This window comes from Bufo bufo, chromosome 8 (genome assembly GCF_905171765.1).
Source record: "Bufo bufo chromosome 8, aBufBuf1.1, whole genome shotgun sequence".
Lineage (NCBI taxonomy): Eukaryota > Metazoa > Chordata > Amphibia > Anura > Bufonidae > Bufo > Bufo bufo.
Window position 1 is genome coordinate 189,876,272 of NC_053396.1, and position 57,043 is coordinate 189,933,314.

The following is a 57,043-nucleotide window of genomic DNA, read 5'->3' on the forward strand; positions in this document are numbered from 1 at the left end:
TGCGGTCTGCAAATTGCGGATCCGCAAAACACGGAGACCGGCCGGATGACAGAAATGCCTAATCTTGTCCGCGATTGCGTACAAGAATAGGACATGCTCTATCTTTTTTGCGGGGCCACAGAACAGATCTACGGTGTGCTGTCCGCATCTTTTGAATGAATCCGCACCTGTTCCACAAAATTGCAGAACGGACGCAGACCCAAAACTACGGACGTGTGAATGGACTCTAAAGGGAATCTGATAATAATTCAAATAAAAGGGACCACAGTATAACGGTGCCCTATAGCCGAGTGATTTTTCTTTTAGTTTTTTTTTGTCCCTTATCCTAATGTAAGACTAAAGCCTGCCTGTACAGATTCCTGGGAAGAACATTTACCAGTGTGTGGAGTATTACTACACCTGGAAGAAGGTCCTCGGCCTCAAGAGACTCAGCACAGAGCAGAGTTTTGACGGAGAAGAGACTCAAGACAGAAAGGTTAGGGAGGGAGGGAAGAGGTTTGTGCTCCGGGTTTCCAGCAATTGTATGTAATGATCTATAATCTCATCATGGAAATAGGAACCTCACAGCGGGGTTAAGCTAAAAAGCAAGAACCAGAAGAAAGAAACAGAACCCAAGGAGAAGTCTCTAAAGAGCCAGAAGGAAACCAGAGACGGGGAAGAGCCTAAGAAATTTGCATGTCAAGAGTGCGAAAGGTACTTGCAGTGCGACATAAGTAGCGCAGTGTATTTTGCAAGAAATTTGGTGGGTACTATCTCTCCTTGGGGAGAGAGCGCCTTAGTCGGCGTGAGGAGACTTATAGGCCATACACGCTCCTCTGGAATTCTGGGAAGAAAGGGATGCAAATGAGCTCTTAACAAGCTCTGCCTCTGATGCCACCAGATGTAAGGCAGCTATCCTATAGGTCAATGTTCAGCCCTTTAAACAGGCCTTGAGACATGACTCGGATATTAAATAAACCAGAACCTCATCTGCAGACAGCTGTTTCGGGGTAATTGCCCCTCATCAGTGCAGGATTTGGGAGGTACTATCTCTTTTGGGAGAGAGCTGATTAAGTTAAGCCAGTACTCTCTCCTCTGCACTGATGAGGGACAATCACCCCCAAACAGCTGTCTGCAGATGAGGTGCTGGCTTATTTAATATCAGAGTCATGTCTCAAGGCCTGTTTAAAGGGCTGAACATTGACTTATAGGATAGCTGCCTTACATCTGGTGGCATCCGAGGCAGAGCTCGGTAAGAGCTCATTTGCAAGTGATCACATGTTCAAGTCAACTATGTATATATAGCAATGAAAAAACATAATTGGTATTGGCGCATCAAAAAAAAAAATATATATTTTTCACAGTGGAGTGATGGCTATAAAAACGAAACCCCCAAAACAATGGGGGATTTATTTGACAGGACAAAAAATAAGTACTTGAATGATGCTATGAAAATATATAACTTGTCCTGCAAAAACTAGTCCTCATATGACTATGGGAAGGAAATGATTTATGGCTCTGGGGAGAACGACAACTAATTAGTGAACACTCTCTGCGTCAGGAAGAAGTTAAAGGGGTTGTCTGGTTTCCATATTGATGACCGATCTTCAGGATAGGTAGTCAGTAGTTTTCCCAGGGAGCATTGCCCACAAGACTCCCCACACGAGCTGGATCTCCACAGGTTGCGTCCATGAAAACGTCTGATGCGATCACTCATCAATATTGGAAACCAGAAAACCCCCTTTAACCACCTCAGCCCCCAGTGCTTAAACACCCTGAAAGACCAGGCCACTTTTTACACTTCTGACCTACACTACTTTCACCATTTATTGCTCGGTCATGCAACTTACCACCCAAATGAATTTTACCTCCTTTTCTTCTCACTAATAGAGCTTTCATTTGGTGGTATTTCATTGCTGCTGACATTTTTACTTTTTTTGTTATTAATCGAAATTTAACGATTTTTTTGCAAAAAAATGACATTTTTCACTTTCAGTTGTAAAATTTTGCAAAAAAAACGACATCCATATATAAATTTTGCTCTAAATTTATTGTTCTACATGTCTTTGATTAAAAAAAAATGTTTGGGTAAAAAAAAAATGGTTTGGGTAAAAGTTATAGCGTTTACAAACTATGGTACAAAAATGTGAATTTCCGCTTTTTGAAGCAGCTCTGACTTTCTGAGCACCTGTCATGTTTCCTGAGGTTCTACAATGGCCAGACAGTACAAACACCCCACAAATGACCCCATTTCGGAAAATACACACCCTAAGGTATTCGCTGATGGGCATAGTGAGTTCATAGAACTTTTTATTTTTTGTCACAAGTTAGCGGAAAATGATGATTTTTTTCTTTTTTTTTTTTTTTCTTACAAAGTCTCATATTCCACTAACTTGTGACAAAAAATAAAAACTTCCATGAACTCACTATGCCCATCAGCGAATACCCTGGGGTCTCTTCTTTCCAAAATGGGGTCACTTGTGGGGTAGTTATACTGCCCTGGCATTCTAGGGGCCCAAATGTGTGGTAAGGAGTTTGAAATCAAATTCTGTAAAAAATGACGAGTGAAATCCGAAAGGTGCTCTTTGGAATGTGGGCCCCTTTGCCCACCTAGGCTGCAAAAAAGTGTCACACATCTGGTATATCCGTATTCAGTAGAAGTTGGGGAATGTGTTTTGGGGTGTCTTTTTACATATACCCATGCTGGGTGAGATAAATATCTTGGTCAAATGCCAACTTTGTATAAAAAAATGGGAAAAGTTGTCTTTTGCCAAGATATTTCTCTCACCCAGCATGGGTATATGTAAAATGACACCCCAAAACACATTCCCCACCTTCTCCTGAGTACGGAGATACCAGATGTGTGACACTTTTTTGCAGCCTAGGTGGGCAAAGGGGCCCATATTCCAAAGAGCACCTTTCGGATTTCACTCGTCATTTTTTACAGAATTTGATTTCAAACTCCTTACCACACATTTGGGCCCCTAGAATGCCAGGGCAGTATAACTACCCCACAAGTGACCCCATTTTGGAAAGAAGAGACCCCAGGGTATTCGCTGATGGGCATAGTGAGTTCATGGAAGTTTTTATTTTTTGTCACAAGTTAGTGGAATATGAGACTTTGTATGAAAAAAAAAAAAAAAAAAAAAAAAAAAATCATCATTTTCCACTAACTTGTGACAAAAAATAAAAAATTCTAGGAACTCGCCATGCCCCTCACGGAATACCTTGGGGTGTCTTCTTTCCAAAATGGGGTCACTTGTGGGGTAGTTATACTGCCCTGGCATTTTCCAGGGGCCCTAATGTGTGGTAAGTAGGTAAATGACCAGTGAAATCCGAAAGGTGCTCTTTGGAATGTGGGCCCCTTTGCCCACCTAGGCTGCAAAAAAGTGTCACACATCTGGTATCGCCGTATTCAGGAGACGTTGGGGAATGTGTTTTGGGGTGTCTTTTTACATATACCCATGCTGGGTGAGAGAAATATCTTGGCAAAAGACAACTTTTTCCATTTTTTTATACAAAGTTGGCATTTGACCAAGATATTTATCTCACCCAGCATGGGTATATGTAAAATGACACCCCAAAACACATTGCCCAACTTCTCCTGAGTACGGCGATACCAGATGTGTGACACTTTTTTTGCAGCCTAGATGCGCAAAGGGGCCCAAATTCCTTTTAGGAGGGCATTTTTAGACATTTGGATACCAGACTTCTTCTCACGCTTTGGGGCCCCTAGAATGCCAGGGCAGTATAAATACCCCACATGTGACCCCATTTTGGAAAGAAGATACCCCAAGGTATTCAATGAGGGGCATGGCGAGTTCATAGAAATTTTTTTTTTTTGGCACAAGTTAGCGGAAATTGATATTTTTTATTTTTTTCTCACAAAGTCTCCCGTTCCGCTAACTTGGGACAAAAATTTCAATCTTTCATGGACTCAATATGCCCCTCACGGAATACCTGGGGGTGTCTTCTTTCCGAAATGGGGTCACATGTGGGGTATTTATACTGCCCTGGCATTCTAGGGGCCCTAAAGCGTGAGAAGAAGTCTGGAATATAAATGTCTAAAAAATTTTACGCATTTGGATTCCGTGAGGGGTATGGTGAGTTCATGTGAGATTTTATTTTTTGTCACAAGTTAGTGGAATATGTGACTTTGTAAGAAAAAAAAAAAAATTCCGCTAACTTGGGCCAAAAAAAAGACTGAATGCAGCCTTACAGAGGGGGGGGGGATCAATGACAGGGGGGTGATCAATGACAGGGGGGGGGATCAATGACAGGGGGGTGATCAGGGAGTCTATATGGGGTGATCACCCAACTGTCATTGATCACCCCCCTGTAAGGCTGCATTCAGACGTCCGTATGATTTTTACGGATCCGATCAGTCTATCAGTGGATCCGTAAAAATCATGCGGACATCTGAATGGAGCTTTACAGGGGGGTGATCAATGACAGAGGGGTAATCAATGACAGGGGGGTGATCAGGGAGTCTATATGGGGTGATCACCACAGTCATTGATCACTCCCCTGTAAGGCTGCATTCAGACGTCCGTATGATTTTTACGGATCCGATCAGTCTATCAGTGGATCCGTAAAAATCATGCGGACATCTGAATGGAGCTTTACAGGGGGGTGATCAATGACAGGGGGGTAATCAGGGAGTCTATATGGGGTGATCACCACAGTCATTGATCACTCCCCTGTAAGGCTCCATTCAGACGTCCGTATGATTTTTACGGATCCGATCAGTCTATCAGTGGATCCGTAAAAATCATGCGGACATCTGAATGGAGCTTTACAGGGGGTTGATCAATGACAGAGGGGTAATCAATGACAGGGGGGTGATCAGGGAGTCTATATGGGGTGATCACCACAGTCATTGATCACTCCCCTGTAAGGCTGCATTCAGACGTCCGTATGATTTTTACGGATCCGATCAGTCTATCAGTGGATCCGTAAAAATCATGCGGACATCTGAATGGAGCTTTACAGGGGGGTGATCAATGACAGGGGGGTAATCAATGACAGGGGGGTGATCAGGGAGTCTATATGGGGTGATCAGGGGTGATCAAGGGCTAATAAGGGGTTAATAAGTGACGGGGGGGGGGGGGGGGTGTAGTGTAGTGTAGTGTAGTGGTGCTTGGTGCAACATATTACTGAGCTGCCTGTGTCCTCTGGTGGTCGATCCAAACAAAGGGGACCACCAGAGGACCAGGTAGCAGGTATATTAGACGCTGTTATCAAAACAGCGTCTAATATACCTGTTAGGGGTTAAAAAAATCACATCTCCAGCCTGCCAGCGAACGATCGCCGCTGGCAGGCTGGAGATCCACTCGCTTACCTTCCGATCCTGTGAACGCGCGCGCCTGTGTGCGCGCGTTCACAGGAAATCTCGCGTCTCGCGAGAGGACGCACCGGCGCGTCCACCCAGAACAACAGGACCGCCGCAAAGACGCAATCCTGCGTACGGCGGTCCTGAGGAGGTTAAAGGACAAATGCATTCGTTGACTGACTATGTTACTGCTAGGATATGACAGAACTAGATTTCAGGGGCATTAGGGCAAGGCTTGAGTGTAGGGGCATCCATTTCAGGACTGCCCATCTGCTGTTGTGACCGAGATGGCATAGCCCAGCACTTCTGGCGTGTCTGTCTAATCTGGTCTGAATCTATGGGAAGCTATGAAAGTGTCCGGTAAAGGTATGGCAACAAGACATATCAGACGTTTTCATGGATGCAACTTGTGGACAATGCTCCCTGGGAAAAAGGATGCAAACTAGCTCTTCTCCAGAAGGAAGAAAACTGTCTCGCTACTGCCATCTGTAGGTAGACATCGTGTACTAAGTCAATGTCCGAGCCATTATGGAGCCTTGAAACAAACTGGGGACATCAGCCAAACCAGAGACCCCCATCTGTAGGCTGCGCTTTCTGGATGGTTCTTGGAAGGTACTGGTTCTGCTAGTGTAGGGAGTGTGCTGCAAATGTTTACAGCGATTCTGGAGAAGCTGCAGCAGCCAATCCAATTGTGGTGCAGATTTGCATGCAGATACATTCAGCTGCGGTACACAGGTGAGCTCAAACTTACCCTCCCCAAGAATACCGCCCTACCCTGGCTCCCTCGCTTGGTCTCATACCGGTCCCTGTACAACCTAATCTGTGATGACGTCTTGTCCCGTGTGAACGGCAGCAGCGGTCACATGCAAAGAGATATATTATCACCGGAGGCCAGGATGTGGAGACCGTCCTGGAAGCAGCCGGGGGAAGCACATAGGAGGGGAGTTTGCCTTTTCCAAATTGAGCAGTGAGGCCCAGATTTACCATTCCTGTAGATGGTGTAAGCTTAGACCGGCAGCAGATTTATCTCAGGGGCTCAGGCTGGATGATGAATGTGGCGCATGGACAGACACTTTACACTGACTCTATAATAGGCATCCTCAAACTGCGGCCCTCCAGCTGTTGTAAAACTACAACTCCCACAATGCCCTGCTGTAGGTTGATACCTGTAGGCTGTTCGGGCATGCTGGGAGTTGTAGTTTTGCAACAGCTGGAGGGCCGCAGTTTGAGGATGCCTGCTCTATAACAACTATTGGTCGGCTTACCGCGAGACAGAATTCTGGTGCAAAATGTTGTACTTTAGGCCTGCCCCCTTTCTTACAAAGCTAAGCCCCCTCTCCATTTGGAGCAAGTCGGAAACGTGCAAAAACCCTACTTGCACCACTTTTTAGTAAATCTTGGACTGTTTTTCACTGAGGATTTTGATGCAGATCCCTGTCAAATCCTCATGAAAACTTGGTGCAGAAAATATCTTGCAGTCAATAGGGGGATTTCTGCATCAAATCTGTGACGGATTTGTGACATGACATGCAGGACAATTTACAAAGGAAATATTATGCAACATGGACATGAGATTTGGGAAATCTAATTGATTTTAATGCTCCTATGTTACGCTGCCGATTTTCCATACAATAATCCACAGGGATGACATGTGTGCATGTGGTCCAACAGGCAATGTTCCTTGGGAAAAGCCTACAGTAATGAATGATTTGCAGCGTGTACACAACTATCTGCTAACTGACCGTTATTCTTCTCTTAGAGTGTTTGACAAAGTGAAGAGCCGAAATGCACATATGAAGAAACATCGAGTACAGGAGTATAACGCGAGGGACTTCTACTATTAATCAAGAACGCAATCCGTCTTCTGGTGAATTAACACCGTGGTGGAGACCGGCATTTCCTATTTAAAAGGGACATTCCACTTTTAGTTGTATTCACTGGGCGTAGAGAGACGTCAGGTGAACTGAGAATCTGCTCATGGCGTTGTTAGGTCTCAAAGTTCAGTAAAGCACCCAAATACGTTTTCTGCTGGTCAGAGATCTCAGTAATCTGGAATGTCCCTCTGGGTTCCTTGTCGAACAGCACTAAAGAAGTCTGGATTAGTTACTGAGCAGCAGAACAGATTCCATTTTATACACCAAGTTTTGGGTTTAGTTCAAGTTTTATGAATATAAACATTAATTTCTCCTGTTCCAGCAGCATTGTGTCCTGTATAACAAGAATTGGGACACAATTTATGTTAAAAAAAAAAGTGATGAGCTTGAAAGGGTAAGTCTGGGAAAACAGAAAATACATCTTCTGCCTAAAGCTCCACTCCCTAAGCCTCACTAACGCAGCTTCCAAGCAGTGTGGGACACTTACTAAGACTGGCTTTTTTTCTGCCGGTCTTAGGCCCTTTTCACACAAGCGAGTTTTCCACACGGGTGCAATGCATAGCACCTGCACTAAATCCTGACCCATTCATTTCAATGGGTCTGTGTACATGAATGTTTTTTTTTTCACGCATCAGTTCTGCGTTACGTGAAAAACGCAGCATGTTCTATAGTTTATATTTTTCACGCAGCCCTGGCCCCATAAAAGTGAATGGGGCTTCAATGAAAAACGCATCGCATCCGCAAGCAAGTGCGGATGCGATGGCGTTTTTCACTGATGGTTGCAAGGAGATGTTGTTTGGAAACCTTCAGTTTATCACTGAGGAAACCTTCAGTTTATCAAAACGCGTTGCACTCGCGCAGAAAAAACTGAACAACTGACCGCAATCGCAGACAAATCTGACTGAACTTGCTTGCAAAATGGTGGGAGTTTCACTGAACGCACCCTGAATGCATCCGGGGCCAATCCGTCACGCTCGTGTGAAAGGGGCCTTAGTTGACCTCTTGCATTGCCATTAGATTTGTCTAATTTATGATGAGGTGTGCATCTCATTATAGATGAGGCGCATCTGTGGCAGTCCTTGAGCCTGGCATAAAAACTAAGCCAGCCCCTGGCTGGTGTAGTTTTTAGCTAACATTTACGCCTTTTTTTTTTAAAAGGCGTAAATGTCAGTCCTGGCCCCGAAACGCCCCCACCCTCCGTCACGGCTATCTGGTGGCCCTGGCACAGTTGATTAAAAAATGGGACAAATAGCCGCAAGTCCCTTAGAAACGTGCCCCTGTATGTAGTACGTGTTCCTTTGGGTATGGCCAGACTAGGCGGCATGCATGAGGTGGAGATGAATGGGAGCGGAGCAGCAGTAACCTGGCACAACCACTACACGTTGAACTGAGCTACACAGTTCCCAAAACCGCACGGCCATTAACAGCAAACAGCTGCCAATTAGTTTTTAATAATCAAATACCAAATGGTTAAGACTGGCACGGCCATGCAGTTCTTTTCCTCATCGTGGCTGTGTCTTTATCATGTGACAGCAGAACATTATAATGATTTATAATGCTGTGCGTTTCTGCCCGACATTATCTGTAATGATTTGTACTCACATAAAGCCATCAGTATAAGGGCTCTTTCACATGAGCATGTCCCTTGTAGGAATCACGTTCCATGTTAGAGAGGGATCCTGCGTTCTAGACTCATGAAGCGCGTGGCTTTATCATGATTGATAATGCTGTGTGCCTCTGCATGACCTTTCAGTAACGGAGTCATACTGACATAAAACTGTCAGTATGATCCTGTAGAAGTAAGGTCAGGCAGAGGCACACAGCATTAACAATCATGATAAAGCCACGCGCTTCATGAGTCCAGAACGCACAATAAAGGCCTCTTTCACACGAGCGTGACGGATTGGCTTCGGATGCGTTCAGGGAAACTCGCACCATTTTGCAAGCAAGTTCAGTCAGTTTTGTCTGTGTTCAGTTTCTTCCACGCGGGTGCAATGCGTTTTGATGCCTTTCATGCGCGTTATAAAAACTGAAGGTTTATAAACAACATCTCTTAGCAACCATCAGTGAAAAACGCATTTGCTTCCGGATGCGATGCGTTTTTCACTGAAGTCCCATTCACTTCTATGGGGCCAGGGCTGCGTTAAAAACGCTAAATATATAACATGCTGCGTTTTTCGCGCAACGCAGAACTGATGCGTGAAAAAAAAACGCTCATGTACAAAAACCCATTGAAATGAATGGGTCAGGATTCAGTGCGGGTGCTAATGCGTTCACGTCACGCATTGCACCTGCGTGGAAAACTCTCCTGTGAAAGGGGCCTAACTCTCTCATATGGAGCATGATTCCCGCAAGGGACACGCTTGTGTGAATGTGCCCTAAATCATTACAATTGAGGTCTCATTCACATTTCCGTTTCTGTGTTTCATCCGTGAAGATGTCCACATGTCATCCGTATTCCACAGACACTGCTCAACTGAAAGATATAAGGGTTGTTCCGAGATTTTAATACTGATGACCTATCCTCTGGCTAGATCATCAGTATCTGATCGGTGGGGATCCGACACCTGGGACCCCCGCGAATAAGCGGTCTCGCTGCTTTCCCTAGGCCGAGTGACGACGTGTTCACTGGTCACATGACCTAGGAGCAGCTCAGCCCCACTGAAGTGAATGGAGCTGAGCTGCGATACTAAGCATGGCCGCTGTGCTTGGTGAGCTGCGAGAAACAGCTGATTGGCGGGGGTCCCGGGTGTCAGACCCCCAATGATCAGATACTGATGACCTATCCAAAGGCTAGGTCATCAGTATTAAAATCTCCGAAAACCCTTTTAATTTCCAGAGTATCTCCTATCAGTAGTCAGTGAAAAATAGACCAAACACGGACGCAACACAGATGCCATCTGTGTTGTGTCCGTGTTTATTCACAGACCCATAGACTATAATGGCCGTTGTCCACATCATGGACCAAAGTAGCGCACGTCTCTGGTCAGTAACAAAAAATATTGATGTGTGAACAGACGCATTAAAATCCCTGGGTACGTGTGCTGTCCATGGAAGCATACGTCAGTGAAAAACACAAATATGAACGAGGCCTTATTAATCAGAATAATACATGCGGTCTGGTCAAGGGAATTCACGTGAGGAGCCACAGCTTCGGGCTGGAATCACACATGCAGTTTTTGGTGCAGTTTTTTTGTCCCAAGGTCCTGTGTGGATTCAAAATAAATGGGAAATATAAAGGAAGGACGTCTCCTCTTCCTCCTGGATCCACTCCTGGCTTTGGCTCAAAAACTGCATGTCTGTTTTCAGGCTTGAAGTAGCACTTTAGGTAAAGGGCCCCATTGCTGGGCTTAAGGATAAGTGGGCCTTGTTAGTGACTATTACAGTTTGCACAAATAATTGTTCTTTTTAAAATGAAAACTTTATGCCTTGTGATTTTCAGGAGCTCTGCTTGCTCTCGTTCAGTGGGAACCTTCATTGCGTGTGTCCTGAAGGACACACAGGTGTACGGCTTGTTACTGGACACAGCTGGAAAAAGGCCAGGTTTACAATACTCCAGCTACTGCAACGGCCTGAACTCCGGGCTTTCGACTGCATGCGGCACCCGGAGCCTAGACACCAGGCCTAACACTCACCTGAGTGTCCATCACATGACCAAAGACCATACACTAGACGTAAAGAGTTAAAGTTCTTATTGAAAGACAGCAAGCAGAGCTATAGAAGGAGGAGGACAAGGAGTTATATGGGAAGTTCTTTTAAAGGCTATGTACACCTTTGGGGGCATTTTTTATTATTATTGCACTTATTTTGAGCTAAAGATCATTTTTTCAATTGGTCCTTATTAAAAATGTTGAACCCCGTCTCTGTGCAGTCTTTAGCTTTTCTAGTAGCAGGCTCTGAATTTTCACTCTGTTCCGTCATGCAGCTCAGCTGACGGCTCCTAAACACTCATTATAGCTCAATTGGTATCTTACTGTGGCTTACATAAAGGTTTATGACCTTTTAGTAATCTAAGGTTTATTAGGTGACCCGCACTAAGTGAAAGTACAAATTCACACAGCTAGACAAACAGTTAAAGGGGTTGTGTCACTTCAGCAAGTAGCATTTATCATGTAGAGAAAGTTAATACAAGCCACTTACTAATGTATTGTGATTGTCCATATTGCTCCCTTTGCTGGCTGCATTCATTTTTCCATGACATTATACACTGCTCGTTTCCATGGTTACAAACCACCCTACAATCCAGCGGCAGTGGCCGTGCTTACACACTATAGGAAAAAAGCGCCGGCCTCGGCTGGGACCGTGGGAGCGCACATAAGCCAGTGCTTTCTTCTGAAGTGTGCAAGCACAGCCACTACTGCTGGATTGCAGGGTGGTCGTAACTATGGAAACGAGCAGTGTATAATGGGATGGAAAAATGAATCCAGCCAGCAAAGGAGGCAATATGGAGAATCACAATACATTAATAAGTGCCTTGTATTCATCTTCTCTACGTAAGAAATGCTATTTGCTGGATTGACACAACCCCTTTAACTCTGTGTGACAGAACAGCCTAAATATTTTTAATAAAGGCCAATTGAATTTTTTTTTTTTATCCCAAAATGAGTAAAATGCAATCAGAAAAAAATTGGTGTCCATATAGCCTTTAAAACGAAACATGTTTTGGGTTCCTTTCAGTAATCTTCCCAATTATATTATATTTTAAACTTTATATATATTCAGCTTTTGCCTAGAGTTATGTATGACCTGTTCACACGCAGCAGATTTGTGGCAGAGCTTTTTGTCACTGATCATCCATTTCATTCATCTCATGGGACTTGTTTCTACAGCATGTGCAGGGATTTCTTCAAGCATCATTTACACTTCATTCACTTGTGAATCAAAGGCTTCATTAGGAGCCTCCGTCAAAAAAAGCTGGACTTTTTGTTGTTCTGCTCCTACAGCGGAAATAATGCAGGTGTGAACCCACCCTTAGAGGAATATAGAACAGTTGTGGAAGTTGATGTAATAATATCTGCCGCTTGTGTACTTCCCGTAAATCTCCATATGTCTAGAGCAGGCACGCTCAACCTGCGGCTCTCCAGCTGTTGTAAAACTACAACTACCACAATGCCCTGCTGTAGGCTGTTTGGGCATGTTGGAAGTTGTAGTTTTGCAACAGTTGGAGGGCCGCAGGTTGAGCATGCCTGATCTACACAATGACTGAATTAGAGTGACACTATAAAGGAAACCCGTCATGTTCGACCTGTTGTCCCACCTGTAATCAGCATGGTATAGAGCAGGAGGAGCTGAGCAGATTGATATATAGCTTGTGGGGAAAGATTTAACATAACTGATTATTTAAGATCTTACTGACTCTGGGCTTAGGAGTCCAGTAGGCGGTGCCTAGCTATCAGTCTCCGCCCCAATAGCACAAAGCTAGCAGGAATTCAAGCCAAAAAAGAGAAGTCCTACTGAATCCTTTCCCATACATCTATATATCAATCTGCTCAGCTCCTCCTGCTCTATAATATGCTGCCTTAAGACACGAATATATTTGCAGGTTCACTTTAAAAAATAATTGTTCATGTTTCCTGTAAAATATTTTTCTTAATTTAAAAAGGTTATTGATTAGAAACAATAAAACTGGTTACAAGTGTGGAGGTTCTCTTTTATAAGATGTTGAGGCGTTGATATGAAAAGATATAGACTGAATTTAAAGGGAGTCGGTCACCATGGAAATACAGTGCAGTCTGCAGCAGGAGGAGCGGAGCAGTGACATATACACTGCTCAAAAAAATAAAGGGAACACTTAAACAACACAATGTAACTCCAAGTCAATCACACTTCTGTGAAATCAAACTGTCCACTTAGTAAGCAACACTGAGTGACAATCAATTTCACATGCTGTTGTGCAAATGGGATAGGTGGAAATTATAGGCAATTAGTAAGACACCCCCAATAAAGGAGTGGTTCTGCAGGTGGTGACCACAGACCACTTATCAGTTCCTATGCTTCCTGGCTGATGTTTTGGTCACTTTTGAATGCTGGCGGTGCTTTCACTCTAGTGGTAGCATGAGACGGAGTCTACAACCCACACAAGTGGCTCAGGTAGTGCAGCTTATCCAGGATGGCACATCAATGCGAGCTGTGGCAAGAAGGTTTGCTGTGTCTGTCAGCGTAGTGTCCAGAGCATGGAGGCGCTACCAGGAGACAAGCCAGTACATCAGGAGACGTGGAGGAGACCGTAGGAGGGCAACAACCCAGCAGCAGGACCGCTACCTCCGCCTTTGTGCAAGGAGGAGCACTGCCAGAGCCCTGCAAAATGACCTCCAGCAGGCCACAAATGTGCATGTGTCTGCTCAAGCGGTCAGAAACAGACTCCATGAGGGTCATATGAGGGCCCGACGTCCACAGGTGGGGGTTGTGCTTACAGCCCAACACCGTGCAGGACGTTTGGCATTTGCCAGAGAACACCAAGGTTGGCAAATTCGCCACTGGCACCCTGTGCTCTTCACAGATGAAAGCAGGTTCACACTGAGCACATGTGACAGACGTGACAGAGTCTGGAGACGCCGTGGAGAACGTTCTGCTGCCTGCAACATCCTCCAGCATGACCGGTTTGGCATTGGGTCAGTAATGGTGTGGGGTGGCATTTCTTTGGAGGGCCGCACAGCCCTCCATGTGCTTGCCGGAGGTAGCCTGACTGCCATTAGGTACCGAGATGAGATCCTCAGACCACTTGTGAGACCATATGCTGGTGCGGTTGTCCCTGGGTTCCTCCTAATGCAAGACAATGCTAGACCTCATGTGGCTGGAGTGTGTCAGCAGTTCCTGCAAGACGAAGGCATTGATGCTATGGACTGGCCCGCCCGTTCCCCAGACCTGAATCCAATTGAGCACATCTGAGACATCATGTCTCACTCTATCCACCAACGTCACGTTGCACCACAGACTGTCCAGGAGTTGGCAGATGCTTTAGTCCAGGTCTGGGAGGAGATCCCTCAGGAGACCGTCCGCCACCTCATCAGGAGCATGCACAGGCGTTGTAGGGAGGTCATACAGGCACGTGGAGGCCACACACACTACTGAGCCTCATTTTGACTTGTTTTAAGGACGTTAGATCAGCCTGTAGTGTGTTTTTCCACTTTAATTTTGAGTGTGACTCCAAATCCAGACCTCCATGGGTTAAAAAATTTGATTTCCATTTTTTTATTTTTGTGTGATTTTGTTGTCAGCACATTCAACTATGTAAAGAACAAAGTATTTCAGAAGAATATTTAATTAACTCAGACCTAGGATGTGTTATTTTTGTGTTCCCTTTATTTTTTTGAGCAGTGTAGTTTTATGGGAAAAGATTCAGTAGTATTCATTTAAAGGGGTTTTCCCATCTCAGACAATGGGGGAATATCGCTAGGATATGACCCCCATTGTCTGATAGGCGCGGGTCCCACCTCTGGGACTTGGACCTATCTCGTAAACGGAGCCGGCTAAGTGAAGGAGGGCGCACCATGCTTGTGCAGCCACTGCTTCCATTCACATCCATGGGGCTGACGGAAATGGCTATTTTAGGTGGCCCCATAGAAATGAATGGAGGGTGGCCGTGCATGCGAGGTGCACCCTCCACCACTTAGCTTTTATATCCTAGCAATATACCCCCATTGTCTGAGATGGGAATACCCCTTTAAATTCTTGCTCATTCTGGGCTTAGAAGTCAAGGAGGCGGCCCTATCAGTGACCGATAGCCTTTCCTCTATGGCTGTGTATACAGAGATCGCGGACCCATTCATTCCTCAGTGTGTTGTCCCCCCCCCCCCCCCCCTCAAAGACAAGGATAAGACATTTCTACAGGAGTTTAAAAAAAAAAAAAAATGGCTGAATGCACACAGCTGGTATCCGCGATTTGCGGACCGCAAAACACATACGGTCTTGTGCATAAGGCCTCATGAAAGGATTAAAAAAAATAAGTTATAATTGTTGCCCATAACAGCCAAATACAAAACAGAATGAAGCTGTGTTGTGATTGGTTGTTATAGGCAATATCTTTTTTTTTTTTAACGTGAAAAAAAAATTAAAATAAATCATGGCGACAACCAATATGAGCCGCCATCTCTTCACAGGGCTGTTACATATTATTCACTAAATGTCCCCTAAGAAAGCTTAGCGATGGCTCCTGCGCGTGTTTGGCGTTTGTGCATTTTGTTAGTTTTTCCTGTGTAATCCATCAGCATTGCTTAGTCCTCCGCGCTCGCCTCATGATCAGAGGTTTGAGAGGTTTGCATTCCCGTACGTATACTACGTCATTCAGAGTGCCTCCTGCTCCTCTGGGTCTGTGTGTCGGACCGAGGGCTTTCCTAGGAGCTCTGCTTTCAGAACTTGAAGAGAAAACCCGCTTGTTAGGCCCCTGTCACACGAGCGAGTTTCCCGCGCAGGTGCGATGTGCGACGTGAACACACAGCACCCGCACTGAATCCTGACCCATTAATTTCAATGGGTCTGTGTACATGAGCGTTTTTTTAACAGCATGTTCTATAGGCCTCATGCACACGGCTGTGGCCGTATTGCGGCCCGCAAACGGCGGATCGGCAATCCACAGGCGCCGGCCGTGTGCATTCTGCATCACGGATGCGGACCCATTCACTTGAATGGGTCCGCAATTCCGGAGATGCGGAACAGAGTCACGAAACGGAACACCGGAAACTCTACGGGGTGCTTCCGTGGTGTTTCTTTCCGTTGTTCCGCACCGCAAAAAAATACGGTGCGTGCGGTGCGGACTGACCACGGACCCATTCAAGTTGAATGGGTCTGGCCCGCTGCACGGATGTTGCCTGTGCATTGGGGACTGCAATTGTGGTCCCCAATGCACGGAACGGTCACGTGCATGAGGCCATATTCAGTGTTTTTCACGCCGCCCTGGCCCCATAGAAGTGAATGGAGTTGCAGTGAAAAACACATTGCATCCGGATGTAACCTGGACGCAGTCTGGGTGCAATGTTTTTTTTCACGGATGGTTGCTAGGAAGATGATGTTTGTAAATCTTCCATTTTTTTTTCACCCGTGTTAAAAACGGCTTGCACCCGCGCAGAAAAAAAACCTGAATGCAATCACAGACAAAACTGACTGAACTTGCTTGCAAATCGTGCCAGTTTCACTGAACGCCTCCTGAGAATCCGTATCGCTCGTGTGAGCCCCAATGCCCCATTGGGGCTCATTCATACAGCTGTAGTTGTTTTTGCGGTCTTCAAAACGCGGGTCCACCTGCTGCCATTTTTTCCCCTCCTTCAGAAATATCCTATCTTTGTCCGCAAAACAGACAAGAATAGGACGTATTCTATTTTTTTTTTTTTGCAGGGCCGCAGAATCGGCTTACGGCTGTCCGCATCTTTTGAGGTCCCATTGAAGTGAATGGGTCCGCATTTGATCCGCATAAAAAAAAAAAGCTGATTGGATGCAGACCAAAACCACGTTTGTGCGCATGACCCCCTTACTTAGGACTCAGACGAGCGATGGTCACATCCTGGTGCTGTCCTCGTGTAGAACAAAGAGTACACGGGCTGAACACTGACCCCTTTATAGTCAATGGTGATTTTTAGTCACAGACCCTCAGTCTCTGCAGATACAACACAGCACTAATTTTGCCCAATTTTTGCCAATTTAAGCCAAGGGGTCAGCGGTGGGGGGTTGAGGAGACCGCATGTGGAAGCCATATTTCCAGGGTTGTCTTCTTTTTTTTTTTTGTCCAGATGAATGACATACGAGTGGAAAAAAACCTGACAGAATGCAGTTGGAGACTAAACTGCTTCTACACGGATGGAAAATAGTTTTTAGCGGACGGACAAGGTTTACACCGCGCGAGTGAATGAGCCGTCGGAAGGCTGCAGTACGGCTCCCTTGTTTTCTGAGAAACAGATCAAGGCAACGTGGAACATATGGGGTCATTTATAAAACTGGTGTAAAGTAGAACTGGCTCAGTTGCCCATAGCAACCAATCAGATTCCACCTTTCATTTTTGACAGCTCCATTGGAAAATGAAAGCTGGAATCTGATTGGTTTCTATAGGCAACTGAGCCAGTTCTACTTTACACCAGTTTGATAATTGACCCCAAGAATTTTTTGTGAACATTCATTAGAAGATAACTGAAAGATGCGTCTCCGTTTGATGACGTAAGGATCTTCTACCCTCATTCAGCAGGACCTGCGCTGACGTCACCACGTGGTGAGCGCGATTACGTCAAAGGTCCTGAAAGAAGAAGAAGAAAGAAGACGATGCCGGCTGTGCGAACAAGCGGATGAGGTGAGTTAATTTTTTATTTTATTTTTTAACCCCTCAATCGACATTTTAGTCAGAATGCTATTATTGTCCCTTATAACCATGTTATAAGGGAAAATAATAAAATCTACAGAACACCAAACCCAAACCCGAACTTCAGTGAAGTCCGGGTTCGGCGCTGGGTACTACATTCAGTTTTTTATAACGCGCGTGCAAAACGCATTGCGCCCACGCTATAAAAACTTACCAACGCAATCCCAGTCAAAACTGACTGAAATTGCGCGGGTTTCCCGCAATGCACACGTGGCGCATCCATAGCAAATCCGGGACGCCTGTGTTAAAGAGGCCAAAGGGGTTGTGTCCCTTCAGCACATGGCATTTATTATGTAGAGAAAGTTAATGCAAGGCACTTACTAATGTATTGCGATTGTACATTTTGCTTCCTTTGCTGGCTGGATTCATCACATTATACACGCCTTGTTCCAGGGGTTACAACCACCCTGCAACGCAGATAGGAGGAGGCTGGGACGGGAGCTGCTGCGCATGTGTGCCTATGTGAATTTCCACGGTCAGCCACCAGAGAGGTTGGCGTTTTTTCCTATAGTGTGCAAGCACGACCACCGCTGCTGGATTGCAGGGTGGTTGTAACCCCTGGAAACAAGCAGTGTATAATGCATACCTCACAACCATCCCGGATCCGGCAGGACAATCCAGGATTGTAGTGGGTGTCCCGCTTTCTGGCAGCTGTCCCTGCTTCCCCAGGACACACAGACAATTGCCTGTAATGATGAAGCAAGAGCCATCCGTCCGCTCCATCATTCCTGCCCCTGTCTGCGCTCTACACTGCAGGTCTGGGCAGGGGGCGGGGCCAGCTGTGAGTTCCTTGTATCCTGCTGCTGGGGAACAAGGTGAGTATGTGGAGTTTATTATTTTTAGTTTTTTTTTTTACTGCCTGTGAAGGGGGCACTTTACTGGGCATATTACTGTCAGGGGGCACAACTTGGGTATATTACTGTGAGGGGGGGCACATATCTGGCCATAACTACTGTGGTGGCATAAAGGGGGAATAATTACTATGTCGGGGCATTTAGTGGACTGTGTGGGTTTAGGTGCTTAGTTATGTTTTGGGCAGAGATAGAGGCGTTGCCTAGTGCAGAAAAAAAATTGCCGCAGCGCGCCGCACATGGTTTCCATCTTCCTTCTTTTCAAAAGTTGAGAGGTATGATAATGTGATGGAAAAAACAAATGAAGGCAATATGGAGAACCACAATACATTAGTAAGCGCCTCGTATTAACTTTCTCTACATGATAAATGCCACTTGCTGCAGCGAGACCGCTCCTTTAATACTATACTCCTCTTAGGAATGTGACCATACTCTGCAGTAGCAAAATTATTTTATTACAAAACACCATGTAAATCATGTACAATATTTAAACGCATACATTATTAGGTGGGGGGGTGCAGTTAATATTTTAAAAATTTTGCAAAAAAGTCAAAATATTGAAAAGTGCATGTGAAGGAACTGTACAGATATCTACAGAATTACTAACAAGGGTTCATAACATAAGCTGTGCACATGAAGTAGAGGTGTCAAGGGAGGGTGACTAAAACTGGTGCAAACGAAAAGTGGAGCAGTTGCCGATAGCACCAGACTACACCTATAAATGGGGGCTGGAATCTGATCAGCAGCGACGGGAAACTGCTCCACTTCTCTTTGGTACCAGGTTTGACAGACCTCCACGTATAGAGGACATGAAAGTAGAGCAGGTGAAGTGGTGTCCAGTACTAGATGGACGTTAGGATTGTGAAGGGTTATGTACAAGAAGAAGGCCGAAGGGTTCTTTAAACCCATATAGTCCACTTTTCAGACAAAGACAAGAAAAGGAGCAGATAACCCTCAGACATTTGGTTTCATGCTCCATTCTACCAAGTCCTTATTCTGGTGTAAGAAAAGGATCTGGTCCATATACTTGGCTTCCAGAGCAGCGCGGCGCTTCTCCAGTGGGTCAAATACTGTGCTAAAAGCATGGTCCGGCTTCACAGCAGTGGCCGGTATAACAAGATATTGCCGGGCTAATCGAGCCAGTGTCGGGAAGCGGTGGTGTTTACTGTTCCACCACGCTAGAGGGTCCGTGGTACGTTTGCAGACAGGTTCCACTATGTAGTTCTCCAACTGCTGGTGAGCATCAGGCATATTCTCCGTTGGATCTCTTCCAAGTAGAAGATCATAGACTTTTTCAGACCCAACAATGGGCCCTTTGTCCTTCTGAACAGGCAATGGAAGGGTCTCCATACCACTTTCAATGGCACAGCTGCTTGGTATCCAGGAGCGGTGAGGGGCGCATGGCTCGCACATCTGTGAGAGCATGTTTCTCACTACGGTGTGCAGCTCTCCTCTAGCCCATGGTTTAAGGAACCTCAACTCTTTGAAGCGAGGGTCCAAAAAGGAGGCAACTGCAGAAGGGTTGGTTATTAGTTTCCCTTCATCCATCATATCCCAGTGTCGACAGATCTCGGAGCGTATTTCACAGGCGACAGCTTTAATAACACTGCTGCCACCCTCGGATGTTTGCCCGATGGTGGTAAAAATACCATGAACACAGGGCATCAAGCATGAAATGGAAGCATTCTGTTCTTCCTGCAAGAAGGCCGCTGCAATCCATATAGTCTTCAACATGGGCACCAAGTCTTGCAGCAACTTCCAGTGCTGCCCCGACAAGTTCTTTGCCCCCCGTTCCTCCAAAACTGAAAGGATTGCCCACTTAAGGTCTAACAAACTCTGACACATCTCTAAAGTGCTAATCCAGTACCTCTCTGTGTCCATGACCAGCCTGGGCTTGTTCATAGCTTCCAGCTTGGCATTGAGGTAACAACTGGCCTTGAAGTCCTCTTGGAAGTAGCTCACCAACCCTCTGGCTGCACCTAACACTTCCTTCACTTCCTGGACCTCCAGCCCCGCTTGCACACAAAGCTGTAGCACGTGGGAAGTGCAGCAGAGACTGGCCCACCCGTAAGTATCTTTTAAAGATTGGGCATGAGCGGTCAACGACACTGATCGATCGTATACAACACATAACACGAGGTTACTAGATAATCCAAACTCTGTCAGGACCAAATACAATCGTTCCGTCAAGTTGTCATCAGTCTTGGTTGGGAGAACGTGTTGTGTTTCCAGCAAGTACCTACATAACCTCCACTCACTGTCAATGACATTTGCGGTAATGCTGAGGCAGGACTTCTTGGAATGGTCATCCCAGCTTTCAATGGAGAGGACCACGGAGAGGGCAGACTGGAGACAACACTTGACTTGCTGTTTCACGATGGTGTATTTGTGCCACAACATATCCGCAAGTTGTGTTGAGCTTGGAGGGTCGACATTTGGTTCCAAGTAGCCAAGGAGGAGACCAAAGCCCTTATCTTCCACTACCGAAAGAGGATGAAGGTCCCGGTAGATCATCTCCAATATCAGGTCAGCGATTACCTGCGGCTGTGACTCCGAGACCGACGGGCAGAAGCCATTAATGGGCACTGCTTGTCGCAACCTCTTAGCCGCCCCTTCTTGTTCATGGTAATCAAGCTCGGGTTGTTCCTTAGTTTGAGGAATGCCAATGCTACGGAGGCTGTGCCTCTTCACGAGGTGCTCCCGCATGGCTGCGGTGCTGTTTTGGGAAGACAGCTGCTTCCTGCAGACCTTACATTCCACGCAGGTATCTCCAAGCTTTGTGTAGTAGTTCCACAGCTTGGGCTTGCAGTGGTCCGTGGACAAACTGGATGAGGTCATCTCAAGACTAGAAACCTTTTCCCTCTTTCTTCTTATTGTGGTGCCCAAACTGGATGCCATCTTATAGGTGCAATTTAAAATGGATATATTTTTCTGGGGAAACAAGTGAGAAAGGCGTCATACTGTGAAACATCTTTCTGGTTCTAATGAATGGAAATTTCAAGCTAGCGCCAAAATTTGAATGGTTGCTATGGAGATAAAAACAAAAAACCCTCACTAGTTTTGAGTATTACCCCGTCTCATGATCTTCACTGCCGAGACTGCACCGCCAAATTCTCAGCCTGATGTTACCTACATAATTATGCACATATTGCAAGTTTTTTTTCCATTATACAAACGTATCCCCTATCCATGGGGTAGGTAGTGATGGCTAACCTCCGGCACTCCAGCTGTGGTGAAACTACAACTCCCAGCATGCTCCATTCATTTCTATGGCGTTCTGAGAACAGCCAAGGAAATGTACATCTTGGGATTTGTAGTTTTACCACAGCTGGAGTGCCGGAGGTTAGCCATCAAAGGGGTAGGGGATAAGTATCAGGTCCGACCACTGGAGACCCCAACGATAATAAGAACAGGGGTCTTATGTCCTCGTATGAATGGGGCGGCATGCACAGTATGTCCGCTGCTGCTCCATTCACTCTCTTTGGGACTTCTGGTGATGTAGTCGCCTATTTCTGGCAGTCCGACAGACTGCACTTGACCTGCTGCTCCATTTATATGGGGTGGACACAGAGCCCCTATTCTTGTGATCCTACGGATACCTTTGTATTATAGGAAAACCCCTTTAAACACTATGGCTTAAAGGGATTATTCCATGACTAATGTAAAAAAATGAAAAATCAGACATCATATAGTACAGGGCAGTCTCTTTCTAACAAAGCTAGAACCAGCCCTGTACCTCACATGGATCCAGAGATCTGCCCATTCATTGCTCTGCTAGATTTATATCAAGCTGACAGCTCAAGGGGGCGTGTCTTTTCTGCTGCAGCTCAGGGGGCGTGTCCATGCTATCCCTATCACAGCTCAGGGGGCAGTCGATAGGTGAAACTGAGCATGTGCGGCATTCTCAGTGAACAGGACAAAGAAGAAAAAAAACAGCAGGTGGCGCTATACAGATACATTTTATTAAATAGCTCAGTGGCTATGCTAAATTTTTAAATACATGCAGATCCAGGTGCTGGTCTCAAAACTGTAGAATATTTTTTGTGTGACAAACCCCTTTAATCTCACTCACTGTTTTATATCTGTGCCCATGGTGAAACCCCCTTATTCATCTGGATGTCCCTCATCCCTGTGCAGTAATGTGGATGACCTGTATATTGAGAATGATGAGAGTATTCTTTAAAGCTGTATTTAAATGAATGGCAGTTAATATGGTACATTTTTATCAAGGGGCTTTCTGGCCACAGACATTTAAAAGGGGTTTTCCAGGATTTGGTCCCATTTTAAGTAAGTCCCTGGAGTGTGGTAACTAATGAAGGACTCAAACGTACCTTCTCCGCCCAGCTCCTGCTCTTTTCTGTGATCTTCTGGCCGGGGTACAGACAGGGTATGCGTGCCGCTGTAGCGGTGAAACGTCTTTAATCGCCAGGTCTCTGTTAGGTCACGTCATGACTGAGGGGTCAGGTCATTGGCTGCGGTAGTGCACCGGTCCGTACCCAACCCAGAAGATCATGGGGATGGAACCAGAGTGGCAGGGAGCAGGCAATGATGATTCCTTCATTAGGTACCACACGCTAGGGGGCTTACTTAAAGGGGGTCTTCTGAGATTTTTTTTATGTATCTGATCGCTGGGAGTCCGACACCTGTTTGAGAAGGCCCCGGGGCTCACAGCGGCACTGCAGCTTACCGCACCTAGGCGAGTGACATCACCTTCATCGGTCACGTGGCCTAGGCGCAACTCAGTGAATGGGGCTGATCTGCAATACAATGGGCGGTGCTGTGCTTGGCGAGCTGAGAGAAGGTTGCGGCGCTACTGCAGGCACTGGTGCCTTCTCAAACAGCTGATCAGCGGGGGTCCCGGGTGTCAGACCCCCACCAATCAGATACTGATGATCTATCCAGAAGATAGGACATCAGTTAAAAAAAAAAAAATCTCCCTAAGGCCTCTTTCACACTTGCGTTGTTGGGATCCGGCATGCACTTCCGGATCCGGCAGGCACCTCCGGCAACGGAAAAACGCAAGTGTACTGAAAGCATTTGAAGACGGAACCGTCTTCCAAATGCTTTCAGTGTTACTATGGCACCCAGGACGCTATTAAAGTCCTGGTTGCCATAGTAGTAGTGGGGAGCGGTATACTTACAGTCCGTGCGGCTCCCGGGGCGCTCCAGAATGACGTCAGAGCGCCCCATGCGCATGGATGACGTGATCACATGGATCACGTGATCCATGCGCTTGGGGCGCCCTGACGTCACTCTGGAGCGCCCGGGGAGCCGCACGGACGGTAAGTACACTGCTCCCCCGCTCCCCACTACACTTACCATGGCTGTCAGGACTTTAGCGTCCCGGCAGCCATGGTAACCACTCAGAAAAAGCTAAATGTCGGCTCCGGCAATGCGCCGAAACGACGTTTAGCTTAAGGCCGGATCCGGATCAATGCCTTCCAATGGGCATTAATTCCGGATCCGGCCTTGCGGCAAGTGTTCCGGATTTTTGGCCGGAGCAAAAAGCGCAGCATGCTGCGGTATTTTCTCCGGCCAACAAACGTTCCGTACCGGAACTGAAGACATCCTGATGCATCCTGAACGGATTACTCTCCATTCAGAATGCATTAGGATAATCCTGATCAGGATTCTTCCGGCATAGAGCCCCGACGACGGAACTCTATGCCGGAAGAAAAGAACGCAAGTGTGAAAGAGCCCTTAGGCATATCCATACAAATTCCATTAAAGGGTTTGATCCATCTGGGACATTGATGGCATATCCACTGAATGGCGCCCCCCGAAGTGAAGAAGAGCACACCAGCGGTCACGTTTCCATTGACCGATATGGGACTTCCATAAAAAAAAGCAGAGCCAGCACTTCTGGAACTCCCATAGCGGTGAATGGAGGGCGCTGGGCATGTGCGGCTGCTGCTGTTCACTTGGAGGTCCTGTTCTGGAGATTGGAGCGGATCCCACACGTGGGACCTGCACCTATCTGACATGGATAGCCTATCCTAGTGATATGCCAGCAAGGTCATAGACAGGAACACCCCTTTAACGTGTGAGAGTTGGGGTCCCACAAGGAAAGGAATCGGGAGCACTGGAACGACACAAGTTCTTACAACTGTTTCTTTAAAGGGGTTCTTCAAGGAATTAAGAAAATGAAAATACTTAAAGGGGTTATCCAATTTCACAAACATCCCCCCCCCCCCCCCCCCCCATGTGCCAGGCCCCTCACAGGTAATGTACTTACCCTGCTCCGCTCCTGGTGGAGTTCATGAGGAGACATGAAGTACAGAGAAGAGGCGTGGGTGTATATAAGGCCTCATGCACGCGACCGTTGTTCGGGTCCGCATCCGAGCCGAAGTTTTTGCGGCTCGGGTGCGGACCCATTCACTTCAATGGGGCCACAAAAGATGCGGACAGTACTCCGTGTGCTGTCCGCATCCGTTGCTCCGTAGCCCCGCAAAAAAGCCTGTCCTATTCGCGTCTGTTTTGCGGACAAGAATAGGCATTTCTACAATGGGCCGCCCGTTCCGTACCGCAAATTGCGGAAGGCACATGGGCGGCTTCCGTTTTTTGCAGATCCGCGGACCACAACAAAAAACAAAACGGAATGGTCGTGTGCATTAAGGCCTAATGAGCAGCAGCTTTTGTATGCAGTCTCCATTACCACAGTCTGTCCTCTTTGTACTTCATGTCTCCTCATGAACTCCATTCCTACAGAGATTCAGCTGAAGATCATATTAAACTGTATTCAGGATGATAATCCCTGACAAGCAGAGAGGAGGATGAGGCAGCTCTTTAGCGCAGTGCTCTGAAGTAACTTGTCCTGTGTGATTAGGGCAGGTTTTGTGTGTGCTAATAGGACGGCAGCCATTTTATTTCTCCTAATGATTGCTCCCTAGACTAAACAAGCCATTATAACTAATGACAGGTATTTAGGAATATATTTATAATAAAGTAATATTTAAGTATTTTGATTTTCTTTACTCCCGGAGAACCCCTTTAAGGCCTCAGAATGCATTCAGTGCCTGTACAGCGGGGTATCCTCATCTAAACCTAAGCTTTGCCTTAGATTTCTGCGACAATAGGCAGCAGGTTTTTCAATGTGTTTGTAAAGCAGTGTGAACATGACCTAATGGACATTAGCAACCAGCTCTCCCTATAGGTAACCACTGGGAAGTAGATCCGCCCTCCGGTACAACCGCCCTGAGCCCACGTCCACTCCTCTCATCCATCATACTATCGGTGTGATATAATGACCGCCCTCACCTGCCGCCATGTCCCGTCATCTCCAGTATACTCGGCGGGCGGGGAATTTAAACCTGTCATGTGACCAGTGAGTCAGGTGACCGGTGTTGTGAGCGGAAGTGACGTTGAAGCCGATCAGGTGACCACTGTGGGCGGAAGTAGTGCTGTGTCAGCGGTGGAAGCTGATCCACCCCCGTCACTGAGCTGTCTGTCTCACCCCCTCCCATCCCGGAGCTCATCTCAGAGATTCTCCCTGGTCATAGTCCCCTGCCCCCTCCTGGTTATCACTCGTGATCCTCGGCCTGTTCTGGTGCATCCATCCCGGTTATCTCCGCCGCTATGGACAACTCCGGGAAGGAGAAGGAGGCCATGCAGCTGCTGGCTGAGGCCGATAAGAAAATCAAGTCTTCCCAGTCCTTCTTCTCCGGGCTCTTCGGGTGAGTCTGACGGTGATTAATCACCTCGTACGATCTGTACTAGCGATATCGTCTGCTGCCGATCTGCCAGGAGTTCCCTCCTATTGGTTGCCCATATCAGCCAGTCAAATCCCTGCTTTCGTTTTCCGAACTGACGTAGCAAAATGAAAGCTGGGATCTGATTGGTTGCTAGGTGTCTGGAACGTTTAATAGACCTCTCCGCATAGTATCCCTTTGGTTGCCCGTAGCAACCAATCAGCCGTCACGTTTAAACACCTACGCCGTCAAAATATGTAATGAATGCCGCCTGTTGCTTGGTAACAGCGACAGAAGGAAGCGCCTTATCTGTGTGGTGACCTGAGTTGTCACTCACCAGTCGTTGGCGGCCGTGCTGGTTTTAGGCCGCCAGCGCTTCTGACCCCAAGACATTTTGAAAATATGGCCACTGGAAACGATCTGTCAAACAAGTCACGTGACAACTGCTGCCACCCCCACCCCCCAGGGCCGTAAAGGGGTTGTCCACTTTCGTGCAAATGAAGCTTATTCTTTGCAGCATAAGACGGTCTACTGGTTTCCAGTATTGTTGTCCTTCAATTCCAGTTTTTAAAAATCTCTGATTGCTGTCAGTGAATGGAAAGGTTTATATTTACATCCAGAGGTAGAAATCCTGTTCAATGCTCTCTTTTTGCTACAATGTATCAGTGTAGGTAAAAGGCAGCCTGGAGTTCAGACTCACAGAGGAAGGACAGACCATTACAGCAAATGTAAGGAAGCATGTTGCCATTCACTGGCAGCAAGCAGGGATTGTGAAAATGATGAGAAAGGCATTCAAGGGGGTTTCTGGGATTTAAATATCGAGAACGTATCCTTATCAGATCGGTGGGGGTCCGACTCCCGGCATCCCCGGTGGACAGGTGTTGGAAGGGGCTGCGGTGCTAGCACGAGTATGGCGGCCTCTTTGTACTGTACCGAGCACAGCGCCGCACATCGTGTAGTGGCTGTGCCTGGTACTGCAGGAACAAAACACGAATGATTCATGGGATATCATGAGCCCGGGGCAGGAATAGTTGTCATGTGGACGCAGGCGGAGAATGGCCTGGTAACGCTGCGGTTCTGGGATCTCTTGTAAGACCACAGATAGAAAGCTGAGACCTTCTGGTTTGTGGTGGAAGATCGGAAGCTTGTTGGTTTCTTTTCTGTCCGCTCTACCTGCGGCCCTCCAGCATACTGGGAGTTGTAGTTATGCAACAGCAGGAGGGCCGCAGGTTGGCCATCCCTGGTCTAGAGCTCTTGAAACGTTGCTTTTATGATGTGTTTGCCCAATTTTTCCAAGAGGAGGCATAGAGGAACACCTGGCTGGACTGTCTCACTATCGTGCCCTCTTATAGGGATTTCTGGTCCCGTTTGAAATGTTCTGCAAAATTCTTGTCTATTTTGTATTTTATTTCCTTACTGTTTGCGGATCTCTGCTTGCTGTCAGTAAATTGGGACACTATTGTTTCTTCCCAGAGGCTTAAATCCCGTCCTGATTGTGTCGCGTACAGAGGTTGTCGCAGCATACCAGACATTTCTATTGTGACACGCTGGAGATTGTGTTCCTGTTCAGTGGCAGCAAGCAGAGATCTTGGGAATGGTCAGAAATTAAAATGATAAATGTGCAGAACTGTCCGTTATACACTGGTTAAAGGGGTATTTCTATCTGGACACTTAATTATCTGATAGGTGCAGGTCCCACTTCTGGGGGGGGGGGGGCTCTGTCAGGAAGGGAGAGGACGCCGCGCACGTGCAGCGTCCTCGCCATTCACGGCTGCTGTGAACCACTGGAGCGCGCTCTGTCTCTTTTTTTTTTTTTTTGGATGGAGAAGTCGCGCTTGTGCGGCTGCCTCTCCGCGCCTATAGGCGTATCCTGTGTCCGGGGGTGGGAGTACCCCTTTAAGCTTAGCATAAAACCTGGAAACCCCTGCAGATATTCTTCTGGTGCAGAGATTTTGGATTCCTTGCTTTGTGCATTGTCATGGAAACGGTCTTCAGAGGAACATTTACCGCGTGGGAGACGCGGCGAGGCTGCAGAACGCACTGAGATGTGTGACGACAAGCGAGATGTTGACACGCATCAGCCATTACGTCAGGTGAATAGAATGGGTTAACTGTGGCAATGGAGTCTGTCGGGGGAGAGGGATGAATCAGGGCAAGCGGAAGGACCTGAGCGCCCTAGACGAGGGCCAAATTCTGACAACTGGGGTCAGAGCATCTTTAAAGAGGCAGATCCTGTGGGCTGTTCCTTGGCACTGCCCACCGCGTACCCGGGAGGACAGGCGGCGAGAGGTCATTGATGCACATGGAGGCTAGCCCGTCCGATCCCACAGAAGAGCTACCAAAGAGGAAAATGGTGTCAGGACACAGAGGACATCACCGATTGGCGAGTATAGGGCGGAGTAGCCACAGATCGGGCAGAGCGCCCATGCTGACCCTTGTCCACAGTGGGCATTGGGTTGTCAGTCGCCAGACGTCTTGGAGTTGAGCGTATACCTCCCCTCATGCAAATCACCAGAGGAGTCTTCGAGAGGAGCTGTCCCCTCTCCTGACATGTCTGGTTAAGGCTCCATTCACACGTCCGTGGTGTGTTGCGGATCCGCAACATACCCGCCCGGCACCTCTATAGAAATGCCTATTCTTGTCCGCAGCTGCGGACAAGAATAGGACATGTTCTATCTTTTGCGGAGCTGCGGACCCGAAGATCGGGGCCGCGCTCCGCATCCATTCTGTCCCCATAGAGAATGAATGGGTCCGCACCCGTTCCGCAAAATTGCGGAACGGATGCGGACCCATTTGCGGACGTGTGAATGGAGCCTTAGTAACTACTTGCACCCCCCGTGTAACATCAGTTCTGGAGCATCTCTTCTTATGACTCTTTGTTGTTCCATTCCTTTATTATTCCTGCTAGAAGTTATGAATGAATTACTAGCGGTCTGCAGGGAAGGTCCAGCTGAGTGTTACCAGTCTGTCAGTATCCAGTCATTGCTGCCATTGTCGGACTGTGCAGGGACACATCCGCTACTGGTAACCCCCAGTACTTAGGTGGATCTGCGCAGTGTTCTGGCCCTAGAACTGTATGGAGAGTGTGTGTCCGTTCTTTGTATATGAACCCCAGTGATCGGATTCTCACCCTGCCTGGGTTGTTTTTCAGGGGCTCCTCCAAGGTGGAAGAAGCTTGCGAACTCTATGCCCGAGCAGCCAACATGTTCAAAATGGTGAAGAATTGGAGCGGTAAGAGTGTTCATCCGGAGAAAGTGAAAACAAGCGGGGGAGGGGATGGACACAACCCAACTTTACACGGATTCCGTAGATCTGCCATTGAAAGCAACAGCCCTGTTGTGCTGATCATTGGGGCCCCAGAGGTCACACCCCAACCAGTCAAATGTTCATGGCCTTAAAGGGGTTGTTTCATCATAGACAAGGGGGGCATATCGCTAGGATATGCTCCCATTGTCTTATAGGTGCGGGTCCCGCACCTATATCGAGAACGGACCCCCGCACGGTGGTGGCTGGAGGACTTCAGTCCGGCCACCACCAAGCCGGCTCCCATAGAAGTGAATGGGAACGTACCGCGCATGACCGGCCACTGCTCCCATTCACTTCTATGGGATCGACGGCAATAGTGGAGCCAGCACTCGGCCCCATAAAAAATGAATGGAGGGCGGCTGCGCATGCGCAGTGTGCCCTCCTTCACTTTCGGGGCTCCGTTCTCGATATAGTCATGACAGACAATGGGGGCATATCGCTAGGATATGCCCCCATTGTCTGTCATGAGACAACCCATTTAAAGGGGTTGTCCTGCCATTAAAGATCATATTCATTGTATGGATCATACATGATTAAGCATATTATCCAATTACCCGCTGTTAAAAATGATCCAGTAAAGTGTTATAGTTACTGACATATATGGCTCCACCTGGTGGTCACAGTGTATAGCAATCAGCATGTCCAGTTTCATAGCTGAATGCTGGTGGTCACACACGCTCAGCCAGTTCTCTTCACAGCTAGTAGAAATAGACTCTGTATTAGCATGGCAGGACCGCTGTGGAGACTAATAAGAAGGGACTGTATTGTAAGCTGCCAGAGGGGGAAGGAGACAGATTCTGAGCAGAGTTCATCCTCTGCAGCACCAGGAAGGACGCATAAAAGCAAAAAAAAAAGGGAAAAGGTATTTTTATGCTAGAACCACGGCAAATGACTCTAAAACGGCTACAATTGGGACTTTTGGTATGAACATGGTTTCATGGGATACCGCCAGTAATATTAAAGTGTGATTCTAAGCTTTGAGCTGCCATGTATCTGAACGCCCTTTCTTCTCTTCCAGCTGCCGGCAATGCTTTCTGCCAGGCTGCCAAGCTGCACCTGCAGGTCCAGAGCAAGCACGATGCCGCCACCAACTTTGTGGACGCCGGAAATGCTTTTAAGAAGGCCGACCCTCAAGGTAGGAAAGCTGTGGAGGTGCTGGGGTGAAGTGTAATCCTGCCCCTGACTGCTCCCAATTTCATTCTACATCCATTTTCATTTGAACTCCCACAATACTCTGCGCTCTACTGCAGAAAACCAGCTGATCTTCGCTTTAGGTGTGAACGGAGGAGGTCTTGGGAGTGTTTTTTAGAGACAGAGCAGCAAGGCAGGTTAGGCCGAGTTCACCCCTCCGTCAAGGCACAGAACAGCCCGCCGGAGGTCACCGGATCCTCTACTTCACTGCCGCATCCCCATTGACTGTAATGAGGTCCGGCAGTGATTGACCGCTTTGAGGCATAAGTTTCGGCTGAGCAAAAACCGTTGCATGCTATGGACGGAGATGTGAACTCGGCCGCACAGAGATAATATAGGAGGCAGGCGGAACACGGCGACAAGGTGGAGTACGGTCCGGTATTTAAGTCTGTGCTTTCTGTCACTTCCAAACAATGGACTCTTATACCCCGGATAACAAAATGATATCATTAGCATAACTTAAAGGGGTCACCCAGGAATGAATATTGATGACCTATCCTCAGGATCAATATCACAGTCCCAGGATCCCTGCCGATCAGTTGTTTCGGTGAGCGTGGTGGCCTCCCGGGTGCTCGCCGTACATTGTATCGTGGCTGTGCTTGGTATTACAGCTCAGCCCCATTGACTTGCATGGAACTGAGCCCAGCCCCATTGACTTGCATGGAACTGAGGAAGAGGCCGCGGTGCTCATGTCCTAACATTCTGAGTTTCGGACCTCCACTGATCTGATATTGACGACCTATCCTGAGGAAAGGTCATCGGTATTAATTCCCGGATAACCCCTTTACGTTTCCTGCAGCCCATGCACATCTATGTCTTTTACACATGACATCGTTATTACATTAATATCCATTTCCATGACCACATTAGAACATCACCATACGTAAGAAAAGTTGCAGTTCTTATCTGACAACCTCCTAACACCAATATGCATAAAAAAAGTACGCCTCGCTATACTTTGTGACAGTGGTATTGCCACTGCAACCCAAACTCTAAAATCCTCATATCATTGATCCCACACACAATGGATAAAAACTTAAAGGGGTATTCCGGTTAGATCAAGTTATCCCCTATTAGATCGGTGGGGGTCTTACCGCAATCACAAGAACAGGGCCGCTCCATCCTTTTCCAAGGGAATTCCGGGGACAACTGAGCGCTGTACTCGGCTGTCTCTGCAACTCCCATAGAAATGAATGAAGTGGCCACGAGCATGTGCGACCAGCAGCTCCGTTTAGGGCTGCAGGCAGTGCGGGGGCCCCCGTTCTCGTAATATGTGGATGGGGGATAATGTGATCTAACCAGAATACCCCTTTTAAGGGCATCTGTCAGCAGATTTGTATGCGCCGTCTGCACTTTGGTTGGCAGGACCAGGCACTATGATGTTTACACCGCCTGGACCTGTCAATTACAGGGCAGAGGGTGCGGCAGTTGCAGAGAGAGCAGAGCCTCTAGGTGTAATGGTAACGCCCCCGTTGCTCCTGGAGGCTCATTTGCATATATAAAACATCATCTTTCTCAGCAATGCGGGCACATATGGACATGGGACCAACACAGACGTCTTCAGCTGCCAAGCGCACATGTAACGGGTCAGCTGGTGTCATAGGGACAAATCTGCTGACAGATGGGCTTTAAATGGCTAAAAGTTTTCTAGCACATATGAACATGAATATCTAATGTGTTCTAACCTTTGATCCATCTTCCTCTGATCTCATCGTTCTTAATAGTGTCGGTTTGCCATAAACTAGAGAAGCTGGCAGATATACAATAAGCCAGGAACCATCAATTCCCAGCGTTCTGGGAGACGTCACAGAAGACATTAATCTGTCACTTAGACTCCATGATCTCATAGTTAGTCCTGATCAGAGAACATCGATCCGCTCTCTAACACAGCCCCTCCGAATTATTCACTCATTCTTCACTTTAACACTTTGCTGAGCTTCGAGGTAGAAATACAAGATGTCCGACCCGGACCACATACAAAATTCTCAAATAAGGCCTTATATATATCTAACAAGAAAACCTCAGGACACTGAAGGTCCGCACTAAGGACGTTTTTAAAATTTAGTTGTTAAAATACGGCGTTTTCCTTTAATTATTCAGATCTGTATTGTTAGCCAGAACAAGGACCGCGGCTGGACTGCGGATTAACGCACGGCTCACCGGGAAAGAAAATATCCCACGACTTGCTTTGGAGCTCAATTTGGCCTCATGCACACGACCGTAGCCGGTCCGTGCCCATATTGCGGGTCGGCAATATATGGGCACCTGCCGCGTGCACACCGCATATATCACTGGCACGGATCCGATCACTTGAATGGGTCTGCAATCTGGAAGATACGGTGCGGAACGGAGGCACGGATCAGAAGACCACGGAAGCACTACTTTTTCCATCTGATGCAAATTGTGGACCCCATTCAAGTGAACAGGTCTATGTGTATAGTGGACGACGGCTCCATCCACAATGTAGTCTCTGTCGTTGGCGCCCCACAGCTCAGGGAGGCGAACTGCAGTATCCTGGGATGACCACTGCACCATGGACCGGACCTTGTCCTTACACCAGCATCGGTCTGATCAGTAGGGTTGAGTGGGGTTGGATCCGCACCAACCTGGTACTGATGACCTATCCTAAGGATAGGCCATTAATATCTAAGTACAGAAAGCTTCTGCTGGTGTTTGTAGTTCTTGTCACGGTAGTTTCTAGTCTGACGCTCCTGTGCCTGACATATAAAGGGATTATCCTCTTCTGTTAAGCGATGACCTATCCTCGGGGAGGAGGGAGTTGGACACCCTGCACCCCCGCAGTTCGGCAATATCTCCGCCAGCTCGGCAGTGGACTGTTTTATGCTGCTCCCTCCCGTTGACCTTGCATCTAGTGTCTTTGCTGCGTATATTCTATGTGGATCTGTAGCAGAATACCGTACCAGCCGCGTAGATGGGATTTTATCAGATCTCCTCTACCCGCTGCGCCTGGTCGTGACCACAGCTTCGTTTTAACCAGTGACACAAACCTTGTGATGGTCACTGCTGAACAAACCTCTGACCGTATAGTGACCGTCTGACCAGGTAGCTCACGCCCTGATCACCTGTCTAATGGCGGCCGCTGGATGTTCTCTATGTACGAAGCAACCTGCAGCGAGCGACCAAAGACCAATAGTCAGTATATTGTAAAAAGGGTTAATACAAGTAAAACCTTCCCTGTACGCGGTGATGAAGATGAGCTCCGTACATGGTGCCCTATCCACCCAGTATGTGGACATGTGGATTGCCACAGCTCGGTGGTGTGCTCCTTGTATTAACCCACAGTGTACCAACGTTATTAGATCTAAAAACTCCAGATTGTCTATAATATCGCTCGTGTCGAACTGATACCTGGTCGCTGAGAGTCTCTCACTTACTGCATCTGCCGTCCCCCATTACGTGGGGTAAAGTGTTGATCAGACATTTATGCGATCGTCAATTGATAAGCCAGAAGTGTCTATGATGGGAAGAACTCCTGTGGGTGCAGCCGTATGTGACATATATGCCGGGGGGGGGTATCCACAGCGGAATCGCATGAGGAAAATCTGCAGCATTTTACAGTAGCAGGAGGATAGCATTGCTGTTACAGTATATGTGGAGGGTAGCATTGCTGTTACAGTATATGTGGAGGGTAGCATTGCTGTTACAGTATATGTGGAGGATAGCATTGCTGTTACAGTATATGTGGAGGATAGCATTGCTGTTACAGTATATGTGGAGGGTAGCATTGCTGTTACAGTATATGTGGAGGGTAGCATTGCTGTTTCAGTATATGTGGAGGGTAGCATTGCTGTTACAGTATATGTGGAGGATAGCATTGCTGTTACAGTATATGTGGAGGGTAGCATTGCTGTTACAGTATATGTGGAGGATAGCATTGCTGTTACAGTATATGTGGAGGATAGCATTGCTGTTACAGTATATGTGGAGGGTAGCATTGCTGTTACAGTATATGTGGAGGGTAGCATTGCTGTTACAGTATATGTGGAGGGTAGCATTGCTGTTACAGTATATGTGGAGGATAGCATTGCTGTTACAGTATATGTGGGGGATAGCATTGCTGTTACAGTATATGTGGAGGGTAGCATTGCTGTTACAGTATATGTGGAGGATAGCATTGCTGTTACAGTATATGTGGAGGGTAGCATTGCTGTTTCAGTATATGTGGAGGATAGCATTGCTGTTTCAGTATATGTGGAGGATAGCATTGCTGTTACAGTATATGTGGAGGATAGCATTGCTGTTACAGTATATGTGGAGGGTAGCATTGCTGTTTCAGTATATGTGGAGGATAGCATTGCTGTTACAGTATATGTGGAGGATAGCATTGCTGTTACAGTATATGTGGAGGATAGCATTGCTGTTACAGTATATGTGGAGGATAGCATTGCTGTTACAGTATATGTGGAGGATAGCATTGCTGTTACAGTATATGTGGAGGATAGCATTGCTGTTACAGTATATGTGGAGGATAGCATTGCTGTTACAGTATACGTGGAGGGTAGCATTGCTGTTACAGTATATGTGGAGGATAGCATTGCTGTTACAGTATATGTGGAGGGTAGCATTGCTGTTACAGTATATGTGGAGGGTAGCATTGCTGTTACAGTATATGTGGGGGATAGCATTGCTGTTACAGTATATGTGGAGGGTAGCATTGCTGTTACAGTATATGTGGAGGATAGCATTGCTGTTACAGTATATGTGGAGGGTAGCATTGCTGTTACAGTATATGTGGAGGATAGCATTGCTGTTACAGTATATGTGGAGGATAGCATTGCTGTTACAGTGCAGTGCCTTGCAAAAGTATTCTCCCCCCCCCCCCCCCTTGACTTTTTTATATTTAGTTGCCTCACAACCTGGAATTAACATGGATTGTTTCAGGATTTGCATCATTTAGTTTACAGAACAACTTAGATGTTTTTTTATTTTATTGTGAAGCAAACAACAAATAGGAGAAAATAACAGAAAAAGTCAATGTGCAGAACTATTCACCCCCCTAAAGTCAATACTTTGTAGAGCCACCTTTTGCGGCAATCACAGCTCCAAGTCGCTTTGGATAAGTCTCTAGGAGCAGTCGCCACATCTTACCACTGGGATTTGTGCCCATTCCTCCTTGGAGAACTGCTCCAGCTCCTTCAGGTTGGATGTTTGCGCTTGTGAACAGCAATCTTTAAGTCTGACCACAGATTTTCTATTGGATTGAGATCTGGGCTCTGACTCGGCCATTCCAACACATTTACATGTTTCTCCTTAAACCACTCAAGTGTTGCTTTAGCCGTGTGTTTGGGGTCATTGTCCTGCTGGAAGGTGAACCTCCGTCCTAGCCTCAGATCACGCACAGAGTGGTGCAGGTTTTAACATAGTAACATAGTACATAAGGCCGAAAAAAGACATTTGTCCATCCAGTTCGTCCTGTTATCCTGCAAGTTGATCCAGAGGAAGGCAAAAAAAACCCTGTGAGGTAGAAGCCAATTTTCCTCACTTTAGGGGAATAAAAAATTCCTTCCCGACTCCAATCAGGCAATCAGAATAACTCCCTGGATCAACGACCCCTCTCTAGTAGCTATAGCCTGTAATATTATTACACTCCAGAAATACGTCCAGGCCCCTCTTGAATTCCTTTATTGTACTCACCATCACCACCTCCTCAGGCAGAGAGTTCCATAGTCTCACTGCTCTTACCGTAAAGAATCCTCTTCTATGTTTGTGTACAAACCTTCTTTCCTCCAGACGCAGAGGATGTCCCCTCGTCACAGTCACAGTCCTGGGGATAAATAGATGACGGGATAGATCTCTGTACTGCCCCCTGATATATTTATACATAGTAATTAGATCTCCCCTCAGTCGTCTTTTTTCTAACGTGAATAACCCTAATTTTGATAATCTTTCAGGGTACTGTAGTTGCCCCATTCCAGTTATTACTTTAGTTGCCCTCCTCTGGACCCTCTCCAGCTCTGCTATGTCTGCCTTGTTTACAGGAGCCCAGACCTGTACACAGTACTCCATGTGTGGTCTGACTAGTGATTTGTAAAGTAGTAGGAATATGTTCTCATCACGGGCATCTATGCCCCTTTTGATGCAACCCATTATCTTATTGGCCTTGGCAGCAGCTGCCTGACACTGGTTTTTGCAACTTAGTTTGCTGTTTATTAAAATTCCTAGATCCTTTTCCATGTCAGTGTTACCGAGTGTTTTACCATTTAGTATGTACGGGTGACTTGCATTATTCCTTCCCATGTGCATAACTTTACATTTGTCAGTGTTAAACCTCATCTGCCACTTCTCTGCCCAAGCCTCCAATCTATCCAGATCCCTCTGTAGTAGTATACTGTCCTCTTCAGTGTAAATTACTTTACACAGTTTAGTGTCATCTGCGAAAATCGATACTTTACTATGCAAGCCTTCTACAATATCATTAATAAATATATTGAAGAGAATAGGGCCCAATACTGACCCCTGAGGTACTCCACTAGTGACAGTGACCCAATCTGAGTGTGCACCGTTAATAACCACCCTCTGTTTTCTATCATTGAGCCAGTTACTTACCCACTTACAGACGTTTTCTCCGAGTCCGAGCATTCTCATTTTATATACTAACCTTTTATGCGGTACAGTGTCAAATGCTTTGGAGAAGTCCAGATACACGACATCCATTGATTCGCCGCTGTCAAGTCTAGAACTTACCTCCTCATAGAAACTGATTAAATTAGTCTGACATGACCGATCCCTCACAAAGCCATGCTGATATGGCGTTATTTGCTTATTTCCCATAAGATGCTCTAACATTGCATCTCTCAGAAAACCTTCAAACAGTTTACCCACAACAGATGTTAAACTTACCGGCCTATAGTTTCCAGGCTCTGTTTTTGGACCCTTTTTGAATATTGGCACCACATATGCCACGCGCCAATCCTGTGGGACATTCCCTGTCAGTATAGAGTCCGCAAATATCAGAAATAAGGGTCTGGCTATGACATTACTTAATTCCCTTAGGATACGGGGGTGTATGCCATCCGGTCCTGGCGATTTGTCTATTTAGATTTTTTTAAGTCGCTGTTGTACTTCTTCCTGGGTCAGACAGGACACTTTTAATGGCGAATTTATTTCAGCATTCAGCATTTCATCTGACAGTTTATTTTCCTCAGTGAATACATTGGAGAAAAAAATATTTAACAGCTTTGCTTTCTCCTCGTCGCTCTCTGCGACTCCCCCCTCATTACTCTTTAAAGGGCCGACACCTTCAGATTTATACTTTTTAACATTTATATAATTGAAGAACATTTTAGGGTTAGTTTTACTCTCTTTGGCAATTAATCTCTCGGTCTCTAGTTTGGCCGCTTTTATTTGTTTTTTACATGTTCTGTTTTTTTCCTTATAGTTTTTCAGTGCTTCCGTGCTACCCTCCTGTTTTAGTGTTTTATATGCTTTCTTTTTGTCATTTATTGCTTTCTTTACAGTTCTGTTTATCCACATTGGTTTCTTTTTGTTCTTTAACCTTTTATTCCCATACGGTATGTACCTCTCACAATAAGATTTTAGGATGTTTTTAAAGATATCCCATTTTGTGGCTGTATTTTTATTTTTGAGGACTTTGTCCCAGTTAGTTAGGCCTATGGCCTCTCTTAGTTGGCTAAATTTAGCTTTTTTGAAGTTTGGTATTTTTGTTTCTCCCTGTAGAAACGCTCTTTTGAATGATAATTGGAAGGTTATTACTTTATGGTCACTATTTCCCAGGTGTCCCCCAACCTGCACGTCTGTTGTTCTGTCAGGTCTATTGGTTAATATTAAGTCCAGTATGGCCGTTTTGCTCAAGAATATCCCTGTATTTAGCACCATCCATCTTTTCCTCCACTCTGACCAGTTTCCCAGTCCCCCCAGTATGATGCTGCCCCCACCATGTCTCACTGTGGGGATGGTGTTCTTTGGGTGATGTGTTGGGTTTGCGCCAGACATAGCGTTTTCTTTGATGGCCGAACAGTTAAATTTTAGTCTCCTCAGACCAGAGCCCCTTCCTCCATACATTTTGGGAGTCTCCCACATGCCTTTTTGTTTTTTGCTGAAAGTAATGGCTTTCTTCTGGCCACTCTGCCATAAAGCCCAACTCTATGGAGAGTACGGCTTATTGTCGTCCTATGTACAGATCCTCCAGTCTCTGCTGTGGAACTCTGCAGCTCCTCCAGGGTCACCTTAGGTCTCTGTGCTGCCTCTCTTATTAATGCCCTTCTTGCCCGGTCTGTGAGTTTTGGTGGGCGGCCATCTCTTGGCAGGTTTGCTGTTGTGCCATGTTCTTTCCATTTGGTTATGATAGATTTGATGGTGCTCCTGGGGATCATCAAAGATTTGGATATTTTTTTATAACCTAACCCTGACTTGTACTTCTCAACAACATTGTCCCTTACTTGTTTGGAGAGTTCCTTGGTCTTGATGGCAGTGTTTGGTTAGTGATGCCTCTTGCTTAGGTGTTGCAGCCTCTGGGGTGTATATGTAATGACAGATCATGTGACACTTAGATTGCACACAGGTGACATTAGTTCACGAATTATGTGACTTCTGAAAGTAATTGGTTGCACCATAGCTTTTTATGGGCTTCCTAACAAAGGGGGTGAATACATACGCACATGCCAATTATCTGTTTTCTATTTCTAAACAATAGTTTTATGTATATATTTTTCTCATTTCACTTCACCAACTTAGACTATTGTGTTCTGATCCATCACATAAAATTCAGATTAACAAGACATTGAACTCAAGGCTGTAATGTAACAAAATACAAAAGAAGTCAAGGGGGTGAATACTTTTGCAAGGCACTGTATATGTGGAGGATAGCATTGCTGTTACAGTATATGTGGAGGACAGCATTGCTGTTACAGTATATGTGGAGGGTAGCATTGCTGTTACAGTATATGTGGGGGATAGCATTGCTGTTACAGTATATGTGGAGGATAGCATTGCTGTTACAGTATATGTGGAGGATAGCATTGCTGTTACAGTATATGTGGAGGATAGCATTGCTGTTACAGTATATGTGGAGGGTAGCATTGCTGTTACAGTATATGTGGAGGATAGCATTGCTGTTACAGTATATGTGGAGGATAGCATTGCTGTTGCAGTATATGTGGAGGATAGCATTGCTGTTGCAGTATATGTGGAGGATAGCATTGCTGTTGCAGTATATGTGGAGGATAGCATTGCTGTTGCAGTATATGTGGAGGATAGCATTGCTGTTACAGTATATGTGGAGGATAGCATTGCTGTTACAGTATATGTGGAGGATAGCATTGCTGTTGCAGTATATGTGGAGGATAGCATTGCTGTTACAGTATATGTGGAGGGTAGCATTGCTATTACAGTATATGTGGAGGATAGCATTGCTGTTACAGTATATGTGGAGGATAGCATTGCTGTTACAGTATATGTGGAGGGTAGCATTGCTGTTGCAGTATATGTGGAGGGTAGCATTGCTGTTACAGTATATGTGGAGGATAGCATTGCTGTTACAGTATATGTGGAGGGTAGCATTGCTGTTACAGTATATGTGGAGGATAGCATTGCTGTTACAGTATATGTGGAGGATAGCATTGCTGTTACAGTATATGTGGAGGATAGCATTGCTGTTGCAGTATATGTGGAGGATAGCATTGCTGTTACAGTATATGTGGAGGATAGCATTGCTGTTGCAGTATATGTGGAGGATAGCATTGCTGTTGCAGTATATGTGGAGGATAGCATTGCTGTTACAGTATATGTGGAGGATAGCATTGCTGTTACAGTATATGTGGAGGATAGCATTGCTGTTTTAGTGATTTTAGCTGCACTTTGTGTAGGACTATCTGACAGTGCTATCATATCTGATAATGGATGTCACACTGAACGTATCTGTGTTTTGCAGAGGCCATCAACTGTCTGCTGCGGGCAATAGAAATCTACACTGACATGGTGAGTCCTTGTTCCTGTTTCTCATGGTAGATAATCTTGACACCCTTGACCGGAGCCTCCATGATGGGTGTGATACTTTCCTTTCCAGTCTAAATAGATTTGGTTCCTTCGGTGAGTAGAAGGAGACCTTGTCTTATCCCCCTGCCGTCTCCAAATGGGCAGAAATACGGACTTCCGAGTGTAATGGACTACAGAAAACAATCCAGCATGATGGAGCAGCTATTCCACATCTGCCTTCTGTCGGTGTCTATGGCGCTCGTCTGTGTCATGAAAATACGTGGACAGTTGGCAAAATGTGGTCTAAATCGGCATGACCTGCTTAAAGTGATTGTCCACCTTTTATCAGATTGTTTCAGATTAGAAATGTTGTGCCGATGGGAGCGGTCAGAGCAGCATTTTTCCGATACAAAGCTCCAAATCCCCATAGACACAGATTGAAAGGGTCCCTGAGTTCTGGTAAAACTTTTAATAGGTCACAGAGATCTATCAAAAGTTTTGATCCGTTAGGGGGTCGAAGCGCTGAGACCCCCTTGATCACTAGAACGAGAAGAGAGAAGTTCTTGCATATCGTGCTTTCTTTCCTCGCTGCAGAAGGCAAGCTGAATAGAAAGTCTATGGGGCCTTCTCGGTTGCGTTTCTCTCTCCTCGTTCTAGCAATCGGTGGGGATCTCGGCACTCAAACCCCTAATCCAAACTTTTGATATGGTTTTCACATCCAAAGTTTTGCCAAAACTCGGTGACCCTTTGAAGGAGACAAGCTGGCTACCTGCAGCCAGCACTAGAGGGAGCTCACGGCACAGTGTTGTTATCATTGAGGACAGTATTAACCCCTGTTGCCGTTTAACCCCTTAAATGTACACTTTTATAATGGTAATCGCTTCACCCGCTGGATCAGCAGCAGGAGCCAGGATCAGAGAGAACTCCATTCCTGACAGTTCAAACCCTCACTATGGACCGCGGCATCTAAGTGGTTAGACAGAGGGAGGGGATCCTTCTGTCACCCTGTAAGCCTTCCCCATAATGTGATTGCGGGGTGCTGATGGGTTGCTGTTGTAGCAGGGGGAGTCTAAAGCCACAGTCAGATGATGGCGACTCATTGACATCTATTTCCCCCCTGATTTTGGGAGGCAATCCTCTTTCATCGCTCAGTTTAGAGAGACGGGGGCCACTGGATAGAAATATTAGCAGTCGGGACCCAGTGCTGTGGGTGTAGAGAAGAATCTTTTCCGTACTTTGAGTGTTTTAGCTGCATCCACTTCATACAATGAAACTGACTTTGTTCTTGTGCCTCACAGGGAAGATTCACCATCGCAGCCAAACATCACATATCCATAGCCGAGATCTACGAGTCTGAGCTGGTGGACATAGAAAAGGTTTGTTACTAAGGTGTCTCAATGACACAACTAGATTTCTCCATTGAGGTAAAGGGGTTATCCAGGAATTGATAATGATAACCGATCCCCAAGATGGGTCATCATTGTCACATCGGCGGGGGGCTGAGTCCCGGCACCCCCGCCGATCAGTTGTTCCAGGGAGCCGCCGCTCTCTCTGGAGCTCTGCTCACCTAGCACAGCGCCATACATTGTATAGTGGCTGTGACTAGTATCGCATCTCTGCCCCATTCTCTTCAATATGGCTGAGCTGCGACTAGGCCACATGACCGATATACCGTGCTGCAGTCTCTTCCTAGGCCATATGACATCACCATACATTGGTCACATGGCCTAGGAAGAGGCTGCGGCACTCACGGAGCACCTGGCCTCTCCTAGCAGCTGATCGATGGGGGTCCCGGATGTTGGACCCTCACCGATCTGAGGATATAGGTCATGGATAACCCCTTTAATTTTGTGCCATTAACGCAGATCTCACCAAACTATGCTTCTGGGCAGCACGTGTCACCCCATCAGCATCCCTGCGATGAAGGTCCCAATGTCTGCGAACCAGGCCCTGCCAGAGACAGGACCTCATAAGGCTGCCTGTCAGTTTTCACTAATAGGCATAATACACTGCAATACCTCTGTATCGCAGTGTATTATGTGAGAGGTCAAATGATAACATGGTCAAGTCAAAAAGAGTTTTAAAAAAGTTAAATAATTGAAAAAAACAAATAAAAATGTTATTCAAATATGTAAAAACAAAACAGAAAAAAACAACATTTCCCTTTACAGAATGATTTATTATGGAAACATAAAACATATAAAAAGTAGACATCAGTGGTATTGCCACAGCAACCCAAACTCTAAAATCATCATATCATTTATCCCAGGCAAAGAATACTGTAAAAAAAAGGGCTTAAAACGTAATCATTCAGTCCTGTGTAACCCAAAATGGTACCAATGAAAACTACAGATCATCCTGGAAAAAAAATAAATGTAAGGGGTTGTGTCACTTCAGCAAATGGCATTTATCATGTAGAGAAAGTTAACAGAAGACACTTACTAATGTATTGTGATTCTCCATATTGCTTTCTCTGCTGGCTGGATTCATTTTTCCATCACATTATACACTGCTCGTTTCCATGGTTACGACCGCCCAGTAATCCATCATCGGTTGTCGTGCCTGCACACTGTAGGAAAAAGTGTCGGCCTCTCTGGTGGCTGGGACTGTGGGAGAGCTCATAGGCTTGTGCCTTTTCCTATAGTGTGCAAGCACGACCACTGCTGCTGGATTACTGGGTGGTCGTAACCATGGAAACGAGCAGTGTATAGTGTGATGGAAAAATTAATCCAGCCAGCAAAGGAGACAATATGGGCAATCACAATACATTAGTAAGCGCCTTGTATTAACTCCCTCCACATGATAAATGCCATTTGCTGAGGTGAGACGACCCCTTTAAGTGTTTAAAGTGCTCAGATGTAAGAGGCTGATGTAGATGCTTAATGATCTGATGACCTCTGTGGCCATAACAGGCTGCAAACCACTGAAAACATTGAGGCCCTGATTTATCACGACCAGCATGTGGTTCCCTGGTCTTGAGGGGCTCTGCGCAGCCGGAGGAGGCATTCAGTTTGACAAGGCGCCGGCAGTCCATGCCCCAGAGTGAAACCTGCTCCGGCTTAGCTGGCATAGATTCCAGTCATAAGTGATGGTAAATGTGGCAGGTGGCAATGGCCCCACCGACACCACACGCTCGCCACGTCCTCTTTCTGGAATCTGGCAAGGGTGGCATAAAAACTACAGTTGAGACAAAATTTAGTTGCCATGGCGTTTAAAAAGTCACAGAACAGGGTTTTATGACTTTTTAACACTAAAACCATGACATATGAAGATGGTAAATCTCCCCCTGAATTTTTTTCTATTTCATTTTTTTTTTGCATCATTTACCCTGTATCCGTCCTTTTCACCGCCTTTATGTGTTTCCTTTGCAGGCGATAGCCCACTATGAGCAGGCAGCAGACTACTACAAGGGAGAGGAGTCTAACAGGTAAGCCGATTGTATACGGATGGCGTATTACCGCAGTTCCGCATCTGTAAAACCTTCAGGTGTAAAAAACCAATATTTGGGACAATGGACCTCTTCCTGCAAACCAAAAAACACAGTTGCAGGACATCCGGCTGGCTTTGTCCTAGCCGCCAGTGACTTAGTGGTAAGTTCATGTGACATCTAAACGCCCTAATTGTGTCTTAAAGTGTACCTGCACTCAAGGGTTTGATCGGTGGGGGTCTGTGTGTGGAGACCCCCACTAATAGCACTCGCACAGAGCATGCACGGGACAGAATTGGGACAGGTCCATAGACTTTCTATTGAGCCCAGCGAGGAGAGAGTCCATTATATGCCAGCGCTTCTCTCTCTCCCGGTTCTAGCGGTCGGCGAGGGTCTCGGTACTCAGAGCCAACTCACCAATCGAAACCTTTGATGCGTCACTCTGACATATCAAACGTTTTTTTGTTTTCTAAGTACAGGGACACTTTAGGCTGGCTATACATTTCAGACAGCTATTGGGCTATCTCTTCAGACACATGCACGCTCAGCTCAGCCAAGTATGCACGTGGTGCCGGCTAATCTCCCTGAGAATGAAAGGGTCAGGAATGTTGAGATCCAGCAGCTCGGTCCTCCTGCCCCCAGAGATCTGCTGTTGGGGGAGAGTTGCGAGGTCTCCATACGCATTAGCTGGTTGGCCGGTCCTTCCTGGACTTAGGGTTTGCCCGACAGCGTACTTATGTGCATTATTACATTCCTTGTATTTCTTTGTTTCTCTTACAGTTCTGCCAACAAATGTCTGCTGAAAGTGGCCACTTATGCGGCTCAGCTGGAGCAATACCCGAAAGCGGTAGAAATCTACGAGCAGGTAGACCTGTAGTGCCCCATGTCACCACACTGATCACATGGCGAGCCGTCGCTTACCTGTAGCCTCTGACTTTGTGCTTTGTACACCTGCTAGGTTGGCACCAGTGCAATGGACAGCCCTCTTCTGAAGTACAGTGCCAAAGACTATTTCTTCAAAGCTGCCCTTTGCCACTTCTGCATCGATATGTACAACGCTAAGGTAATCGGCTGCGGCAGAGCTTCACGCCACCGGCCATGTGTCTGAATGACTGACTTGTGTCTTTGTGTCACAGCTGGCTGTCCAGAAGTACGAGGAGATGTTCCCGGCTTTCTCCGATTCCAGAGAGTATAAACTTGTTAAGGTAAAGCTGCAGTCTTTCAAAATTCTGTTTTGGGCTCTTTCACACGAGCAGGTTTTCCATCCGGACCCATTCATTTCAATGGATCTGAGCACATGATGGTCGCTTATCACTGATCATCTCTGCGTTCAGGAAACATCTCAGCACGTTCTAGATCGTGCGTTTTTCATGCAGCTCTGGCCCCATAGAAATGAATGAAATGCGTTTTTCATAAATGGCTGCTAGATGTTGAGCGTTATTCCGCTGTTTTAATTCAAGCGAGTGACAAACGCATCAAAAACTGATTACATCTGAGTGGTAAAAACTGAAACGCTGAACGCAACTGCAGACAAAACTGATTTAACTTGCCCTCAAAACGATCAATTTTTCCCTGAACAGATCCTGACTCATTCCTTATCGCTTGTGTGAAATAAGCCTTAGGCCTCATGCACACGACCGTTCCGTTTTTTTTAGCGGTCCGCAAGACACGGAAGCTGCCCCCTGTGCCTTACGCAATTTGCGGAACGGAACAGGTGGCCCATTGTAGAAATGCCTATTCTTGTCCGCAATATTTTTTATTGTTTTTGCGGGGCTACGTAACGGAGCAACGGATGCGGACAGCACACGGAGTGCTGTCCGCATCTTTTGCGGCCCCATTGAAGTGAATGGGTCCGCACCCGAGCCGCAAAAACTGCGGCCCCGGATGCGGACCAGAACGAGGGTCGTGTGCGTGAGGCCTTAGGAAATCTCTGCTTTATGCCTCATTCACACGTCAGTGTTCGGTCAGTGATTTCCATCAGTGATTTTGAGCAAAACCAGGTGCGGCTCTAAACACAGAACAGGAGCAGATCTTTTCCTTATACCTGATGTCTGTGGAGGCTCCAATCCTGGTTTTAGTTCACAATCGCTGATTGAAATCGCTGACCAAACACTGACGTGTGAATGAGCCCTTACTGGGATGTAAAAATAGGGTGAAAAATAAAATTACTCTACTTAAAGGGGTTATCCATAAAAGGATAAGGATGACCTATCCTCAAGATAGCTCATCATTATCAAATTGGTGGGTGTTCGAGTCGCAACTCCCCCGTCGATCAGCTGTTTTCAGGGAGCCATGGGCTCTGGAGAGCGCAGCAGGCGCCCTTCAGCCTACCAAGCACAGCGCCGTACATTTAATAGTGGCTGTGCTTGGTATTACAGCTCAGTCCCATTCCCTTCTATGGGGTTGAGCTGCAACTAGGCCATGACGCCTATGTACGATGACATCACACGGCCTCGCAAGAGGCCGCGGTGCCCCTGGAGTGCTGGCCTCTTCTAACAGCTGGTGCCAGGTGTCGGACCCCCACCGATCTGAAATTGCTGACCTATCCTGAGGATAGGTCAGCAATATTCTTTCCAGGATAACCCCTTTAATGTATTGTTTCCACGCTGCCGGCCTCAGTCCTTCTAGTTTGTAATGGAATTTGGTAGTTCCTCCGGGCAGTCTCACTAAGGGTCATTGTCTCTTGCATCATTGCAGAAACTTCTTGAAGCTCATGAAGAACAGAATCTGGACAACTATACAGATGCCGTAAGTGTCACGTGTGGATTTACGCTCTGTGAACCCTTGTGTTTGAGCCTGTCAGGAATATTTCCCGACTTGTACCTCTGAAGGACGGCTCCAACCTATGTCACTTATTCACTCCAGATATATGCCCGTTGACTTACCGCTAGAGCTGTACAGACCTGCTTTCTTCCACTCTTATCCATGACCTGTGTCTGATATTGTAACTCAGTCCTGGCCCACTGAATGGGCCTGATAGAACGTTTGGACAACAGAAATAACAGCTTAAAACCTGGATTTCAATATAAATGGTGTAGAAAAAAAACAAACAAAGTGTTGCCATCATGGCTGCAGGCAAATAACGTTGCTGGTAGCGAACTCCCTATCTTGGAGAGTGCGGTCACACTAGAATTATTGATGGTGACGGTGCTGGCATATACAGCAACACTTGTATCAGGTCCTCATCCTCAATGGGGCTTGCAGTTTAATTTTCAGATCAGTCACACTCCTACATACTTAAAGGATAAGGCCCCTTTCACACTTGCGTTGTTGGATTCCGGCAGGCATTTCCGTTGCCGGAAATGCCTGCCGGATCCGGAAATCCGTAGGCAAACTGATTGCATTTGTTTACGGATCCGGATCCGTCTGACAAATGCATTGAAATACCAGATCCGTCTCTCCGGTGTCATCCAGAAAAACGGATCCGGTATTTAGTTTATTTTTTTTATTTTTAAAGGTCTGCGCATGTGCAGACCGGATCCGTCAAAGCACTAATTTTAATGCCGGATCCGTCACTAATACATTTCAATGGAAATTAATGCTGGATCCGGCATTCGCTGCGGTATTTTCTCCGGCCAAATACCGTAAAAGAGAGTCGGAAGGGAAGACATACTGAACGGATTGCTTTCCCTTCAGAATGCATTAGGACCAAACTGATTTTATTTTATTTTTTCCCGGTATTGAGCCCCTATGACGGAACTCAATACCGGAAAACTTTAACACTAGTGTGAAAGTACCCTAAGCCATCAATGTCTGATAGGTGTAGCTCCTGCCTCTGGGACCTGCTTCTAGCTCCAGAACAGGGCCCTGAAGTGAAGGCAGAGCAAGCTGTGCTAACCTGGCCACCCCTTATTCACCACTATGGGACCCATGAAAATAGCCAAGAACTGACTTGGCTATTTTTGGAAGTCCCAAAGTGGTGAATGGACGGTTGGCCTCGCTTCCGTGGCTTTCTCTCCATTCCCTGCTATGGAACTTTTAATAATAGCAAAACATGTTTGCTCGGCTATTGTTGGAATTCCCGTAGCAGTGAATGGAGGGTGGCCCCGCGCATACACGATGTGCTCTCCATTCACTTCAGCTGCCCCGTTCTTGAGGTAGGAGTGTGTCCAATTGGTGCGACCTGCCCAATTCTGACACTCGTGGCCTATCCCAGCAATATGCCATAAATGTCCCAGATGGGACAACCCCTTTAGAGGGAGGTTATCACCAAGATAGACCTTGTAAACTCAAGGTACCTAACACATGTCCCAAGAAGAACAAGCCACCTGGCACTGTAAGAGGGATATTCCGTCCTTGTAAAGTGATGGCTTCACCTTATAATCGGTAGAGTCCTTTGTCGGACTGGCCCACTAGGCTACCAGAGGATCCTCCAGTAGGCCCAGGCTCTAATACTAAAGTGGGATGCAAAGGTCCAGGAGAAAATCACATCTGTCTGTCTTTGGTGCCCAGAGAGTCTTCAAAACCTATTAGACTTTATTGATGATATTGGGGTCAGGCCTTGAGAATAATTTCCTCTGCTGGCCCCCAGGAGCCCCAGTCCGACACTGGTGGAGTCTGACCGTTGGGACCTCCACCAATCCTGAGCATGAGGGGGCCGCAGTGATAGTGTAGTGCTCTGTCTCCTTCCCTTCACCTTGATCACTGGCCCTGCAAGGAAATGTGAATTTAACCAGCTGTGCAACTGAGGGGCCGGGCGCCAATGCGCAGGAAAAACTTAAAGGGAGGGTTGGGTATATTGTTAAATTAGGGCAGTGATCCCTAGTTGATTGATGGGGGTCCCAGAGGTCAGACCCCCACTGATCATAAAGTAATGGCCATCACTTTAAAGATAGGAATACCCCTTTAAAGCCACTCAATCAACCCTCAAACTCAAACATGAGGGTCCTCAATAGCATCCCCTCTATGTAAAGCGAGTCTCCATGCTCCCTTACCTTGCCCACACAGGGCACTAGTATTAGGTCTCCAAAAACTGCAGTGAACCCTCTTCAGCGAACCACAGTCTTACCAGTCTTCTCGTCCAACAGGTAAAAGAGTTTGACTCCATCTCCCATCTGGACCAGTGGTTAACCACAATGCTATTGCGCATCAAGAAGACCATTAAAGGAGAAGAAGAGGATTTGCGTTAACAGCTATATCTTTGTCCTCCTTCCCAATTAGCCGGAGCCCACATCAGGAATTTTTAGGGTGCAATTGTTGGGGGTGGGGGGGGAGAAACACTGCTAATGCCCATTTACATGATTGACATAAACGTCTTACTGAGAACAAGATCCCCTGTCATTCTGTTGCCTCTTACCTCATCCACTGACTACACAGACTTCTGGGGCACGGTCCTCTGTAAGAGCGGGCACCATCATTGAAGGCTGTGTAGTCACCGGATGCACCAGGGGGTCCCCGGGAGATCACAGATTATAGTATACAGTACCACCGCTGGGCATTGTGCACGTTTTTAGCTAACGCCCTTGCCGACTTAGGTGGGCTCCTTCTCCAGCTGTCGTATCTTGACAGTATATTTGTGCAATCCTCGCTTTTTGGGGTGGCAGGCTCAGACATTGTACCATTGCATGGGGTATGGATGGGGAAGGGGGAAAAAAACAACATGGCCTGAAGAGTCGTAATACTATCCTCGCTATATGCCATACATCAGAATATATATTAATTTTCCTTTTAAAGATATCAGTACTTGCAGCTTGACCAAATGTTGGGGGTTATATGAGTTTTAGTTTGAGGCCAACTGCCAGGGCTAGCCATGCCTGTAGGATCCATAAGGTGATTGCACCACTAAACCTTATAGTCCTGTACAGAGTATGCAAAAACCTATTCATATCTAATACAAGCTGCACAGCCGGGTCCAGGAACAAGCCATTGTGACTTTCCTTGCTTTTTACTAATACATAGCTTGATGTCTATGAGGTCCTTGGTTACGGATGATGCCAATCCGGCTCTCTGAGATTGATTGGGCTCCACTGGAGGAGAGGTGGCATCGCTGTACCCGCTTTACCCTGCATAGTGCTGTAGATGTGCATATTTATCTGCCTCCTCAGGGGCCGGTTCATTTCTGTTCATTCCGTTTGTCTCTTCTGTCATCTTGTGAATCCTCTCATAAATGATTCAGCTGAGCCCGTGTTTAATAAAGCAAGTGGGATGTAACGTATCGCTGGGACCAGAGTCTCTCTGTATCTGCACGAGGGGGCAGCCGTTTTATGAGCTGGAGCGATATTCGCGGCAGGTTGTTTACTGGCGCAGGCATACGACATGTGAATACTTGGGTATGACTATTGGTTTATATTTCAAGCGTACCTACGATTTCAGTAGGTGTGGTGGGGGTCCGGGTGCTGAGAAGTGAAGGGTCAGGAGCTGTGCCTTTGGGAGGCAGGGTTTAGCGGTAGGAGTCCATACATCTCTAGAGGAAAGGCGAACACAGAGGGAGGTGCACAGCGGTCAGCCATTGCACCTCTACACCCACCGTTCACAACGCCTGACTAGTCCCCATGACTGATGTTGGAGGTACAGTACACTTTGTATACAGGTTGTCTGGCTCAGAATGGCTTAAAAAATAAAATAAGCCGTATTCTCCTTGCTGCTGCCCATTTGACACACTAGAGGCAGCAGGACCCAAGGGGGCAGCCACACGGTCAGGTTTCTTGATACGGTTTGAAAGCCGAAATCAGAAGTGGATCATAAAAGGAGAAAGTATAAAGGACAGATATGACTTCTCTTTTTTTGAATTCACTTCTGGCTTTGACTTCCAAAACTGCATCTAGAAAACTGACCGTATATTCGCACCCTAATGCTCCCAGTGTGATTTTTTTATTTTTTTGGGGATCCACAGAATAGTGGGCACTAAGGGGGTGTTAAAGTCGCCCTAAATTAGAGCATTTGAGATGCACTCTGGTGCTCCAAATCAATGTACCCCTAAGGGGTTAATATCCACGCGTGGTTGAGAGACTGGACACTGACACAGAAGCTGGTCAAAGCAATCTCTACCTTTATTACAAAAAGTAAGCGGTATATACATCTTCAGAAGAGGGCAGTCCTCTCTGAGGCTTAAACATTGTTTCATTGGTCAAAAAGGAAAAAGACATAAGAGAAACAGAGATAACACTCTAACATCTGCGCACTGTGCACCACTTTGGAATGTGAACTAATGTGAACATCTAAGTATCCACCATATTATAATGGCGTCTATTCTAACAATAATACTGCATACGTCATATGTGACACTTCAAGGAGGTGCTTCTCTATAGGCAGTGAATAAAATATATATATATATATATATATATATATATATATATCATCAAGCTATGTGATTGGCTTATGCATTCCACCACAGTCTATACACCTCCCTTGGGACACCTGTACAAAGATGAGAAAACAGACACTGCCCACAGCACAGCTCTTTGTCCCACCCCCCCTCTCTTCTCCAGTCTTGAAACAAAGAGGGGAGTGGGAGGCACTTGTAAGGAGAAAAAGTTAACTAATTACAGTCCTAGAGATACAAAATATTGAATAAAATTCACACATCTCTATCAGGGGCATATTAGATACTGAGGACACTGCAGGGCTTGGGTTGTTTAAAAAAACACAAAAAAAAAAAACGTGTGCAGACATTTTTTATTTTATTTTTCACTTTTTTCACCTGGAACTGCTTTGGAAAACTCCATTCAGATGGAACTGATTTTCAGCCACATAAATTTCTGCAGCAGAGCTGCTGTGTGTCAATATCCTCTTTACTGGAACCACAATGCAGTACAGTGCATTTAGGCTACTTTCACAGTTGCGGCAGAGAGATCCGGCAAGCAGTTCCGTCGCCGGAACTGCCTGCCGGATCAGGCAAAACGTATGCCAACTGATGGCATTAGTAGGACTGATCAGGATCCTGATCAGTCGAAAAAATGCATTGAAATGCCGGATCCGTCTTTCCGGTGTCAAAACGGATCCGGCATTTATTTTTTTTCACCTTCTTTTCAGTCTGCGCATGCGCAGACCGGAAGGACGAATCCGGAATACATTCCTATGGGAAAAAATGCCGGATCCGGCATTCAGGCAAGTCTTCAGTTTTTTTCGCCGGAGATAAAACCGTAGCATGCTGCGGTTTTCTCTTTTGTCTGGTCAGTCAAAACGACTGAACTGAAGACATCCTGAACGGATTACTCTCCATTCAGAATGCATGGGGATATGCCTGATCAGTTATTTTCCGGTATAGAGCCCCTGTGACAGAACTCTATGCCGGAAAAGAAAAACGCAAGTGTGAAAGTACCCTTAGACGCACCAATAACGGAACGGCACGGACAGCCTTTAATATAAATGCCTATACTTGTCCGCAAAGCGCGGACAAGAATAGAACATGTTATATTTTTTTGTAGCGGGGCCACAGAACGGAGCAACGGATGCGGATAGCACATGGAGGGCTGTCCGCATCTTTTGCGGCCCCATTGAAGTGAATGGGTCCGCACCTGAGCCGCAAAAACGGCGGCTCGGATGCGGACCAAAACAACGGCCGTGTGCATGAGGCCTAAAAAGCAATCTGCTGCCCAGAAACAATGATTCTGTATGAGGACGAGGGATGGCTATAGCAATCTACTCATACAGTGAAGGAGATCGCTGCATGTAAATGCGCAGTCTCCTTCACTGTACAAGCCGCCGACTGTCGGGAGGGAACACTTCCTTCCTATCAGTCGGCCTGTCTGAATCCACCTTAAGATGGATCCCATTGGTTCCATTCCTTTAATGGTAGGGATAGTGACGCATGCAGTGTCTTTCTCATTGTGTGATCTGGCAGAATGTGCAGCAGCAGCGACTACAGCTGACGGATATAGGGTTTGTTTACACTGCTCCACATGCATTTTTCTGTGATAACATCAAGGTAAATGCTAGGTTTACTGGTACTATTAATTAGGAAAAATTAGAACCACGAATATTAAGCACCCATACACACAAGTCCTATACAAGGACTCAATACTGCAGCATTAGGACCATGCACTTCCTCATAAATTAAAGGGCATCTGTCAGCAGATCTGTCCCTATGACACTGGCTGACCTGTTACATGTGCGCTTGGCAGCTGAAGCCATCTGTGTTGGTCCCATGTTCATATGTGCCCGCATTGCTGAGAGAAACGATGTTTTATTATATGCAAATGAGCCTCTAGGAGCAACGGGGGCGTTACCGTTACACCTAGAGGCCCCCTTTTGATTGACAAGCCAGACTATAAAAACATCATCACACCTGGTCCTGTCACTCAAAACAGAGAGCAGAGTCTCTAGGTGTAATGGTAACGCCCCCGTTGCTCCTAGAGGTTCATTTGCATGAATTAAAACATCATTTTTCTCAGCAATGCGGGCACATATGAACATGGGACCAACACAGATGCCTTCAGCTGCCAAGTGCACATGTAACAGGTCAGCCAGTGTCATAGGGACAAACCTGCTGACAGATGCCCTTTAATTTATGAGGAGGTACATGGTCCTAATGCCGCAGCATCTGCACTTGCTTACGATTTTCACACAGCCCCATTCACTTCTATGGGGCCTGCGTTGCGTGAAAAACACACAAAGTAGAGCATGCTGCGATTTTCACGCCACGCACAAGTGATGCGTGAAAATCCCTGCTCATGTGCACAGCCCCATAGAAATGAATGGGTCCGGATTCAGTGTGGGTGCAATGCGTTCACCTCACGCATTGCACCCGCGCGGAAATCTCGCCCGTGTGAAAGAGGCCTAATATTACCTTGATGTTATGGTGCACAAAGGAGAGTGGGCGGGGTTGGCGATGTATTAGATAGGCATTGGGAATGGTTAGAGGTGTGGCTTAGTGAGAAAAAAAAGTACCCCTTTTAAAACATTGGGCACTATGGGATACACGCTGTACACCTTGAAACAGCAGGAGGACAGGAGCCGTGATGCAGGAGAAACAGCGTTAAAAAAATATATATATATATATTCACCTATGTCCACCTTTTTCAGCCATTTTTTTTAAAATTAGTGCACTGTACTCAGTTAAAAATCATCTTTTCATTTGGTCTTTATTATTAATATGGAGCCCTTTTCTCTGAACAGGTCTGAGATGCTCTAGTAGCAAGGTCTGAATTTTCTCTCTGCTCCATCAGACAGGGAGCTGACGGGCTCCTTATCTCTGCTCTCTGACATTATAAAAACTCATTAAAGCTCAATCCTTATCTTACTAATAAGTATGTGACTTAAAGGGGTATTCTCAGACAATGGGGGCATATAGCTAGGCCCAGAGGTGGGGCCACCAACGATCTCTAAAACGAAGCCTTACACAAGGACGGCGGTGCCGGGTCTGACCATCAAGTCTTCCTATTGGCTCTTCGAAAATAGCTGAGCAGCTTGCTTGGCTATTTTCAGAATCCCCATAGAAATGAATGGGAGTGCACAGCTACCGCTCTCATTTATTTCTATGGGGCCGATGGAAATACCCGAGCTAGCACTCGGCTGTTGTCGTCGGCCCCATGGAAATGAATGGAGGGCAGCCACGCATGTGCGGTGCGCTCTCTGGGACTTTGCTCGCTCCGTTTACAAGATAGGTCCTAACGATATGCCCCCATTGTCTGAGATGGCACAACCCCTTTAAATAAGTGTTTATGTTCTTAGTAATTTAGTGATAAGGGTTATTAGATGGCCGTTACAAAGTGAAAATAGGCTGCACACAGCTAGAAAAACTCTTAACCTTTTGTGACAGAATGGCTCAATATCTCATATATATATATATATATATATATATATAAAGCTGAGTATGTGTATGTCCGCTAAAGGAATCCGCACTGTCGCATTTCCAATTACGAAATTTGGCACACAGGTACTTCAGGTGTCCGGGAAGGTTTTAGATCGAGTCTCAGCTCTCTAGCACGTACCGTTCCTGAGATATTCCCACATGGTACACATACACATGGTCACATGTCCCTTATCAGCCAATTGAAGCTCGCAGGTCCTTAGTCTCCACATACGCACAGTTTTACACCAGGTTTCCATAACAACCCAGCCATTGGATGTGGATGACACTGTTAAGGGAGCGGGGTGCTGTGGAGGTCACAGTTCAGGGGGCATTTAGGGTGGCCATTCAGGCCACCCTCAAAAGACGGACTTAACAACCCCTCCCCCAGGTAAGCCACGCCTCTGACCTGGTTAGGAGACACCCCCTTCCCACTCCGTAGCTGACAGGGATTGAAAAAATGAAGGTAAAAATCAACTTCTGTCAGCTGCAGGGGTGACTTTCTCCCTGCAGCTCATGCTCAGACAGAGCTCTTCAAAAGGACATCCCTGTGTCCGTCCAGGCCCTGCGCCAGATGAAGGACAGGGAGTCTGAAAGCCGGACTGTCCGGCCACCCTAGGGGCAGGCTGCTGTGGAGGTCACAGTCCGCTATGGAGGTCAGTGTTAAGGGGCAGATTGCTGTAGAGGCCACTGTTAAGGGGGCGGGGTGTTGTGAAAATCACTGTTAAGGAGATAGAGTACTGTGGAGGTCACTAATAAAGGGGTGGCTGCTGTGGAGGTCACTGTTAAAGGGGAGGGCGCTGTGGATGTTACTGTCAAGGGGGCAGGCTGCTGTGGAGGTCACTGTTAAAGGGGTGGGGTACTGTGGCAGTCACTGTTGAAGGGGCAGTCGCTGTGGAGGTCTCAGTTAAGGGGGCTGGGATGGTGGAGGTCAGTTAAGGGGACTGTAACCTATGGTCAGTGTTTGGGCAGGTGCTGTAGAGGTCACTGTCAAGGGGATGGGATCCTGTAGAACTTACTGTTGAAGGGGCAGGCTGCTGTAAAGGTCAAAGTTGAGAGGTGGGCTGCTGTGGAGGTCCCATTTTAAGGGATGGGGGGCTGTGGAGGTCACTGTTATGGTGGATGCTGTCGATACCCTTTAACGACACACACAAACATTAAATATACCCGTGCCAAGCCGGGTCCTTCAGCTATTTTTTTTTTAATAAAGACCAATTAAAAAAATTATTTTTAGCCCCAAATGAGTAAAATGCAATCATTAAAAAAAATTAAAAATTCCCCGCAGGTGTATATAGCTTTTAAGGCATTTAGAAAGCCCTTGGACAACCCCTTGAAGGGTACGTCAGGGATCTCAAGTCTCCCGGACGTTCAGGGAGTCTCCCGCTATTAGATAGCGGCTCTCTGACACCCGCATGTGAAACAATATATCCCGGAAAGGTTTACTGATAGCAGAGCAGAGAGATAAGAGAAGTGACAGGAGTTTAGGCTACTTTCACACTAGTGTTCGGGGCTCCGCTTGTGAGCTTCGTTTGAAGGCTCTCACAAGCGGCCCCGAAGGCATCCGTCCTGCCCTAATGCATTCTGAGTGGACGCGGATCCGCTGAGAATGCATCAGTCTGGCAGCGTTCAGCCTCCGCTCAGCAAGTGGACACCCGAACGCTGCTTGCAGCGTTCGGGTGTCCGCCTGGCCGTGCGGAGGCAAGCAGATCCATCCAGACTTACAATGTAAGTCAATGGGGACGGATCCGTTTGAAGATGACACAATATGGCTCAATCTTCAAACAGATCCGTTCAGGCTACTTTCACACTTAGAATTTTTCCTAAGCTATAATGCAGACGGATCCGTTCTGAACGGATCCAAACGTCTGCATTATAGGAGCGGATCCATCCGTGCAGACATCAGACGGACCCGCTTTGAACGGTAGTGTGAAAGTAGCCTTAGATTACAGGTTGAATTAACCCTTTAAGGTCAAATTGGCTTCTCAAGGAGATATATTAGTTAAAGACAACCCTTTCTTCTGTCTCATTCAGTAGCTATAGAACTATTGAGAGAGATGTATTTTTTTTAAATACATTTACACATTTAACCCTCCATTTTAATTATATTATTTACCCCAGTGTTAAATTCACCCCTCTGGATGCTTGTTTTTTTCCTACAGTGGGGTAGATAATTACACACAGGGTTTTAAAGAATAAACTTCCTGACTCAGACCAAGAGCCGACTCTGCGAGTCAACAAGTGAATGGAAGCATCCGCGCATGCGCATTGCGCAACCTAATCTTCGGTTCACTTGATTCTTGTCAGCTCAGCGAATGAACCGAAGATTTGATTCATGAATCGGTTCATTTGAATGAACTGATTCAAATGAAC

The 57,043-nt window shown here is 46.5% G+C and overlaps 2 protein-coding genes across 2 annotated transcripts; one reads left to right on the forward strand and one right to left on the reverse strand.

The window, feature by feature from the left end:
* Positions 1-18,852: 18,852 nt before the first annotated feature.
* On the reverse strand, positions 18,853-22,743 carry LOC121009311 (E3 SUMO-protein ligase ZBED1-like). The gene is made up of 2 exons (XM_040442344.1): positions 22,710-22,743; positions 18,853-21,309 (listed from the first exon to the last, which is right to left on the reverse strand). Exon 2 carries the CDS (start codon positions 21,274-21,276, stop codon positions 19,333-19,335), a length of 1,944 nt encoding a protein of 647 aa, XP_040298278.1. The 5' UTR covers positions 21,277-21,309; positions 22,710-22,743; the 3' UTR covers positions 18,853-19,332.
* Positions 22,744-25,892: 3,149 nt separating this feature from the next.
* Positions 25,893-50,098, forward strand: NAPA (NSF attachment protein alpha). The gene is made up of 11 exons (XM_040442345.1): positions 25,893-26,051; positions 29,218-29,297; positions 30,391-30,507; positions 40,474-40,520; positions 41,816-41,893; positions 43,889-43,944; positions 44,725-44,809; positions 44,903-45,007; positions 45,081-45,149; positions 46,642-46,692; positions 48,972-50,098. Exons 1-11 carry the CDS (start codon positions 25,954-25,956, stop codon positions 49,071-49,073), a joined length of 888 nt encoding a protein of 295 aa, XP_040298279.1. The 5' UTR covers positions 25,893-25,953; the 3' UTR covers positions 49,074-50,098.
* Positions 50,099-57,043: the final 6,945 nt, after the last annotated feature.

Coding starts and splice junctions, on each gene's coding strand:
- LOC121009311 (XM_040442344.1), bottom strand. CDS start 21,276: ATGGCATCCAGTTTGGGCACCACAATAAGAAGAAAGAGGGAAAAGGTT.
- NAPA (XM_040442345.1), top strand. CDS start 25,954: ATGGACAACTCCGGGAAGGAGAAGGAGGCCATGCAGCTGCTGGCTGAG. Junction 29,298..30,390: donor AATGGTGAAGAATTGGAGCG/GTAAGAGTGTTC, acceptor CTTCTCTTCCAG/CTGCCGGCAATGCTTTCTGC. Junction 40,521..41,815: donor TAGAAATCTACACTGACATG/GTGAGTCCTTGT, acceptor TGTGCCTCACAG/GGAAGATTCACCATCGCAGC.